This window comes from Physcomitrium patens, chromosome 16 (genome assembly GCF_059467195.1).
Source record: "Physcomitrium patens ecotype Gransden chromosome 16, ASM5946719v1, whole genome shotgun sequence".
Classification (NCBI taxonomy): Eukaryota; Viridiplantae; Streptophyta; class Bryopsida; order Funariales; family Funariaceae; genus Physcomitrium; species Physcomitrium patens.
In genome coordinates this window covers 12,436,820-12,507,775 of record NC_143425.1, presented here as the reverse complement: position 1 = coordinate 12,507,775, position 70,956 = coordinate 12,436,820, and the positions used below count along the sequence as shown (strand labels likewise).

General features: G+C 35.9%; 5 protein-coding genes across 13 annotated transcripts; 2 read left to right on the top strand and 3 right to left on the bottom strand.

Moving 5' to 3' along the window:
* Positions 1–1,818: 1,818 nt before the first annotated feature.
* Positions 1,819–6,227, bottom strand: LOC112293635 (ruBisCO large subunit-binding protein subunit beta, chloroplastic). Of its 4 annotated transcripts, none has more exons than XR_002973076.3 (11): positions 5,871–6,227; positions 5,529–5,654; positions 5,233–5,370; positions 5,000–5,095; positions 4,602–4,844; positions 3,830–4,312; positions 3,515–3,691; positions 3,260–3,352; positions 2,885–3,101; positions 2,455–2,721; positions 1,819–2,123 (listed from the first exon to the last, which is right to left on the bottom strand). XR_002973076.3 is itself a non-coding variant. In XM_024543295.3 (10 exons), the coding sequence occupies exons 1-10, from the start codon at positions 6,096–6,098 to the stop codon at positions 2,708–2,710; spliced, it is 1,815 nt and encodes a 604-aa protein (XP_024399063.1). In that variant the 5' UTR covers positions 6,099–6,227; the 3' UTR covers positions 2,406–2,707. The 4 variants fall into 4 exon arrangements, 2 of the variants coding, with proteins under 2 accessions (XP_024399063.1, XP_024399062.1); XR_016507128.1 differs by having other exon boundaries at positions 1,819–2,115; XM_024543295.3 differs by lacking the exon at positions 1,819–2,123 and having other exon boundaries at positions 2,406–2,721.
* A 3,515-nt stretch (positions 6,228–9,742) lies between these two features.
* On the top strand, positions 9,743–20,358 carry LOC112293658 (transportin-1). 4 transcript variants are annotated; one of them, XM_024543341.3, is made up of 30 exons: positions 9,743–9,826; positions 10,038–10,362; positions 11,193–11,480; positions 11,852–11,941; positions 12,082–12,159; positions 12,408–12,488; positions 12,660–12,710; positions 12,950–13,035; positions 13,187–13,253; positions 13,512–13,568; positions 13,755–13,784; positions 13,927–13,992; positions 14,304–14,426; positions 14,512–14,625; positions 15,008–15,106; positions 15,255–15,380; positions 15,579–15,653; positions 15,939–16,010; positions 16,199–16,309; positions 16,530–16,613; positions 16,934–17,041; positions 17,327–17,428; positions 17,605–17,667; positions 17,758–17,829; positions 18,138–18,209; positions 18,340–18,464; positions 18,684–18,735; positions 18,908–18,976; positions 19,209–19,268; positions 19,366–20,358. In XM_024543341.3, exons 2-30 carry the CDS (start codon positions 10,189–10,191, stop codon positions 19,453–19,455), a joined length of 2,685 nt encoding a protein of 894 aa, XP_024399109.1. In that variant the 5' UTR covers positions 9,743–9,826; positions 10,038–10,188; the 3' UTR covers positions 19,456–20,358. The 4 variants fall into 4 exon arrangements, 3 of the variants coding, with proteins under 3 accessions (XP_024399109.1, XP_090113143.1, XP_090113144.1); XR_016507127.1 differs by having other exon boundaries at positions 9,755–9,849; positions 18,407–18,464; XM_090257017.1 differs by having other exon boundaries at positions 9,755–9,849.
* Positions 20,359–34,201: 13,843 nt separating this feature from the next.
* LOC112293778 (kinesin-like protein KIN-12D) lies at positions 34,202–42,194 on the bottom strand. Of its 3 annotated transcripts, none has more exons than XM_024543600.3 (23): positions 40,869–42,194; positions 39,872–40,263; positions 39,562–39,717; positions 39,248–39,451; positions 38,978–39,091; positions 38,782–38,874; positions 38,596–38,685; positions 38,400–38,470; positions 38,169–38,243; positions 37,921–38,008; positions 37,717–37,775; positions 37,348–37,411; positions 37,190–37,255; positions 36,942–37,064; positions 36,723–36,827; positions 36,228–36,463; positions 36,035–36,104; positions 35,838–35,903; positions 35,575–35,654; positions 35,382–35,463; positions 35,163–35,258; positions 34,900–35,004; positions 34,202–34,779 (listed from the first exon to the last, which is right to left on the bottom strand). In XM_024543600.3, the coding sequence occupies exons 1-23, from the start codon at positions 40,927–40,929 to the stop codon at positions 34,234–34,236; spliced, it is 3,042 nt and encodes a 1,013-aa protein (XP_024399368.1). In that variant the 5' UTR covers positions 40,930–42,194; the 3' UTR covers positions 34,202–34,233. The 3 variants fall into 3 exon arrangements, with proteins under 3 accessions (XP_024399368.1, XP_073396002.1, XP_024399369.1); XM_073539901.2 differs by having other exon boundaries at positions 34,900–35,001; XM_024543601.3 differs by having other exon boundaries at positions 39,248–39,363.
* Positions 42,195–44,708: 2,514 nt separating this feature from the next.
* Positions 44,709–48,574, bottom strand: LOC112293231 (uncharacterized). The gene is made up of 3 exons (XM_090243560.1): positions 48,473–48,574; positions 48,209–48,339; positions 44,709–45,088 (listed from the first exon to the last, which is right to left on the bottom strand). The coding sequence occupies exons 1-3, from the start codon at positions 48,572–48,574 to the stop codon at positions 44,857–44,859; spliced, it is 465 nt and encodes a 154-aa protein (XP_090099686.1). The 3' UTR covers positions 44,709–44,856.
* Positions 48,575–55,823: 7,249 nt separating this feature from the next.
* On the top strand, positions 55,824–61,134 carry LOC112293888 (glycine dehydrogenase (decarboxylating), mitochondrial). Its single transcript, XM_024543838.3, has 10 exons — positions 55,824–57,276; positions 57,509–57,757; positions 57,881–57,958; positions 58,117–58,413; positions 58,566–58,691; positions 58,852–59,037; positions 59,403–59,669; positions 59,834–60,022; positions 60,190–60,267; positions 60,391–61,134. The coding sequence occupies exons 1-10, from the start codon at positions 56,065–56,067 to the stop codon at positions 60,823–60,825; spliced, it is 3,117 nt and encodes a 1,038-aa protein (XP_024399606.1). The 5' UTR covers positions 55,824–56,064; the 3' UTR covers positions 60,826–61,134.
* Positions 61,135–70,956: the final 9,822 nt, after the last annotated feature.

Here is a 70,956-nt window from a genome sequence, read left to right as displayed (position 1 = left end):
TATATTTTATCAAAGAAAATTCTACTTGTTTAGAAAAAAAAAGGAAAAATAAAAAAATAAAAAATAAAAAAAAATATTTTCTTCTCTCTCTTCCAAATTAATATTTACTTACTATCCTAAGCTAGAGATAGTAGACAAAGGCATAGCCATTTGCTCTTCCATTTAATTAGTGAAAATGAAAGCTTGTGAGACGATTTTCATCTATTTGCATAATTTGGAAGCTATTAGTCAATAGTTCTATTTAATATAGATAATAATTAAAATTTAACTAAAATTCAAAAATAAAATCTACATATACTTCTTTTAAATTTTTGGTAGTTTCTATTATTTCAACCAAATATAAAATAAAATTTATTTTTGAGAATAAAAATCTATTAAAATTAAAATATATTAATATTGATATTCATTGCAATTGACTATACTTTATACAATTCCTTGTAATAATGTTTAATTATTACACATATACAATATTTGAATTTCAATATATATATATATACATATACATACATACATCCATACATACAATCAAACTTATATTGCATATATTTGTTGTCAAATGAATGATATAAGTATATTATATATTTATTTTTTTGGGAATTATGTATAATATGTTAAGAAAATATATGGTTCAAAATTAATTAAAAAGAGAATGAATGAAATCATCTACAAACAACAGTATAAAAATACACAAACATGTATTTATTTAAGTCCTAAAATTTTCAATTCTTTTAAAACTACCTTTTAAAATACTTAAATAAAAATTATAATTAAATTAAAGATGAATCGTAAGAAAAGAGAATACAATAAATAAATATGAAACTGTCTTATAGATATGTATGAATATATATATATATATATATATCCTTGTACTTCCTTATTTTAAAATGTTAAAAATTATTAAATAATTGGAAATTTTAAATTAATATATCTTTATGTATATTTAAACATAAATATGGCTTAAGTTTAAATTAAAAATCAACAAATAAATGTATTTTACAATCACATTAATATGTAGTTATTTAAATTAAAATATTAATTTAAGAAAATTAGTATCATAAATTAAGTTGTGTAAGATAGATAAATCTATTATTTGGTCATTTATATTTTTATACTTCTTTTTAAAATATTCTATAATATAGAATTGAATTGTTTGGTAAGATAATAAGATTGTATTACACTATTTTTCATGATAGTCTTCTTTTCTTATTTTGTTGTTTTTCTTAAATAAAACAGCTTCAATATCTTAGATTTAGGACTTATTGAGCTTCACTTAAAATTGTGGAAAACTGACATCACAACCAATATTCTTGTGTTTCTTCGAATGTAGACAAATTTAGTAGTTGATTTCATAGAGTAAGTTCTAATATATGTATCTATATATACATATACACACATATATACATATATTGCTTGATTTACAACCTTTATTGATGGAAATGTTTTACATTGAACAAGGAATAATGGTTAAGGGATATAAGTTTATAACCTATTTAAGGATCTGTATTCTAGCAAATATTATCAAATGAACAGGAAACATTAGTTCAGGGATATCGATTAACATGGTGTATTTGTATATATAGTTTTCGATTAGAAGACTTTCTAATTTTCTAAGCAGTAAAATAAATATATTATGTGCTTAGTAACATCTCACAATAAACATTTGACATCTCACATAAATTGTTTTTAATTAAATTAGTCAACGACAATACGATGAGCAATATTCAGTAGTATGTTAAAATATATAATGTTCGCAACGCATCCACAAAATTACGGTCAAGTTTTAAGACTTCATCTCTAAATTTCACAAAAATGCTGAAACAATGTCAAGAAACCGATTTCACTACAAATAAAAAATAAAAAATAAAAAAATAAAACTCTACTGGTTATTTCGATATGAATTGGCACATTGTTTAGATGGGCACATGATTATTTTTCAATTGAACTAACAGTGCAATTGGGTAAGAACAGTTCATAATTGACTTCTATTCCCGTGACAAGTTCAAATCAACCAGGTGTGAATCAAAGAAATTATGCATTGCGCATGTGTCATGTTCCACAGACCAAAGGTCATGTTTCATTTCCTACCAAGAGGGTAACGCAACCCTAAACCTGAACCTGGTACACTGCCAGTTCAAAGATTAATTTTAAAACGCTACACAACATTTGTTGAGAGAGCAAAAGATTCGTGAAAAAATTTCAATAAGTTTAGCAATCCTAGAACAAGTGTTATGGATAAGATTAGCCGTAAGAGAATGCTACAAGGTGATTGAATGAACTAGTAATTTTAGAGATTGAAATGAAAAGGGAAACCACGAATCAATAAGCGCCCCACTTTTTAGATATTTTACACCACAAGCAAAACCAACAACTGTGAATTTGGGAGCACTGAGGGTCGGGAGCAGACAGAAAGGAATGAATCTGTAAATTTCCATTAGACGTGAAGATTCTACGTACCTTGTAAGAGTCTACGTATGTTCTAGTACTTGTGTGACATCTTTGAATGAATTCTGTGACCTCTTGTTCTAATTCCAAGTAGTAGGTAGCTGCTCTTCACAAGAAGAGTTGCACTATAGGCTAAGGCAATCATCTCGTTACTGAGGCTAGCTACGCTACACATCCGTCTCTGCTACAGAGTCGCCCTCTCAAAATTACTACTAAAAAAAATCTGCTTTAAAAATCAGAGGCATTATTCAAAACGCTCAACTCCTTAATAACCATATCCTGCGACCATCCCACACATACTTGTCTTTCAGCCATTTGGAACAAGACATAGAATTTACATGACTTTGACGAAAGCCCTTTGAGTAAAGCGGACTAGTTAAAACTTGACTACATCGAATTTGAAAGAAAGCTTCAGCAAATGTAGCTTATATCAGGGACGCACCTGATGCATCCATGGGGTTGCCAGCTTGAACAGGCTCTGGTTCCTTAATTTCAGTAACTACAACATCAGAGGTCAAGAAAATCTTGGCGACCGAGGCAGCGTGCTCCAGGCAACACCTCACAACCTTTGCAGGGTCGATGATACCAGCGGCCATGAGATCCTCGTACACACCAGTAGCAGCATTATAACCGAAGGATGAGTTTTCATTGGCTAGAACCTGTTGGTCATCAAACCAGATTTTTAGAAATTAAATAGTGGAAAAGTGTAAAATATCACAATCAAGCTCTCCCGCTTCACTGGACGACGCCAGAACGTAACCCACCAAAAACATGTAAAATCATCATATGCCAAAATCACATAAATTGTAGCACCAACCTTCTCAACCACCACACTCCCGTTCACGCCGGCATTCTTGGCAATAAGCTTCAGAGGGTAGCACAAAGCCCGTTTCACGATGTCTGCACCAACCTGTCAAGTGGAAAAGCAACAAGACGAAATGACGTCACCTTCCGACCAATCAAACAACTACTATTACTAAGCCTGATTTAAAACGAATGAATAATACGAGTCTTTCCCTATAGCAATTATTCTAATACGCGGTTCTATATGAACCGCATCAACAACTCTCACCTTTTGCTCGTCGTTGTCTAAAGATTCCTTGATAGCATCCACTTTGCTGGCCAGTCTCAACAAAGTGCATCCTCCACCCACAACGATACCTTCCTCCACGGCGGCTTTGGTAGCGTTCAGCGCATCCTCAACACGGAGCTTCTTCTCCTTCAATTCTGTCTCAGTTTGAGCTCCCACCTGCACAGGAAGTCTCAAGTCAAGTGGAGCCCTCCCAGGACTAAACAGCAAAACCGGGCATTAAGCACAATGATGAGTGTTCAAATCTCAAAAAACTAGAAAATCAAGCATAAGCTACAACTTTGACATTGTTAGTACCTGAATGATGGCCACACCTCCAGACAACTTAGCAATTCTCTCATTCAACTTCTCCTTTTCATATTCTTGCTCGGCGATTTCGATGAGGTTGCGGATTTGGGCCACACGCTTCTCAACTGCATCTTGAGTACTGCCATCTCCAACAATCGTGGTTGAATCCTTGGTAAGGACAACCTTGGCGGCAGTACCCAACACTTCAGTACCAACTTTGTCAAGGGCCAGACCAATCTCATCCCGGATCACGGTTCCACTGGTGAGGATGGCAATATCATCCAGGTACTGGCTCTTCCTCTCACCGAAACCAGGTGCCTTCAAAGCAGCAACCTTAAGTGAGCCTCTCAACTTGTTGACCACCAGTGTAGACAGGGCTTCCTGCTCAATATCCTCAGCTATGATCAAGAGTGGGAACCCACCGCGGATGGTTTCCTCCAAAATCCCAATCATATCACGAGCAGTGGTGATCTTCTTGTCGACCAAGAGGAGCTGCAAGACCAACGTATAAAATAAATTCAAAATGAATTCAGTCAAGGATAAACCCGAGCAATCAATACCAACGTCACAAGGTTCACAAGTACGAAAAGAGTGATGTTGAACTGACTCATGGACACCAAAGAGAGTCCATCAACTTAGAGAAAAAATAATTAAGCACACTCCCTTGTTTCCCCAGCCTCTTGGTTATCCCATGTATGTACACAAACCTTGAAGAGACCCTGAAGCACATAGAAAAATATGAACATGCTCCATGGGAATTTGAGAGGCTGTTAGTGCGTACCCTGCAGTTGTCGTACTCCACAGACATCTTCTCGGGGTCTGTCACGAAGTAGGGGGAAATGTAGCCCCTGTCGAACTGCATACCCTCTACCACGTACAAGTGGTTCTCAGCACTTCTCCCTTCCTCCATGGTAACCACACCCTTGCGTCCCACCTTGCCCATAGCCTCGGCAATCATCTGCCCAATTTCAGGGTTGTTGCCGGCACTAACAGCAGCAACGTCAGCCAATTCGCTGTCTTCTACCTGCCAACGACATCCAATTCAGCTGTGTAGTGCAAAGAAAGGGAAGAACCAAAGGGCACATACTTTACTTGGAGACAAAAACTCGCTCAGAGAAACCCCCAGAACGAAACACAGAAAGTGAGGAACTATTTTAGAAATGGCACGTTATCAATCACCTCCTTTGACATGTTCTTCAGCTCCTTCACCAAGGCAATAACAGTTCTGTCAATGCCCCTGGTAATTTGAACTGGGTTGGCTCCTGCTGCGACAACCTGCTCACGAAAAGGTTAACAAGGTTAGTTCATGCCTCTGGTTAAACTTCTACCTAATTGACGAAATGGAGCGAAATAGGTGCTCGAGAACAACAAACATTAGAGCAAGAAGGCACTCAGATAGGTACTACAGCTACCTTGACACCCTCGGCAATGAGTCCTTGTGCAAGCACCACGGAGGTAGTGGTGCCATCTCCAGCCAAATCGTTGGTCTTCGCAGATGCCTGCCTCACCAACTTGGCTCCAATATTCTCCACTGGGTCTTCGAGCTCGACCTGGTCATCACCCGTGTTCGGTTTCAACGTCAATTGAACAGATTTTATAATCGTTACGAACAAGTATGTCACTCAGTCTACTTCTGAATCATGATCGCAATTCTCAAGAGATTGAGCCAATCGAAACTCAACCTCACAAAAGGAAAATTATCACCAACCTCCTTGGCTACGGTGACTCCGTCATTCACAATCTTAGGAGACCCGTACTTGCTCTCAAGCACGACGTTGCGACCCTTAGGGCCCAAGGTGACACCCACAAGATCCGCGAGCTTATCAACTCCAGCCTGTTCAAGAAGAAGAGATCAAAAATCCACAAATACACAAAGGGCACACATTCTCCACTCTTTCACAAATTTATGAAGCATTGTTAGGTCGCAAGAAGAAATTGCAATCACCAAGCACCGACTCCCTTGTACAACTCTCATCAACCAAGGAGCCAGCACCAATGCAGCCACCGGAATTCGCACAACTTGAGTTGAAATCCAAAACGCAGCATTCACCTGCATCTTCTTGATAGCAGAGCCATCCTTATTGAAGTGCAGCTCCTTCGCAGCCTTAACCGTCGTACGGTGCGCAACCCGCTGCCTCCGCTGGTTCAAACCGCCACTAAATCCCACGCGGCCAATGGCAGAGGAAGAACTCAAGGAGGAAGGTGCCCGGCTCTCAGAGCTCACCCTGAGAGAAGCAGTCGCAGCAGACCCGGCTATAGCCATGGAAGCAGCAGCCATGATACGAAATTCTTCCCAATCCACAAAACTACCTCAATTACGCAACCAAGAGCAGAATTGCAAATACCTTGCAATGTATTCACTCACCCACTCACGCACTCACACACCAACCGAAGGCCGAGGCAATTCGACTACAAGGATAAGGAATACTACGGAGCTGGGCTTTAACTCCAAAAGGGCCAGAGAAGGGGCTCGGAAGAAGGAATGCTCTAGAGAATGACGGAGGAAAGGGGACGAACAACTGGGAGGGTCCGTCCAGAAGCTTCTCAAATCCCCTTAACCCCCTTTCTCCTTGTCCGATGCGTTGCTTGGGTTTAGGGGACCCAACCCCCTCACCCCACCCTCCACTTTTCTGTAACCACCCGTTTTCCGGATGACATGCACACTTGGATAACCTTCCCCCCAGGGGCCGGGGGAGCCTAGCCATCCTCAACGACCCGCGATTTGAGATACCCGTCTACTGTTTATATCCTTCCACATACCACACCATACCCGCCGTTGGATAACCTTCCCCGTTCGAGGCCCGGGCACCCTTATCATCGTGTCCTGTATAAATCCTTCGTAATGTCCTGCTCTACCCGCCCTCTGATATCCGGTGCATTGCCCATGATGAAATCGTTTCTATCAGTTCGTGGCCTTGAAGTTATTTTTTAATGTTTTCTTTCTGGGGATTGTGTGTTTATTAAACAGGAATGATGGGTACATTTGCATCATGAACCTCAGATGTTGAAAATTTCATGGAGTGAAATATGTTTTGTATTGGTGGTACTTTTCAGCTTTTTTATCATAATGAATGGTTTTGTGTGTTTGAGCCATTTATGGTGTTTATTTGACAAAACGAATTCCCATTACATTATTGGTATGAGAATTATGTGAATTGTATCCGATTGTAAAAGGTCAAAGAAAATCTTTGAAAAATTGGAAGAAGAGCCAGAATCAATAGTGCAGAGTAGTGCTAAGAATAAAGATTGGTGTCAAATTAATTACTTTATTTTCTTAAATGCATGCCAATTTAATTTGCAAGTCAAAATAAACAAGAAGAATAAAAGCCCAAGTATGAGAAAAAGACACTAGAATGAATGTTTCAAGGCACAAAAAACATTTCAAAGTTGACACATCTATTAAAAAAAATCAGCGGATTTTAAGAAGTTAAAACAATTAACAAATGATAAAAGAAATAAAGAAATAAAAATGCAAACCATGTTGTTCAAACTCATGTATTGTTGCTCTTTTCTGGAAAAAAAAAAAAAAAAAAAAAAAAAAAAAAAAAACGAAAAAAAAAATCAATCAATCAATCAATCTTCAGAATGTTAAATTAGAATGTAATATTTGAAAGTGAATTTACTGCATACTAATTTGAATATTTTACAACAAAACCAACAACAAACAAAATAATCATGTATTCCTCACATATATATATATATATATATATATATCAAAACATTGATAAACTTTTGACATGACCTTATACATAGACAATGAATGACCATATAGCTTTCTACTCCAGCTCTTGCATTTAAATCATGGACATTTTCTTGACTACAAAATCATGCTTTTGTTATTATTGGGAATCATGTTTTAGGTAGCAAAAAAAAAAATTATGATATGGTTTGCAAAATTGTAAACTATGCATGGCATGCAAACACAAGCACATACACTAAGAGATGAATTTGATTCTGCCATTGCTGACTTTGAAGGCTTCATCACCTTCCAGATTTTATGTGCACATCTGTTAAATGCTTGTGAAAAAGAACTGAATGTTTTTTCAAAAGAATCACATGCATCACATGTCTGAATCAATCAAAGTCTAAGTTGTAGGTGGCAATTAATTCCCTTCAAAATAACATTTTTGATGTGGATTTTGCTTTGATTTTTATTTATTGTCTATGTTTACTTTTAGAGTGTATCTTGGCAAAATAAATTATATATATATATATATATATATGTACTATGTGAATTCATGATTTATATTGATTTACCATTTCAAAATTTATGGTTGAAATATACCGTGGTTTCTATAAATGGAACACAATAAAGCATATATTTAATGAAATCAAAGAATAATGATGTACCCTGTAATTATTTTGAAGAAATTTAGACACATAATGTTATTATTTTGCAAGCTTGTTCAATGACATTAAACTTTTATATGGACAAAGCAAAAATACGAGACTGAAATCTTTAAATACAGCAAAACGTGTGGATTTTTAAAAGAGATAGAATATATATATATATATATATATATATGTATATTTCAATCAATCAATCAATCATTCTTCTGTAATGCTCTTGGATTTTAAAGATATACAACTGTGATTCTAAATTTTCACTCTCTCGACATAAATATGAATAAGTGAAGCAATATCCAAAAAATTACAGTGTGATCAATTCAGAAGTGAAGCAATATTTTTGGTGAGTTTATTATGTTTAATGATATTTAATTTTTAAAATTATGTAATACAGCAAAAAAATTCTTAGTTATCTTCTTTGCCCCTTTTTTGAATTCTTTTTCTCCTGAAAACACTACATTAGGAATACTGTTAAATACCCTCATATAATATACTGGATTATACGTGCTTGTGTATATTGTTTCATATTATAATTAAAGTGTGGTGATTGGTACATGCATTTGTACAAAACACTGGACACTTTTGAAAATGCATTACAAATGAAAACCCAATACCTTGTTCACATCAAAACAATGTTTTTGTTGTGATAACTCTTTGTGAATACTATGTTTAGTAAACATAACAAGTCAACATTAATTCTAAAAACAAACAAATTTATTCAAGTAACACTAATTCAACCTTTAAAACCTACATACTAATATAATCATCACACTATATACTTAAGTATATGGCCAGGTTTAATCACACTAGTGTTGTTCAGTCTTATGTCTTAATGATTCCAAAATTCATAATTTTATATAAAACACTTCTGAATTGATTGATATTATTATTAGTATTACTTTTAATAGTATTAATATACATAATATAGTTAATTTGGAACAGTAATCAAATTTATGAATGACCATAAAAGAACACTGATAAACAGTAACAGAGAATTCCAGTTTTCTTCAATAAAATTACTCGAGATACTATTATAATTTCATAAATAACACCATACTAAATATAACAAAACGCATTGTATATTATCGCTCCAAAATTGATTATTTTTCTATATTATAGATAAAATTTAAAAAATTATCAACTATAATTTATAATTAAATTAAATTGTAGAATAAATTATTAAATACTTATTGAAGATAAAATATACTGCCCCAGAATGAGCCATGATCAGAGCTTCGAGGAAGCTCCCGAACCCCTCGACGAATTGGATCGTTCATCCAGAGACTTCGTCGACGGAGGCGAAGTCATCCACTGGACCAGAAAACGTTCGAGTCCCCACCGTCCATCGGTCGCCGTCTCAAATGTAAAAGGAAATGCTGCCAAGTCACCGACTCGTCCAACCCCCGAATCCCTTGCGAAAAGAGTAGGGCCCCTTGAGATGGACCGACTCGGCCGCCCTCCAGTCAGCCTTATTCTCCCTCGGCGACCGCTTCCTGATGAAGAGATGTAATCTACCGTCCGTTGGACAGTCGAAGAAATCTCCGAGCGACCGCTGTATGGTGACGTGCAGGAGGGGGCAGAAGCTAAAGAAGGGCAGCCGAGGACGATGTTGATCATGGTCACGGAGGAGCGTGAGCCCTAGTATTCAGCTTCGCAAAGGTTCGATTTCACGCTCTGGAGAGGTAGCGATTAACGTCGTTTGTTCTTCGGTGTATTGATAATAGTAGGCATCTTGTGTAGCTGAAGCGAGGGAGCTTCGCAGCGGATTGTTTGGTGCCGTTTGCGCCGATTTATCTCGTCGTGAACGCAGTTGAGCAGTTGCCAAGGTACCATAGGATTGATTGCTGCCAAGCTCGATGTCTGTGTGCAGATTTGGTGTTGGAGTGGAGGTGCTGGAGGTTGGAGGATGAGTTTGAGGCGATTTGGATAGAGCGGATTGGAGTAGAGGGGCTTGGATAGGGATTGGTGGCAGTGCCAGTGCTGGATTGGATTTGGTACCGCGGGGCAGGGACGGAGGTAGCATGGCGACGGCCGCATGGCATCCACAGGAGGATGGGTTGAAGGAGATTTGCGGATTGCTAGAGCAGTATCGATTGCCGACTGTGGATCAGTCGCGTATCTGGCAACAGCACCAGCGGTGCAGCCAGCTGCCAGATTTCAACAATTATCTCGCTTTCATCTTGTGTCGTGCTGAGGTTTGTCTTGATCACTGCAGCGATGAGTGCTGAGTTGATTGTCGAGGTGGCAGCTGAGATAACACAATTTACATGTGATGGCAATCGAATTTGTCCAGTGCCATTTGATTTGACTTGAAACTGCGGAGCCGGGTAATACTAGCTGCTCCTTCGCTCGTGTAGAGCTTCGTGCTACAGAACTTCACGGCGTCTTTCTTTCAGGCGTCTTTGAGGCGCCTCAATTTTTACATGAACTCTATCGGACTTTCAGCAATATTAGTACATTAGCAGCACATTAGGATCAGTTCATTGTCTTTAATGTATCAAATGTTGTTTGCCTTTTAACCTCAGTGGCGGAGTTCTTTGCTGGAGCGAGTGTAAGGTGTTGTAGTCGTCAGTTGACCTAATTTTCGTGGGTTTACTCATAGAGTTTGCGTACAGCCGTTGGGCTGTGAGACTTGTCATTGATCCCTAGTATCTGCTTAATATATGTGTCAGTATTCCAGTAAGCAGTTTGAGGAGATCTATTGAGTGCTTTCCTTGAACCGTTCAAGTTTCATGTCTTGAATTTTGGATGAGCACTCGAATTTGTAGCTTTACAACTGTTGGCGATTTCTGTTGTAAGAAATTAGCAGCCCTCTGTATGATCTAATGCCTTGAGCTAGTCGATTGCCAGGGCGCCAGCATCATCACTGTCCGAGTCTTTGTTTACACTCCCTAGTCTCAGGACTCATGTTTACTGGTAAACGGTACATTATATACTGTAAGTGAGTTTCCCATATTTCTAGAGAGCTCATTCTCGATGAGCATTGACCGGGTGCATTGATATACTGTCATCTTGTTAACTGCAGGGAGATGCCGTCAATATCCGGCAAGCGGCAGGGTTGCTCCTGAAGAATAATTTGAGAAACAATTACCAGTTAATTCAACCTGGTCACCTTCAGTATATCAAGGCCGAAGTGTTGCCCTGTCTCGGATCCTCAGATTTTGGTGTAAGAAGCACTGTTGGCACTATAGTCAGTGTTGTGGTGCAGCACGGTGGTTTTCAGAGTTGGCCTGAGCTTTATCAAGCATTAGTTCAATGCCTGGATGGTAATGATTACAATCACATGGAGGGTGCGCTTGGCGCTCTATTCAAGGTCACTTCTATTCTTTAGGGCCAATTTTATTTTGATTTTGTTCTGTGAGATTATAGACATTTATTTCTGACTTTGCTTCTCCTCATCGGGTTGGATGGTTTCAAGTTGCAAACGTGTGCTGTGGCGTGTCTACAATCTCTAAAACTCATAGCTCAAGTTTATTATAATTTTTTGTTTTCTCGATCACCAGAGCATGAGCTAAATGCTAATATCTTCAGTTCTGCAAGCATTCACTGTGCAGATCCTGGGTTTGGGGAGAAGGGTCGTTCTTGGCACGAACGATGAAGTTTAGTGTGATGGGAAATTACTGGGCTTATTTGTCAGGTTGGAAATATGGACAGCTGTTGACTATCGACTTCGTGATATTTCAGATTGCTGAAGATTTACCAGAAATGCTCGACTCCGAGGTGCCAGGATTTGCAGACCGTCCAATATCTATCTTCATTCCTAGACTGCTTCAGGTACGAACAGAACTCTTCTACACTCTTTTTGAATATGTTCTTCACTTTGAATTGCAGCAGCAGTAGCCGGAGTAAATTTTATCACCTGAAGCTTGATTTTTTAACCTTGCAACTTCTGATCTTTTGCGATTTCAATGCAGTTTTTCACTTCTGAATATGCGGTCTTGCGGAAATTATCTTTGGGGACTGTTAATCAGTTTATCGTCCTTTTGCCATCTGTAAGTTGATTCTTACTATCTTCGTAACGTAACACAAGGGAAGAGTGAACATGGTTTCTCTGAGTCTGGTTTAATATCGCTGGTTCATGTGTTGATTTCAACTCGGATAGATGTTAAGTATTTATTTACTACTTGCTATCCTATCTTGTTCATTACTTCTTCCTGGTTCTTATTCTTGTATTTAGGTGCAATTAGGATTGTAATATACGTTTGCATCTTTTTTTGATACAGTTGTGTTTCGAATGCAGGCACTATTTATCAATATGGGTCAATACCTGCAAGGATTGTTTTCTCTTGCAAATGATAGCTCTGGAGATGTTCGAAAATTGGTATGTTTTTTTTCTTGAATTTCTGTTTAGGTGGCCAATGCCTGATAAGTGGATTTTGAATGATTTGAAGCTTTCTCTATGTGCTCATCGATTAGTAGGCATTGTCACCAAATCCTTTCTAAGAACATGACTACATGTTTTCTCATCCTTGTACTCCTATTAAACATACAGGTTTGTGCTGCTTTGGTGCAATTGTTGGAAGTGCAGCCTAGTGCTCTACAGGTATGTATTGAGTACTACTAAGCTAGCTCCATATCTCAGTAGTAGCTCTTCATTCCATTTTTTGTTGTTTGAAACGTGATCGTAAGATTTGAGAAAAGTGTGAATGAACCTCCCTAGGTAGATCGTGTGCAGGGCAGTGTTTGACTGTTGTCTCATTAATAGTCAAATCAAACTTGAGATATTATTGTTTCTGTTAGCAATATCATTTATGTAAATATCGTATGCATTGGTGAATGCAGCCTCATATGAAAAATATTATTGAATATATGCTTCAAGCCAACAAAGATTCTGATAAGGATGTGGCTTTGGAGGCTTGCGAGTTTTGGTGAGCTGAGATGTTTGCACACAAAGCTGTATTCTAACAATCTACTTCTTAGTTGTTCTGTTGCATGTAATGCTGCGCCCTAATAAAAAATTGTGTCTGTAGCCTTGGAAGATTTTTTTTGAAAGTGGTTAACTGAAGTTGTTGTCTGTAGGTCTGCGTTTTGTGAAGCACACATTCCACCTGACTTCCTGCGAGAATTTTTGCCACGCCTTGTTGATGTAAGTCAGTATGTCGTTGACTGCTTCCTAAGGATTCGGTACAAGTTTTCTCATTGAGATGCTAGTTTTAAGGCATGATCTTATGTCGGGCATCTTCTCCGATCAATAGAATTTCAGATCGATTATATCTGATTAGAGGATCAGGATCGTCACCTTGATGTGTGTTGTTGAACTGAAATTTCAGTTGTGAAGTTGGATGTGATGAAGCAATCTTGTTGTGTTGGTCTCCTTGTAATGATCGTATTATGGATACTACAGATTTTACTGGACAACATGGTATATGCGGACGACGATGAAGCTTTGCAAGACGAGGATGTGAGATGCTACAAGTCATCAACCCCGTTTGTTGTGATTTTTTCTTTGGAAAGAAAGATGTCTGTTTTGTTTTGTTTTTTTTATTTTTTGCAACCTTTCTCTACGCAACAATCATAATTATTCTCAAACGCCTTGTATTTGTAGAATTGTAATTTTGACCTGAAATATGTCTTGTGCATCTTGCAGGAAGATGAGAATGCACCTGACAGAGACCAGGTACAGACTGTTGTCTGGTTCTGTAGGCTACAATTTTCAATAAAGCCTTATGTTGGCGGTTAACATCCTGTCGTATGTTGTCAAATCCCGAAAATTCTCATTGTGTTGACTCGCAATAAATGATTGATTTTACGTTTTTCAGGATATTAAGCCCAGGTTTCATCAATCGCGGTTAATGGGGGCTACTGATGGTGCTGAAGAGGATGAGGTACACAGCATTGCTGTGCTACATTTCAAACTCGCTATTCCTTGCTTCGGGTTGATTTTACTCACTAGGATGAATAGCCAAGTAGAATTATGATAGCAAACCTTGTGCATCTTTAATTTTTTTGACATAATTGTTTGTCATAGATATCATAATTTTCAAGAGCGAACATTAACAAGAGTTTTATGAATTTTTATCGTTTTAGGGACAGAAGAAAGGTGTTACATGTAGTAATAGCAATGGCGTTTAGGTAAAACGTATAGCAAGTGTAATAACCTCTAACAATTGCCGCCTATGTCACCTTGTGAGTGCAGGATGATGATGACGCTGATATTATAAATTCGTGGAATTTGCGGAAATGTAGTGCTGCTGGACTAGATATATTATCAACAGTATTTGGGGATGAAATTCTCCCAATTCTTCTGCCCCTTGTGCAGGTACATCTTTATCCAATTTCTTACAGCCTTTACTGAACCGTCAAGTGGTGTTTACTAGGTTGCTCATGAGTAGCTGTTGCTGTAGGTGAGACTTTCCACAACTGAAGAATCGGCATGGGTACAAAAGGAGGCTGCAATTTTAGCTCTAGGTGCTGTTGCTGAGGGCTGCATATCAGGCCTATCACCCCATCTTGCACAAGTAAGACAAATTTGGGCGTGCCATGGTGCAGTAGCTCTTGCGGTGTGCAGTATAATATCTGTCATCGTGCCTCTGCATATAACTCTTTCTTGGTGTATCAGGAGGCAGTGCGTGTATTGGTCTTTTAAATAATCGGCAAACCTTATATTCTGTTTTTTGTTCGATAATTAATTGGTGGTAAAGCCTAATCACTAAGTTGGGATATCTTGCAAGTTAGAGGAACATTCGAGTTTCATTTACGTTTAAATGCAAGTCACTCGCTGTTTTGGTTGGAAAAGATTTTCCATTGCATCTTATTTATATCTTTTCAAGGATTGTGCGTTCTGCTTAGACGGTAGCTAATGACTTTTTAATCCGGTTGCTTGTGGGCCGTGCTTTTCAGATCGTAGTCTATCTTGTATCGTTTATGGAGGATACCCGGCCACTTGTGCGGAGTATATCGTGCTGGACTCTTTCTCGCTATAGCAAATGGATTGCTGAGGTGCAACTTCGCTAGAACATTGTGAATTTAGCTTTGGTGCTTTATCATTCATGGCATGAAGCGCTACAAATAACCAGAAGAAGAGTGTTGACAATCACATTCGATGTGTGGACTTTTAGTAAGCTATGTACTGCCGTTTGCAAATCAGGTTGCACAGTCTCCAGAAGGACAGTTACAGTTCGATGCAATACTCAAAGGATTGCTCCGCCGAATTTTGGATCCTCATAAACGCGTCCAGGAGGCTGCCTGCTCTGCATTTGCTACTCTTGAAGAGGTATTTGCTATACTGTGTCTTTATCGTATGAAATAAGTTTTGTTATCATTTGTTGTATGTTGCATACAAGTGATTGAATAATTTTGTGCAGTTTTATTTGGCAACGTGAATAAGTATGGATGTGGGCTTGTGGCCGTTTTAGTGGTCATCGATTGTGTCGCTGTTTCATGACTTCCATTTTTTCTTTCCAAATTTCAGGAGGCTGCTGAAGATTTAGCCCCTAGGCTTGAACTCATACTGCAGCATCTTATGTACGCGTTCGGAACTTATCAGGTGTGGATTTTGAAATCTTCGAGATCAGGATGTTGTGTTATCTGGGGACTCTTGCAGTGGTTCGCGTGTAATTCTTTTTATATCGTTTGAATGCATATTACTCCACCTGCATATGAACACATGGTGAACGGGTAGAGGGCACTAGTAGAAGCATGTACTTAATCGAGATCGGTAGGATCACTAGCCCATCTAGTATTTGTTGCGAACTCATAAAGCCTATCGTTGCTTATAAGGTTTGTGCTATTTAGTTTCATAGACTTGACATTATTAATTTTTTTGTTGCAGAGGCGGAATTTGCGTATTTTATACGATGCTATTGGCACACTAGCGGACGCTGTAGGCAGTGAGCTCAATAATGTAAGTGGTGTAATTCCTTAGTTTTCCCTTAAGCAATTTCTTTTTGTGTTTCCTACTATATGCTAAAAGCATGCTAACAAGCGCATTGAGGTTGTGAAAACCTTATGCTTTTTAATGGATCTTGGTGGAATTTCTGTTGCCTCATAGTTGCACGTTTGATCTTATCGACTATCATATTCTACTTGCAGCCTAAGTATTTGGAAATTTTGATGCCGCCACTTATTTCGAAATGGAAGCAGCTGTTGGACAATGACAAGGATTTATTTCCTTTGCTCGAGTGTTTTACTTCAATAGCGCAGGTATAGTGGCTTTGTTATGTCTTGGCTCTCTAAGCTACCGTTATTGCAACTTTTACGCATTAGCCTCGGATCGGGAATATTTATCTCTCCTGTTCTGATTTTCCGTGATTGTAACAGTTTAGGTCAACGTAAATGCTCCAGTCCAACCTGACTATGCAGGTTAAGGGTCTATGGTGTAAAGTTGTGCACTAGAACTTATATCATTGCATGATGATACCAGGCATTTGGTCCAGGCTTCACTCCATATGCTGAGCCTGTCTTTATGAGATGCATCAATTTGATTCGTATACATCAAGTTGCTAAGGTATTAACGAAATGATTTCTTGCAAGTGCACATTAGTACCTAGTCCTTTGCATACAATTTGAAGGGATTCTCCTAACTTACCTTCATCGAAGATATGTATCTGTGTTATTGTGTCTTAGTTGTGACGCTATAATATCAGAGTATCATTGTTACTGATTCTGATATACTTATCTTAAGGATGTTAAATATTGCGAAACCTGCATTTTAATCTCATGATTCGTGCTCATGTGAACTTGATCTTGCTTGATACTTTAATCAAACATGTTGAGTTTTCGCATGAACCACATCTAACATAAGCGTATTGATTTCTTTTAATGTAGGCTGATCCCCAGAACACGAGCGTGAATTATGACAAAGAATTTATAGTTTGTTCTTTAGATTTGCTATCAGGTCTTGCAGAAGGCCTTGGCAGCAGCATTGAGAGCTTGGTAAGTTTTTGCTTTTGGTTTCTTAGTAAGGAGTTATTTCTTAGATCTAATGTATAGTAAACTTGTCGCACACAATCTTATTTTTGGTATATTGTCAAGGTTGATACCTTGACGTTCATTTTGCTGGAGAAGTTGAGTTGTTACTTTTAGCTGGGTTATAGTGCCTAGCAGGCACGCTTAATGTGGTCATTTGCATGGCCTGTTGGTACCACGTAAATAATAGGGTGATTGTCTGTGGCGTCTCTTTCAACATTGTGTAACATTTTGTTGTTTCATTTGGTGCAGGTATCAAGAAGTGATCTTCGCGACCTGTTGCTACAGTGCTGCGCTGACGAAGCCCCGGATGTACGTCAGAGTGCTCTGGCCCTCTTGGGTGACCTTGTCAAGGTATGGAGTTTGTGTTTTAGAAGTTCGTTTGTCACCTGACAAACATTACATTATTATGTCGTTGAGTTTTTTAAATTACCTTGAATGCCAGCTCATTATTTTGTTTCGTACTTTCATAATCCTTTTGAGCTAGGATTATGTCTTCTTACCAAGGCACTTCGTTTGACTGATCACAGGCTTGCGCTGTGCATCTGCAACCCCGACTTGCAGAGTTCCTCAACGTAGCGGCGAAGCAGCTGGTGGGTAGCATTCTTTGTAAACTGTCGTAATCTTAGTGTATCACTGTGAGTAGTGTTCTAAACTCACTAAGTTCTGCGGTTGTATGGCAGGGACAAGATGTCAAAGAAAATGTGTCGGTAGCCAACAATGCTTGCTGGGCTATTGGTGAAGTGGCCGTCAAGGTTGAGTCCTGTTCTTTTATGCTTTCTGATTAATTAACGTTATAGTTCAGTTGTTCTTTGTTTTGAAGAATCCTCGAGATGGACGTAAAGATTTACATTTTCCCGCTTAGTTTTCTTTTTTTGTATTGGGTTTCATTGACCAACTCTTCAGGGCTGGTACTAGCTTGTCTTCAGTTCATTTGACCGTTTATCTGTAAATGTCAAACTTTGTTTGCGTGGGGATTATTTTAGAATTATGGTGGTTTGATTATCTTTTAGCTCAATCTTGGAGTCGATATTAGTTATTCACAATGGTTATAACAATGCAGATTAGGAGTGATATCTCGCCTGTGGTGTTGACTGTTATCTCATCGCTGGTACCCATCCTTTCCAATACTGAGGTAAGTGTATCCTTGACTGCTTTTCGGTTTGACAAAGGCAACTTTGATGTAAGGGATGATAATGTAGTTTTGGCTTCTGTGGCTTCTCAAAGAACTTGAAATTATTCAACTCAACGAGAGATATGTGCAGGGTCTTAATAAGTCACTCTTGGAGAATAGTGCAATCACCTTAGGAAGACTGGGATGGGTGTGTCCAGAGCTTGTTGCTCCTCACATGGAGCACTTCATGCAACCCTGGTGCCGTGCGCTTGGCATGTAAGACCCTTTTGTTGTCTTGGAGTCTCTCTCTTCTACTGTGTGAATGCCCTTAATGTTAGAGATGTCCATTTGTAAGAAAGTTATTAGAGATGTTTTTATGTGTTCAGGAAGAACGTAGTATGTATAATATTGCTTGCTCAACCTCTTAGTTTGGATATACTAGTTGTCTGTTCGTTCATATCAGATTGAATATTCTCACTGTTTTTCTCTCCCCAGGATACGAGATGACTTTGAGAAGGAAGATGCTTTTCGAGGCTTGTGTGCTATGGTATACACTCGACCAGAATAGTAATTTCAATCGTGAAAGCAATGTTTTCGACTGATAGGCTGCTTTCCATGATTTTTCTGGCTATGATACAACCAAGGTAGGCTGTCTGTCTAAAAATGTTCGAAGTTTTGAATGAAGCAATATCTAATTGATCATGGTGGCTGAGTGTCAGGTACGGTCGAACCCGGGTGGCGCTGTGAACTCGTTCGTATATATGTGTGAGGCTATCGGTAGCTGGCATGTAAGCACACAAGACATGTCTTGCCCTTGATTTGATTATAGCTGATATTTTTATCTTTTCAAATTGCACTATTCTTTATGATGGTAGACCATATTGGATTTTTTCAATCACTTGTTTTAGCTGTTATCGTCCTAGCTCTGTTGTAATAATATTGCCATAGGTGACACTATATTTATTTTGACAAAATTGCGGTCTATATGTTCATTTATGTTGCTGGTTATGATTGACACAGGAAATTCGCAGCAAAGAGCTCTCTCTGGAAATTGCGCAAGTGTTACATGGATACAAACAGGTATGGTCTTCTATAACCTTATCCATTATGCATTGAGACCTCTTACACATAAGATAATTCCTTGAAGCAATCAGTCTGACAGCTGTTGCAATTGCAGATGCTGTCTCAGTCCAAATCCTGGGAGCAGTATTTTGGAGTCTTGGATGCCACGCTGCGTGATAAGTTGGTGAATACTTATGGTCTTTGAGAACGACAACCAGCTGATCGGGTCTTTTTAATGTTGGAGGCATGTCGTGCCAATCCGGCTCATTTGGCTTTACTTAACATTTGCTGCGCACTTGGATACACATGGCTCGTTCAAGTGTGGCTGTCCGGTCAAGAGATAGTCAAGACTGAGAGGAAATATTAATCTACCCTAATTACCAACATCAGAATCGATGTGGCTTACAGTTTTAATCGACTTGGCCCGCATATTCTAGTACTGGTTGTTTAGTGGTGGGTCTGAAGGGCTAACATAGCCATTCCTTCAGAGTATTGGTAGGGCTGCATGAGCGGACGATCTAAACAGATGATCTGATGCATTGTTACGAAGTAAGATGTCACTAGATCCTGCTGATCATTGAACTCTAGCTCAGGAGCCACGGGTAATCTGAGACCCTGAGCTATTGAATCCAGTCGTAACTAGAGTTTTGTAACGAGGAGGTGATTTGCCACCTCAACCAGTGAAGTGCTAGTGAGAGGAGAGACACGGGAGGAGGCTTAGTTTCGTTGCAGTGAGTTCTACCTACTTTGGATTATTGCACTGATCCAAATAGGTCCGTTCGAGGGGAGTAATTTTCAATTGCCTTGTTCTAGTAGGACAGGTTGATGTTGCACTGGTGAATGTTCTCTGAGACTATACCAGCGTGTATTCCAACGTTTGAAGATGGTCTCAATATGTCTGACCACTACCTGTAGTAGCTGTAAAAGGTACCCTTCTATGCGTTAGGAAAGCGGGGTTGTAGCTGTGGCCAAATTTGGAAGTTTTCCTTCCAAGTTTGACGATTTGTTAATGTGCTGAGTTGGTTATGTTCAGTGACTGGACTACTGTTGTATTGATTATTTATGATTCTTATTATTCATGTTAACAGCGATTTAAACCGTTTTGTAAGGCCTCTCGTATTTTCTTGGATTTGTGAAGCTACATGACTTACATTTGTAGTACGTAAAAAATTGTACGCTTCATTGTGTGGAAGACATTGATGTCAAATTTGTTTACATAGTATTTGGGATGAAATGAATGGGTGGATTTTGTGCACACCTCATATTCCCTATATTAGTTATGTTATCGGAAGGGCTTAGTGCTTTGATGTCAACTAGGGAACCTGAACTTCCCCCCAGTAGTTCAGATCTGAATGAGTTCTGTTCATGAAAAGAGTGCTGGACAGAACATCCCCCTAGGTTGATAATGTGGTTGAATACCGCATCGTGGGGTTTCATCTACGGTCATCTCCTGAGTTTTGTGCAGCCTGTTGCCTGCGTGCTGCCTCGGGGCAAATCAAAATCATTTCCAATTTTGATTCTATGTTGAATCCCATAGTTGACATTCATTATGGAGGTTCTTTTATCTTACTTTCTACACCATTTGTCATGTCCATCTATATACCCTCTTGCAATAAATCCATTACTCAAATCCACCAACAATCTCTAAAAACACCTAAGTGAGTTACAATTTAGGCCCATCCAATCTTGCATAATCCTACTTGAGTACAACATATTTACAACATCAAAGGATAAATCTCCAACATTACCACTATTCTTTGTTGCAATAGCTTCTTCAAAGCACACACATCACTCGACACATTATTATAAAATTTCTTAATGTGATATATATATATATATATATATATATATATATATTTGTCTTCTATATGCCAATTTTTATTTGTTTCTTGTTTTGTTCAATTAAACTTTGCAACAATGCAAAGTTAGTATAGACAAGCAAATTGCAAAGATATTGTGCAATAAAGAGATTAAGTGCAAGTATTAAAGATACTTAGGGTTTTGTTGTCTTATGGTATAATTAAAGAAGTTTGTAAGACAGTGATTAGAGGAGGTAGGATCCTTACAACTACTAAATTTTGTTAAATTTATTTCTTTTCTATTATTCACATGCAATAGCTCTTCTAACTCAAATATGATGGCAATACTGGCAACAAATGGTACACTTATTTGAAGAATGTACTTAATACTTATGCTTTAAATTATTTTTGTATTGTGGAAGACAAATACAATGTAGAAAATTGCGTAGAAACATGCACCAAAAGAATCTACCAAGATTAATATGATCTATTCACTTTTTTTTATATGCTCTTCTTCTATTCAATCTCACAACTTTTTGTATGTAGTAAACTTAAGCATGCAATGCTTGCCACTTCTAAAACAAAGCATGAGTTATCTATTTTAGTTTTATATATATATATATATATATATATATATATATATATATATATCTTTATGTAAACTAACATTAAATAAAAGCATAAGATATTAATTTTTTAAAATCTACACATGCCTAAGATTTATATTTTTATTATACTATCTTTCTATGAGTCTCAATATTGCACAACCAAGGCATTATTCAACAACACTATATATAAGTTCTTATTCATATCCATGATGTATTTATTATGTCTTTTCAATTTTTTTTTATTTCACTTGGCATTATTGCTTTTGATAGTTATAATACCATTCCTATTTGTAATAATTAACATGGTTCTAATACAATATTATCAAATAATCTTTTGATTAAAAATTTAAATATTCTTACTAAAACTTATTATATTCTTCTAAAACTATGGTCTTTTAATTGGTATAAAATTTCAATATAAAAATTTAGAATTTATTTACATTGCTATCATACCAATTTTTTGTTTTTTCAAAATTTTTTTAGAAGGAGAAAAAAAATACCATCTTTTGATTATATTCTATATAAAATTATTCTATTTTTTTAATTTTTAATTTTTTAAAAAATAAGTTATGATTTATTTTCTTCTATAAATTTCTTTTCTTCCTTATAATTTATTTTCTAATTTCAAATCTTTTCAAAAGAATAAAAAATATTTTTTAATTTTTTTTAAATATCTTGTTGTTTAATTTATGTAAAGAAATTTATTTTGACCATTTAGTACGTCTAATAAACATTTTCATGTTTTTTTTCAATATATATTATAAATCTATTATATTTTTCTAAAGGTTTGTGAGTTAAAAAAACTTTAGTGACTATATTGTAAAGATAGAATATTATTTTTGTGAATCTATATTTTTTATTTTTATTTTTTTATTTCTCTTTCAAATTATTTTTTACTACTAAATTATCAAGCAAATAGAAATCAAATGTTGTTTGGTGTAGGAAAGATTAAAAGAATTTCAACAATAAACTTCTAAATAAACATTCTTTATATTAAGCAAACAAACCAATTTCTTAAAGTTTGGTGCTAATACAAAAGAATAATGTTATTATTATAATATTAGAATTGTAATTTTTATTAGTATTTATGTAAATATACATAATTATTTGTGAATATTATCACTAAATTTATTTTCATAAGTACATGAAATATTGATACCAACTCTAATTGAGATTGAAAATACAAAGATATCTTAGATTGAATTGCACTCAATATACTCAATACAAACCATCATGTCTTCATGATGAAAGACTTGTTAATAAAAGAAAAACTTATGCTTGTAGGGTTGTGAAAAAATAATATGTTATTTTAAATGAATTACTTGGCATAAAAACATGGTCCATCTAATAATTGATTTGATTAATTGGAAAGATTAATGCATTTTCTAGAGTTTCTTTCAAAGCAACTTAATCAACAAGATGAGTTTTAAAACTTGTCTTAGCAATTGTGGTTCTTTTAAAATCCTCAAGTCAATAAATTTTTATCAATAAATAAATAAATCAATCAATATTCTTAGATGGCCTTACTTAGATACCATATATACGTCATTTATTAATTTCTAAGATAAATGAGTGTATTTTAAGTTCATGAATATGGATTCTATTAGTACTCTTCAAGCTACTACCAACCTTATTTCTAAATGACTTTACTTAGATAATTTTTAAAGTCAATTACATGTCTTTTATTTATTTTAAATTTAATTAAGTGTATTTTAAGTTCATGGATGTGGGCTCTATTAAAACTATTTAAGATACTATTAGCCTTAATTAAATATTAATAACCTTTAAAAAAAATCCTAAACAATGCTAAACAACCTTTATTAAAATCTTAGAAGAAATCTATTAAATATTAATAAAATCCTAATTAAATCCTAAAAATATTAATTAAAAAATCCAAAAAAATCCTACCCAAATCCTAGCTAAATCTTAACCATAATTCATAAAGATACTAATTAAATCTTAAATAAATCTTTAAAAAATCATAATTAAATTCTAAAAAAATCTTAGAGAAATCCTAAACAATTCTTAATTATATCATAGTAAATCCTATACCAAACCCTAAAAAAATCCTATCCAATTCTAAAAAAATCCTAATCAAAGAATAATTAAACTTTAATAAGTTCTAATTAAATCCAAGTAAATTCAACATCAAATTAAAATTCTAATGTTGTTAACTTTGGTCTTTTTAATATATTATTTTAAATCAAGTAATACAATATTTACTAATTGCTACAAGGCCAAATAATAATAATGAAAAGATTAACTTGATAATTAAATTGAATATATTTAATTAATAATATAAATTAATTTAAATAGGATTATATATAATTTTTTAAATTGTTTATAGTAAGTTTGGGATTTTAGATTGAGAATTTTATGGACTTTCTAAAAGATATTAGCATATTTAATTTTAATTTTTGCATTAAATTTCTTTTTTAGTTTTAATGCTTCTAATCCTTGTAATATATAATTGTAATATAATTAAATGATTTTTCGGAATGAAAATCAAGAAGATTTTAAATAACAAAATATTCTTTTCTGCACTTACATAAAAATAATTTTTATTTTTAAAGTTGTTCATACAAAGAATACAAAATACCTAATTTGAAGTAGTTTCTTTCATATTAACAATAAAATATCTAGTTCATAATTTTAAGTATTTGTACTACATATAAAATAACCAATTTAATAAGAAATGTGTGTATACTATATTTTAGGACTTTTAAGGTATAGAAATTAGATTCTATCAAATTTAGGATTTTTAGATTTAAATTTAAGATTTAGAATTTAAAAATTAGAATTAAGAATTTAGAGTTATAATAGTCTTCTTAAGGTTTTTAACTTTTATTTATTTACTTATTTATTTTAAATTTGCTACAATCCATATGGAATATGTGCTCACTCTTTTCTTCAAGTACTAAAGTAGCTACTAATCCTCCTATTTTCTACTATTAAAACCATATTTTTTATATTTTCGACTTTATCATGGTAATAAAAAATAAATTTTTTTTGTTTGAAACTTATAGGACCTTCAAGTCATGCTCGAATTCTTCATAAAGACCTCTCCAAGTGATAAAATTATGTTTTATTAATGTCTTAAAAGTATGCTTTCAAATTTCAAAATAAATTTAAAATAAAACGTAAAAATACTTATAATATTTTAATAATAATAATATCAATTTAAGACTATTTTTATAATTTATTAGTTATTTATATTAATTAAATAATTTCAATTACTTAATTTTTTTTAAAAATAAATAATTAAAAAGACATGAGGTTCTTTTTTATGCCTCTTCCACCTACTAATTAAAATTTATAAGTTTTTAATGAATAATAAATATAGATATAAGGTCAATTTAACTATTAATCTTAATAACCAAACATCAATTTTTACCATTAAGAAAACATACTAAATTAACTAAGATATTTCCTTCCAAGATTTACTAAGACTTCATTTTTATGGCTTTTTTTTTCTAATAAGTTTCATGTAACTTATAAAATCTTTAAAATTATGATTATTAATAAAATAATAAAAAAGTTTTTTAATTTTAATAATTTTGTATCTATATAAGTTATAACTATTGTTGTATTATGTAAAAACTAGCCTAAGAATATATTAGGAATTTGAATATAAAAGGATTTGATGAAGTTGGATTTACAACCCAAGAAAATAAAAATGCATAAAGTATTTAGAAGTATCTTGGCAATCTTAAATAAAAAAAATAATCTTGTTATTTTATATTTAATTTAAAATAAATATTAATTAATCCTAATAAAAATCCTAATTATATCTTTTAAAATTCAAAGAATTTTTAAAGAAACAAATAAAAAATATTACAAAAATCTCAAAAAATTCTAAAAAATTCTTAAAGAGTCTTTGAAGAGATCTTTTTAACTAAATCTATATTTTTTGTGAATGATAATAACTAAATATACCATCAAGATGCACTAAAATACTTGAATCTAATTGAAGGATTTTTTAAAATCTAAGTAATATTCATTGAGCTTTAAATTCTAATTATTTGAAACTCTTACTTTCTTAAACTTTAATTACTTTTGATTTTTCTTTTTATTTATGTTCCTACAAAGTAAATACAAGCCTTTATTAGTGTTGTTCTTGTTGTGTTCAAGCTTCAGTATACCAAAGCAATTCAACTGATAGAAGTGGATTTGAACATGGGGAAAGACTGGTTATATGAATTGGGTCTGTTAGTGTTACAATTGACTATACTCTAGCTATCTAAAATCAATTATCAAACTACAAAATACCAAGGCTTACTACTTCCATCTTAATTCAACACATAATCCATTCTACGACTATCAATTCAACAATACTTCAATATTCTTATCAGTTCATCTCCCGCTCACTCTCTTTGTGGACTATATATTCAATTACTGATTTCCAACTTACTTATTATATTCAGTTTTTTAATTCATCACATAGAATTCAATATCTTCACTTAACTCAACACAATTCGATAATCTTAATTCTACAAATCTTCTCCAAAACGATTAGTCCAAAATCATATTCTATAATATTCTAATCACAGTTTCAACAATACTTCTCTCAATCCCAATTCTTCACAAGAAAAACAAAAAGAGGTAGCACCAAGCTTACTTCGGCTTATGACTCTCACAGTCTAGCTTCGATCTCTCTTTCGTCAACCTCTTTATCCTACCAAAAAGTCGATCCATCTTCCAACGGATTCCAAAGGTTATGATCCTTTGAATTCTTTACCATTTATTCCACTAACAACCTATTGTTACCAACTAAATTGCCTAACCATCAGTCTAATTATCAAGGTTATCAATAACCAACCAATAACTTACCACAAAGTTTATTTACCTATTCTACATAGCTCCACTCCTAATTTTGCAGTGTCCTTAGAAACATTATTTAGCCTCAACTTATAAAGACGTAGCAACGTTCGCTTCTTCAGTCAATGGCGTTGGCTTACCACCCAATTGATCATTTGATCTATTATCGAATGTGCGTTCCACCGAATCTAGTTTCAATTGCAAATCTTCTTCTTCTTCTTCCAGTCCGTCCATCGACTCCTTCCTCAACTGGTTTGAGAGATCTTTATTATACTCTCTCAATTCATGGACTTGAGCTTTTAGTTTCAAGATTTGGACATCCCGAAGTTCCAATTGTTGCTGCTGCTGACTCATCCATTCTGAAACATCTTTAATCGACACTTGTGATCGGCTCCTCACCGTTAACTCTTAACTGGAACTACTACTTTCAAAAACACAAGAAATATAAGAAAATGGTACTCCAACCAACTCAAAACAACACCACAGAATGAATTTAATTGGTGCTCCAGTCCTATTCTTTTATTACCTGGTGATAATGACAACATATTACCCATACTGTCCGTGAAAGGTAATGGGAAGTAATCTTTCTTAGTAGCCGCATTAAGTTTCCAAAAATTCTGACAAATTCAGATTTTTCCATTCTTTTTCGACGCCATTACAATTGGAGAAATCCACTTACTATTCGGTATCGGGTAAATAAAACCAACCGCAAGAAGCTTGTCCAATTCTTCCTTCACCATGAGGGAATATTTAAGATTAAGGCGATGTTGTCTTTGCCGTATCGATTTAGCGTTCTCCTCTAAAATGATACGATGCTCACAAACTACAACATGGATACCTTTTAGATCATCATAAGACCAAGCAAAAGTAGATTTGTGATGCAAGAAAATTTTTGTCTAGCAGGTCAACTCATGTTCTTTAATACCTTCATAGACCTTAATTGTCCAAGGCTCTGCTGTGGTTGCCAAGTTGATAGTTTGATATAAAGGTGCAGCGGCGATGTTCTGTTTCAACTCTCGTGCGAGTTTCAAATCAATCGATAAGTCCGACATGTGTAAAGTATTGAATCCTGTGTCCAGGGCATTCATATGATGCACATCATACTTGGTCATCCAATCAATACTAACATAATTAGAGCTTTCTGAATCCGTCGGGTATATCAAGTACTCCCCCAGACCTCCACATTGGTATACCACTCCGAGGTGTTGCGTTGCCTCCATAGGCACCTCTATAATCGGTGCAACTGCATCATCATCAGAGCTAAACTTATTGTTCAACGTCAATTTAGATGCTGACAATTGAGATTTCTCGTGATAGTGTACTAGGTACATTTGTAATACCATTTTTTTTTCCGTCCTTGCCAATTGCCAAAGTACCTCGATTCCAATCGTTCTCGACCTTTGCTTGATAAAGCCAGGGTCGTCCCAATAAAATTGGATACAATAAAGTCAAATATTGTAGCCGAAAGACGATATAGTCAATTGCATATGCCATACTAGTAATTATAGTTTGAACACTCCGTAAAATATCCATTGGTTTAATCCGGCTATGATCTGCCATCTGTAATATCAATATCGTGGGTACTAAGTATTCCAAATCTAAAGCATTCATTGTATCAGCGTTCATTAAATTGACATTAGAACCACCATCTACCTGAACGTCTGAGATCATAACATCATTAATCGAAACATTGATGGTTGGTGCACCTAAGTCAGGGTTCAAATTGACTTCACATACTTCCTTATTACGTTGTTGATGCCATGTTAACAATGAATTCAATATAGAACAGTACTTTGGTGCGACCGCTAGAAGTTGCTTCATAAAAATAGAAGGCCAAATAGCATCCAGATCCTTCAAAATGTCATAGGATTCCATATTTAGGGTAATATCTAATGCCTTCTTTCTTTTCATTGGTTGGAGTATAATTCCGTGAGGTAAGATATTCTTTTGCCATGGACTCGGAATTGGAACAGCAGTGGGAGCTTCCTTGGAATTCACACCTCCTAGAGGATCTTTCAATGGAAAGGACATTTCTTGAAACTGTGTAGAGAACAAAACATCTTGAAACGAAATTGAAGCCTTTATAATCGGGACCTCATTGAGTTGCCCAACCGAGTCAGGTCTCATACTGGATAAGAAACCCATAACAGGACCTGAATTAGATGTCTCCATAATTGGGTCAAATTGGCCCTTCACATCAAGCTCACCCAAATGCTGAATTGGTCCTTTCCCTTTTTGTTGACTCCTAGTAAGAACGGCTTGGACATATTCTATCCGATTTATCGAAGAATCTTGAGGACCTTAATATATCTCCTCAATTTTTCCTTGGTTTTGAATCTGCTGATCTTGATTATTGAAATTGAACGGAGCATTACATTGCTGATAAGTATGTCCCAACTGCTTGTAATTCACACACACTGGTGCATAATCATCACTGGCTCTGGGATTGGGACATTCAGTGGCATAATGACCAATCTATTTGCAACGGAAATAATAAAGTGGTCTTCTTGCACCTCCATCTGGCATATTGGGTGTCTCCATCGATATATACCTATTAAGCTTGTTCCATGTAGGGCTAAAAAATGATCTTAGTTGTCCCATTGGTACAGAGGGTATTTGGTTCGATGACACTGGTGGAGCATATTGCTGATACCTCTGGTGCTCTTTCCCATAATTCTGGAGGTTTGATGCAGATCCTTGATTAAAATTAGAACTTTGAAAGTTATTGAATGTTCAATTTTGTCGATTAAATCGATTTTCATTCCATCCATACATATTTCCCATTTGAACTTGATTAACTTCCCACTGAGTCAGTTGGATCATGGTCTGATTATTGAATTGTTGTTGCTTTTGTAAATGCCAGCAGTTTTGGATAGGATGCTTTCCTTTGCAAAATGTACATTGAACACCTGTTTGTTTGGATGATGGATATTCTGTATCAAAATGACCTTGTCCCTTATAATTATTACACCATACATTAGGTCTCGTATTATAAGGCTTATATCATTTCTCCTTATCTTTAGCCAAATTCATGGCCAATTCTTCCATCTTCTTTATTAGATTTAATAACAAGGCTTCATTTGAATCTTTAACAGTCACATTTGTGAACAACTCTGATTGTTGATAGGTTGGCGATGTAAAATAAGGTGTCATTGTTATTGGCACTATTGCTTGGAGTGGTGTAGCATTAATTGGTTGTTGCAACATAACATTCTTCATATTGGAGTCAGCCATTTGTGGATAATTATCCATCGACATATTTCTCGGTTGTATTTATTGGTTTCCTAAACTTAGAATCATCATGGCCCCCACTATTAACAATTGGTCATAATGACATTCTTCCCACTCCTTTGCTCGTGCCAACAATGCCTCTATCATACCTGGTCGAGCTTCTTTTACAAACATTTTTAATTTTGGTGGATGCAAACTATTGATTAATATCGATAATATAAACATATCTAGTGTTTGATTATTTGCCCATTTACAAAGTATATCCGCGATCCGACCATAATAGGACTCTACTGATTCCCTCGCAAACATCCTGATATTAATAAAACTCTTTCTAAGCCGATCTTTAAATCCAATTGGTCTAAAATGGGTTGGGGAGGCATTCCTCAAGGGCTTTCAATCGGAAAATCTACCCATTGGTTGCCAAATATACCATTCAAAAGCTGTATTTTTTAAAATTGCTGGCAACTATCTCAATCAAATGTCTTCAATTCTACCATTATTAGCCATACAGTCTATCAAGAATTGAGATATATGGTGATCGGGATCAGAGCCCGACCAACCACTAAAAGTAGGTAATGGTACCACACTTGTAGTGCGGTCTCCTACTGCTTCCATTTATACTACAATTGGTACTTCTGGCACTCCCGTGGCCATTGGTGTTATCACTGGTCTCTTTGCTATTTGAAATTGAATTTTTTTTCTTTTGGTTTTACTTGGACCTACAATTCCTTTTTGTCGTTCTTGTAGGAGATTTCTTATACGTAATTGCTCTTGTCTTTCTTTCGCTTGTCAATTAATTCTTTGATAATCCCCTCCCTTTATGATTATCACTCATAATCTTTCATTCTTCCCATACAATCAATATCTAACATTTCATATTGTTATCATTTCTTCAGCAGCGATGCCAAAATGTTGTTCTCGTTGCATTCAAGCTTTAGTATACTAAAGAAATTCAACTAATAGAAGTGGATTTGAATACGGGAAAAGACTGGTTATATGAATTGGGTCTGTTAGTGTCACAATTGACTATATTCTAGCTATCTAAAATCAATTATCAAACTACAAAATACCAAGGCTTACTACTTCCATCTTAATTCAACACATAATCCATTCTACGACTATCAATTCAACAATACTTCAATATTCTTATCAGTTCATCTCCCGCTCACTCTCTTTGTGGACTATATATTCAATTACTGATTTCCAACTTACTTATTATATTCAGTTTTTTAATTCATCACATAGAATTCAATATCTTCACTTAACTCAACACAATTCGATAATCTTAATTCTACAAATCTTCTCCAAAACGATTAGTCCAAAATCATATTCTACAATATTCTAATCACAGTTTCAACAATACTTCTCTCAATCCCAATTCTTCATAAGAAAAATGAAAAGAGGTAGCACCAAGCTTACCTTGACTTACGACTCTCACAATCTGGCCCTTGGCTTATGACTCTCACAGTCTGGCTCTAGGCTTATGACTCTCACAGTCTAAATCTGATCTTTCTTTCGTCAACCTCTTTATCCTACCAAAAAGATGATCCGTCGGCCAACGGATTCCAAAGATTATGACCATTTGAATTCTTAATCATTTATTCCACTAACAACCTACTGTTACCAACTAAATTGCCTAACCATCAGTCTAATTATCAAGGTTATCAATAACCAACCAATAACTTATCACAAAGTTTATTTGTCTATTCTACAATTATCAATAAATTATTTTATTATCTCCTTACTTTCATGTATTTTTTTAATATAATTTTCTTTTATATTTTAAAATAAGCTATTTTATAATATAATAATTTTTTTTTACTTTCATTAAATAGTTTTATTATAATTTAAGACCATATTCTTAGCAATTATACCAATTAGAATCTATTGATAGAATCCACAAGTTAAATATAATTAAAATTTAATAATCAACTCTAAGTACATAATAATTGTTGCAAATTCACTTAAAAAACAAAACTATGATTAATAATCAATATTATACTTCTAATGTAATAAAAAGGCCTTCTAAGGCCTTAAGATAAAAATTAATGTTAAAATATGTAGAACTTTTAACTAGTATGATCAAAGATATATTATATAATTGACACAATATACAACATATTTAAAAAAATATCAATATTTAAATATAAAAAAATATCAAATCCTTGATTATTATAATAATTTTATTTTTTAAATGTTCTTATATACGTCTATTTATTGAATTGCATCAAGCATTTAAAATTTGTATCTTGTGCAAAAAATATATAAAATTAATAGAAATATTTTTAATTAATTAAAAAGTAAAATTATTATAATAATCAAGGATTTGATTTATTTGCTCTAAATCTTTGCTAGTATTACAAATATGGTTTTTTAGACCTTTGAACAAAGAATATAACATTATAACATAAATTATTGCAAGACAAGTCTCTTTGTGAGTGATCAAAGTCAATAAAATATTGCAATCCAATAGTTGGAGCTGAACAATTAATTGTAGCATTGGCTACCTTATTCAAAAACAAAGTACTTATACTAAGCTTTCAATGACAAACAACACGATCTACTCTTCTAGCAACAAGTTCTTTCATATCTTTCTTAAAAAAATAAAAGACAATGCTATTAATAATAACAACAATAAATAATATCATTCACTTTTTAATCTTCTATATATGTTAATCTATTCCAAATATATCATCTTTCAATATAAAAATTGATAATATACATAGATAATAAAATTATGTAATTTTATAGCTTTCAATACTTTAGACAAAATGATTAAATCAAATTTAAGTTTAAGATTTAAAACTTAAAATTACACAAATGTATTTGTGATAACCTAAAATTTAGGATATAAGTAGAAGAGAATTTAGTAGGAGCTAAGAGTATTAAATTATTCATAAGAATGGAATTAGATGAGAAAAATTAATACAAATTTAGTACATAGAAAAAATAAAAATTTCATAAAAGTGTTTAGAACTATAAGAAATTGAATTGGAAAGTGGATACAATTTGGACCATTATTATATATTGAGCTAAAACCAAGGATGAGATCAACTTGAGGCTTGAGACAAAGATGCAACAAAAACCAAATTGTAATAAGTAGCTATTGATTGAAGGAAATCCACAAAGATGATAGGCAATTCAATCTAAGATGTGCAACCGGTTTAAGGCAATTTGATTTAAACAAAAATTTATTAAGATGACAAAACAATGATGTATAATTTGAGACTAAAGATCCCATCTATTCTATCATAGTTTTGAAGATAAAACAATGAGAAGATGGCCCACAATACCCAAGTTGAGAATAAAACAAATTAAAGACTATAGAGACTCATGCTTTGCCAAGAGGGTTGAACAAGGGACTTAGTACATAGCAATATAGATAGAAACCATAATAATAAATGTTAGCAGTGAGGTAAAAAGTAGAAATAAAGTAAAAAAATAAAAAAAATTAGAAGAAAAGAATGTATAATAGAAAAGCTTAAAGTTTTAAATTACATTAAAATAAGATTGACGTATTTGTTATAAACATTAGTCAAAAGATAAATCAAATAAGATTGATAATAAAAAATTAAAAAAACAATAAAATAATTATCTTATTGTATAAATGGATGGTGATAACCATATATTTAAGAGGCTTAAATTTACAACAAATTTGTTGATACAGATTAATAGGAGCAAATTCTAGGCATCTAAGAAGCGGTAGCCAAATTTGAAAGTGATCCTTGTTTCTAATAACAAATGACGTGTAAGATTCATAAATTAAAATAAAATTAGTAAAGTAGAAAAAATTATAGTTAAGTTCTTTTATCAAAGACATCTATAATTATTTTATAATAAATAGAATATATTTTTATGATAGAATCTAGAATTTTTATTAATAATATATATATATATATATATATATATATATTAGTTCCACAAAAACACCAAATCTATATTCCAAATTCATAAAAAAACAAAAGACATTTTAGATGGACATATTATAGGATTCAAAGAATGAATGAAGGCTAGGCATGAATTCAATATAATAAACAATTATTGTATTGCTTATTAAAATATCACCAGTAAATACCATATCTATTAGTTAGATTGTATTGTAGGTAGTACTTAACATCCTCATTCAAATTATTAGATTGGTTTATTTAAAGATGTAGCAAATTACACCCTACCTCTCTTCTAAATGTATTTTAACTTTAACCTTCTTAAGATAGATTCTAATATAATACTTTGTGCACCATTATTAAATTGCTTGAATTAAAAATGTATATTATTGAAAGATTATCTAAGCTAATTTATTATTACTTGAGCTTACAAATTTCTTGGCCATAACCAATCTTGTAGAAGATATAAATACACAACATTCTATTGAGGACTTGCATTAAATTAGTTTGGATAGTTTCTAAATCAATAAAAAAAAACTTGGTTTCTTAAAATATCCAACCAAAGTATTTTGTGGTCTATTAGATGAATTATACTTTGAACCAATAAGATATTGTTGGAAGAAGGGATTTAACTTCTTAATGTTCAATATAAAAATGAACTACATCTGAGATTCTCAGGCTTTGGAATAAGTACTAAATCTTCATGAACTCCATTGACTAAAAATTCCGACCTGCTGGGTTTGTGGATCTCTGGTAAAGACACTACATCTGCATTAATATTAAGTTGCTCCAAGCTGTCCCTTAATAGCTTCTCTTCTCCTTCCATAAGCTCAGTGAATAGTTCAGTACGAGAAGCCATCTCTAAGGTCTCGGCGGAGACATCACGGTCGATGAACTTTTCAGAAAAGCAAGATTTATTTTTATCAAGAATCCCTGAATAAGCTTCAAACTCTGTCTCCAAACTCTGACGCTTAGTGGATACGTCTATTTTCTCAAGATCTTCGTCCAAGAGCGACTCTTTGGCTCTCATCAGCTCTGAAAACGTCTCAAACTCTGTCTCCATTGCTGCTTGCTTCACATCAAAGACTGAAAGTTGTTCAATGTCTTCATCGAACAAGGAATCTAGAACAGTCGCGAAGTCTTCAACATAAGGTTCAGGCTCTGGATTTACAACAACCTTTCGTTGCACCTGCTTCAACCAAGGCAATAGTATTAATTAATAATCCAAAAGTAGATATCCTCGTAACGATGTAAACGATGACAATTATCAAATGGAAAGAAAAGTCTACTTGGATAACTTAATATGCACCTGAGTCTGGTCTTCAGCCTGAACGTGATGTACAGTGTGTTTGTCCTGGACAACGTTCTTAATATCATCTTCAGTAGCATTTCGTTTAGACTCTTCGCGCTCCTTCTGCACCACATATAAAAATTTACGATATTTGGAGGACAACTAAAAGAAATCACTTGAAACTAGCTCGTCTCACTGGCATGTGGTGTGTGACAACAAACTACCTACGAGAATGTTGGGAAGACAACCACAAAGAGTATAGGTCTGGGATAGCGATCAACCTGCTGAACGTGAAGCTGAGTTTTCAAGTCTTCGATGATTTGCAAGTGTACGGACCTTTCTAACTCCAATTCCTCGAGGCATCCCACTGGTTGGGTCTGTAATGAATCACAAAATGAGGTCGACGTACACAAAAAAAGGGGAATCACAATCGCAGAAGCACCCACAATATACCGCCTCTATCATTCAACAAAACGCTCACATTCTACCAATGAAAATACCTTGAGAAAATCCAGATCTTGCTGCTGCTCTTGACAGCGCGCACTAAGCTGAGCAACTTGTGATGTCAGCTGCTCCACTTGTCTGCAAAAAGATTGATGAATAGTACGAAATTTGCGATTAGAAAATCGCAGTTCGTCAATCTAAGAGACACTTAAGTGAATTTTAACGTTTGACGCGGAAGGCAGCCTTTACCTAGTCAATGTCGAGTTTATCTCCAAACAGGTGCTTAGGTCGTTACAGCATATCTCCAACTCCTTGCGGTACTTGCTAGCCTGAAACGCCAAGAGCAAAGACTCCACCTTAGACATTGCAGGGTCCAAAAGCGTACGAAGATCCAGCGACAAGTCGTCACAGTAACTTCACCAAAATATGTGCAGGACGGAGACTGTACAAGAAATGACTAAGCTGTGTTCACTAAAACGAGATATGAAATGTGTATGGTCTACAGGAGAAACCTGTGCACTCGAAAGGGCAAGCGCTCCCTGTTCTAAGGCGAGCTTTGTTCTTGTTGTATCCAACAACTTCCATCCCACAACAATGTCAGAGGCAGGGTGAAAACGATTCAAGACAGCTACAATTGACAACATAAGCAAATAATAACAATGTTTACTTTATTCATTTTATTGTTGAAAAGAGAAAAGTGAAGTAAAACCTGATCTCTAAGATTTGCAATGTCTGTAATCATCGATTCACGCTCTCCCTGTTCATAAAATACTTGAAATCTGCAAACAAGACGAGTAGTTGAGAGGCAGTAGACTCATTCACTTGCACGAATCTGAAATACTCTAAGAAACAAAACAAAATCACAAATATTTAAGGGGGACTGATTTTTTTCGATCTCATACCCTCGGACTTGCTCTAAAAGTCGAATATTGTCCGTAGCTGACCGGGTAAGCTCTGGATTACGTTCAACCTGCGCTCTTACAAGTTCGAGCTCTTGGACAAGTCGTTTGTTCTCTTCAATGAGATAGTTATCCACGGGTAACTGTCCACCTACGACCGCTTCTAATCGGCGTATCTTCTCGTCTCTGAAGCGAAGAATCAATCTACCATTCTGGGTGTTCTGATCACGCTGTTGCATCTGTAACAGGATGGTCAACGTTGGAGACAAATTAAAAAGGCACCAAGTCTTACCAAAAGCATGGCAATCTTGCCGTCCTCTTAAGCATGAGTTGGAGAAACGCTACAATCACATAAGTGGTTGCTTCACAACAACTGTACAGGATGCCTACGAACTACGTCATGTCCTCGCTGTAGGGTTCAAGAAGCGTCTGATGTTCAAACTACCACCATTTCAATGAGACAATGCTGTTACATGTTCACTATGTGGTGGGAATTACCAGAGTATGCAGTTGGTCGATAATGGCGGCATATCGCTTGGCTTCTAATTGTGCCTGGTGCTCTCTTCTCAAGGCAGCAGAAAGCGTAGCCTCAATAGTCCTAATCTGCAGCACAATTATGTTAATGGGATAGGACCTCAAACATACAAGACAAATAGAGCATCTTAAACTTCAATGAAGACCAAAAGAAGCTCTATTGAAGATGATTTCCTTGAATACCTTGTGCAATAGATTGTTTGAGCCTATTCCAGGGGTGGGGCTCGAAGATGCCACATGGGGGTGATCATTCTCCAATGGAAGAATAGCCGATACATTCTGGCATTTCAGGTGCTTCAGTTCTTCCTGTTCCACATCAGGTCAAGGAAAATCGCATTAAGAGCTGCAGGTACGATTGACACCTAGTTTAAACCAAGTTTTCTTGCTCTAAAACTTAATTTGCAAGATATAGACACCGTATTGATGTTAACCTTCAACTGCTGGATTTCACGACGCAGAGCGTTCACATCTCCTGAGGAATCTTCATTGATATGAGCCTGAGCAAGACAGATTGACCGTCAATAGCAATCATGTCTAATCCTGCGGCAGCGATTACGTAAAGTCTACTAATACAAGTCAAAATGCTTACGTTGTTTTTAATTAATTTCGCTCGCTGAGCAAACTTTAGTGTACTCATGGTCTCCAGCGCACTTCTGCATTCAATAATACATCGTCTTGTCAAGAAAAAAAGATGAGTACGCTAAACAGAGAGTTTAAAAAATCTGTATCATCGACCAATTGAGGTTATACGTAACCTAGGAGGTAGAATCTATGATGAACGATATCGAACTATCCAAATCCAATATTATTTTTGATTAATAGGTAGTCTCTTGGCATCATTGCTAGTTCATTTTCAACTGTCACAGTAATCAACCTTCGATCAGGAACTACTGGAAAAGGTGCATACATAGAGAACCTCGATACCATAATGTGGAAGCCCACGGAGACGAATACTCACCCATTCGCAGGACTAATTGTGGCTATGATTGTTGTTTTAGAATTTCCACCAAGTGAATCCTGCGGCTTGTAAGATGAGCCAGCATAAGTCCCAATTGCAGTAAAACAAGACATGTGCTATCATTCCAAAAATTGAATCTTCCATATCTCATTCAATGTCTTCATGTGGCTAAACAAAGTATTAGCTTGCGAATAGAGGAAAGACCTGCAGAAGGAAAGTGAGCTTTGAATCACGATAAGGAACATGCCGCTGCTTTCCATGTGCAATATCTACGAGTGTCATAATGACCAACCTGCAACAATTACGTTTTCAGAACAGTTGGGACGACACAGACAGCAACTACGAGTAACATTTACTAATTAAGCAAACCCCGTCACTCTATTTATCATACTACTAGGATAACCTAAAAGGAGAAGAACAAAGAATCAGTTCAGTGGAAAGAAATTTCATACCCAAGGGTTGAAAGAGATTTGTTGATATTAGCAGCTTCTTTTAAACGATCACCTTCAGCTCCTGAAGAGCTCTGTCTGATTCGTAATAAAAAACACAAACAAGGATAGATTTAGACACAGAAAGCGTGTCTGCTCATAGAAATTCAGGAACGACAAAAAATATAACTTAATCTAATTTAGTTTTTTTTAAAAGATTGTTGCATGATCACTACAATGACTGACGAGTCGAACCTTTCCGATCCGGCAAGATCAACCAAATGCAAGCGGCCAACTCGGACTTTGGACAAGGAATCAGACTGCCACTGCACATTTGCACGACAGAAGAAAATAAAGCAAACGTCAGCAAATGGCTATTATTACATGTGCTAAAGCAACCGAGTAAAGACTTGTGTTCTTCATAAATAAACCAAGTTCCTGAAATCCTTACCCTGCTTTCTACAGTGCAGGAGAAAACACTATGAGAACGACTACTCTCGCTGTTCATGTTGGTGGCCGCAACTTTCCTGTGGGAAGCTCCCTGAAATCAAAATAACAAATCAAGAACCATGAGAGTCTGCGTTCATATTCTGCGATCAGATTGCAGGAGGTTCTAAGTACGGATAAGGAGACGTACTTGAATGAGTAGCTGAACCACATCATGCACAGTTTTGACCTCAATCTGTTTCAAATTCTCGACGTATACTCCAGTCTTGATATCTTCTCGAATCTGTGCATGTCAAGGGCAGATCAATTACTTTATACACCAATTAGGATATTGAACGTTAAATAAACGCCATTCGAAGTCGATGTCTGTATCATCAAAACAGTACCTGTAAGTTGGTGGACGTTGGGTTCAGTAAATCCGTGATATGCTCGTTATGGATCTCAAGAAATGAGCATTTGCACGAAAATTTTAACTGCTCCAGTTCCCGAAGTTTCTCTTCCTGTAAAATTCCAATCGCTTGAATTTCAAAACTTATTGCCGACGAAAGATCTTTGAAATCCATGGTAGAACTACAATTTAGCGAAGTGTCCAGCGCTGTGTTGTAGAGCGAGACAGTCGGATAGAAAAAAAATCTTGCATTGTGTTGATCACTCACTTGTTGAATCCTGGAAAACAAGTACTCAAAGACGCGAGGAGCCATCCCACGCTGCGGGCTTGGCCGGTAACCAAGATCATGAATGTCACCTAACATTGTGTAAGTCTTGCCACTCCCTGTTTGGCCATAGGCAAACATACAACTATTGAAACCTCGCATGCAATTCTCCACCATTGGAGCACCAGCAACTCTGAAAAGATCCTCCTGAAGTATATGTAAATCCTTACGTCAGTACACTCTCGTCTTGGACTTAAAATACAATAATCATATTTAATGCATTTCAAACTCGAAACTTTTTGAAAGGGCTTTCCAACCTGCGTGATCGACTCGCCCGCAACATGATCAAAAGAGAAACGAGTCTGAGGTTGACCCAGCCAGGTAATGGTATGCGGACCATCTTGTCTAACACATCTGCCAAAACAATGCCCTGATGCCTCTGAGCTGCTCACGGGGCGGGTGCGAACTAGAACCTGCATTGGACCATAGTGTGGGCTAAGAATCTATGGTTGGTAATTTGGCAAACTAAAACCAATTTGCCAAAACTGGAGTACATCAAGAAAACTGACAATTAGCAGATTAAGCGAATTTCGAATTTCCATAATATCAGGTGCATTAGACTCGCACCTGCACATTGTGATCATTCCAAAATTCCGGGTCCTCTTGAAGCTCAAACGTTGATACGTTCCGATGAGGATCTTTCAGTGGATTTGAGTTTTTCAGGATTTTGGCAGTAGAATTTGCTTGCCCGGGCTTTTCTTGACAAGAAATAACTTTACTGGGAGTTGTCCTGGGAGTGCTTGAAGCAGAATCACTGTCAGATCCTGTCTTGCAAGATGTGGTAAAGCCCGAGCACAGGCTGGTACTTGCGCAAGATGGAATGCTGGGGTCTGAGCAGGTGGAGGACGCTGAGGATGCTGTATCTGAAAATTGATTGTTCAGTTCAAGCCCTGAATCTCTAGGATGATGCTTTAGTGACCCAGCACCCATAGTGGAAGGGGGCCTCCGCCCCACAAAATCTGCCAAAACTTGCACAATCGAGTGAGTGCAAAAGAAATTTGCAACCCTGCCGCCCTACCTAAGAACTTGTAATGTTCGATTTTCTATGCCTTAAAAGTTTCAGCACAAACAACAAATTCTGGTAGGTATTAGCAAATGAACGAGACAATCAAAAACTCACATTAACTGTACTTTCTTCTTTAAAACCTACACATAGAAGTTATAGATTATGCTGTGATATTCAACCAGATGTAAGTACTATTTCCACCAGTCCATTCCAAGCATTAATAATCCTTCACAAGTCAACCGCTCCGGCATCAAAGAACGATGCAAACCTAAGAAGGATTATTGAATGACGATCCACTACAAGATTAGGAGTGTCGTAGATTGAATGGCTTTCACTGCGGATTCACTGTGGATCTTCACCGCAAATTCAATTTTCTTCCTATTAGATTGGAGAATTAAAATAATTTGAACAAAAAGCGGCAAGAATCACTGGTTCGAAGTCTGAAAGTTCGACAATCTGAATGCCTATCTCGATGCCAATACGAAAATTGGATGTTTAGGAAAGAGGTGCAGGCAGAACCAAAGTGGGACACATGAGAGGTGCATCAAAGAATCTCACTTGAAGAGGAAGGTCCATGGGCGGACTTGAAGGTCCTGGCAGTCTCAGCAATGATTGTCATTCGAACTCAAATTCTTTTCAACGTCGAAGCTCTGGTAACACAATTATTGCTCTCCAACCATCATTATGACTAAAAAATGGGTGCTGCCTAATGTTGAAATCTCAAAAACACCAAATCCCTGGCAAGCGGAACGCTGAAAGCAGGTCTTACGAGTGAAGCAAGATAAGCGAAACCGTTAAATGGTACCATCATTTAGATTCCTCATAAACGCGTGCAGCTCGAAATACAATAGTCTACATGAATGGGAAAATTGAATCCGTGTGGTGATAACTAAGTGTCCAGTTCTAAAAATACAGATGCAATCATGGTTTGAATTCGTCGGAGGATGGATAGAGGACCGCTCCGCCAGGCTCTCAACAAAGCAGCCTCCAGAAATTTGATAAGGAATATATATCTCGCACGCTTGTATGACTATAGGTAACCCACGCGAAGACTTCGAAATCTATCTGCCCATCATAGGTAGCCGTGGAACGTCCTCGTGCTCATCAAACGGTTCTAATGATAAAAAAACAAACTAAGAAGAAGAGCCGCAAGAAGATTCATCAACGAGGAGAATCCAGAATTCTAGTGTCAGTCCCTCCTGTTAACTTCGCCAGTGGTCATGAAAGAGGAGCTCTTGAAGAGCAAGCTTCAAAACGCGCAAGGAATCCAAAGCCGTAGTTCAATGACCGCGACAACGGATACAACGTGGGTGCGAGAGAATTCTCTCCACCAAACACAGGTCTTTTTTGACTACAAATCCCGAGGGCGGCTTTATAGTTAGAATATTCTACCGAATGAGTAGGGACCCAGTAGGGGCGAAATGACTTGTAAGGGACCGAAGACGCAGGAGACAACTTAACCCGACAGATAAAACAGGGGATATAAATACACTCCCCCTGATGCTGAGCTCCATGTCAGGTGTTGCTCCACCCAAACGCCTACTCTGTTGGAATCTTAGGAGTGGAAAGACCAGGGAACTCAATCTCTAGCATACCCGGCAGAAAGATCGTAATATTTTCAACGCCGTTTATGTTCTGAGAAAAGTGGCAGCATCTAGTACTTCTTCAACCCTTGGGTGTAAGGGTCGGATGAACGTTGGAAGCCCATTTTGCTGCTGCAGTTGCTGATGAGCAGCTTCAGTAGCATTGTTCCTAGGTCTCCCCAAATTTGGCGACGAAGGAGCCCTGCTTTCCATACCCGATCCGCTCTCAAGAGGCGGTGAACTTGCCCCTTTCGAAGCGAACAACTTCATAACTGGAGAATCGTCACACATCCTCACAATCCCGCAGATGCTATTTCAGGACGAATGCGACGCTCACTCCATCCCAAACCCCCGTTCCCAGTACGCTTTGTCAACACAATCAACTATCTATCGTCCGGGACTTCAACATCCACTTCGACTCATCAAGCGAATGCCACGACGTTCCAATCCACCTGGCACGTTCGACACAGAATCCGATATTGATAGTTGTCACAATTGACCGCCAATGTGAGAACCAAAAACATGAAATCCGAGGGAATTCTACAGAACCAATGCACACCGCAAATGCTCTGCAATTTTCCAATTCCCAATTCTCTTCCCCGACTCAACTACAGCAGACTATGCTCACTCCTCCACCTTCAAACCAAAAGGAATCACGCGCTGAATACTTGAAGTCGACTCGCCACGGCTCACTCCTCACTCCTACTTCAACCACAAACTCCTCGACACCGCGCAGCCAAATTGAAAACGTTTGAAAGAATCTTACAGACCAACATCACAGAATAGCGAGATGAGGCAATCAATTCAATCTCCCCGCCCGATCCCGCTCAATTGGTTCAATCAATCCACGGCTATGGGTGCGATCGAAGGCACGGTGAATAGGGACATTTCAAGGCGATGGCGACCGCTGAAGCTGCGCGTGTCGCGCATACGGCCAAGTTGGCGCCGCAGCGCATCGGACGGGTCGCCTACGCTCCACCCGGGCCTCGCACGCGTGGCCCATCCCCGCACCCCCCCACCTCTCGTGTCCCGCTAGCTGTCGACGGTCCCGTCCAACGTTCCCCATCGCCAATGTAAGTTCCCTGTCGTTAGTCCACGTTCTCCATCGCTGATTTTCGTTCCCTACCGTTAGTCCACGTTCCCCATCGCCATGGACGTTCTCCACTTCGAGTACACGTTCTCTATCGTCAATCATCGTTCCCCATTGCTGATCTGTGTTCCCTATCACCAATTCATGTTCCCTCACTGTGAGAACGTGAGTTTCAAGCTCCCTCTAATGATATTATCATACCCAATTGTTTTCTTTTGTCTCTTGTTTTGAAGGTATCATTTCAAAGGCGTCCCTTGACTGATATTGAATTCCTTTTATTAGAACATGATTGGGATTGTAACCCTAAAATCTTGCACGTGTTATTAGTTTAAGTAGAATGCACAAGATCCTCAAAAAATAATAATAAAAATAAAACTTGAGTTGCATGTGTGAGTGTGCACAAACAAACAAGAGGATAATTGAAGTGGGTTTTTGGGAAACTCAACAACGTGAAGTGTGTTGTTATTGTTGTTGATATGTTTTGAATAGTTATTTGATGATAATAATGCTTTACATGGTGCCAAAAAGAGCAAGAATAAAAGGATAGTCTTTTTGGTGAAATTCTAGAAGATTGCCATGTAAAACACACAACTTTGATTCCTCAATGAATGAGTTTATAATATATTGGGTAGGCTTTTCACACTTTTTACACTACTTCTAACATCAATGACTTTGAAAGACCAACCTTTTTAATACCTTGCACCCTCAATTTTGCATTTTCTTCCTTCCGTTTTTGTCTTCTTTCTATTGCTATCTTATCTTCTACTATTTCTTTTAAGCTCCCCATTTTAGATTGTCTCCCACTATTCATGTCCATGGAGACACCTTCTTTTTCTTCCATTATCTTTTATGAAACTCAACTAATTAATATTATGTTGGAAGAAGCTGCCAAAATCCATCAACAATCAATATGTCATGTACAAATGAACAAAAAAATGAATGAAATAAATACATATTCCAATACCTAAGATTTCAAATTCCTATATTTTAAAAAGAAGGGGGGTCTGAAAACAGAAAGCTGCCACAACTTTGAACCATAGATTCTACAAAAATGAATTAGAAGATATGTCACGAACAACAACAACAAAAATTTTTTTTGCTAATGTTTTAAATTTTATAATAATAGAAGAAACTCAGATGAAAAAAAAGTGTTATATAGAAAAAAAATGGATAAGTAACATCTAAAAGACGAACACAAAACAATCAAAGAAGTAGACAACAATTTGAATTAAAAGTGTAAAATTTTAGTTTTGACTTCAATGAAGCAATAAATTCTTATTGAATCTTCAAATCTGTGATTATTAAAACTAAGGTTATATGTATATAGATATATCTATACAAACATATTTTGGAAAAAGCTAATAGCTTCTAATTGAGATTCTAATTTATTTATTTTGAAGCAAAACTCAATTTTTTTATTTTATTTTTTATTATTTTTTTAGCTTTTACTTGATTGATACAACTACATATCCTTTCAGGGAACTGATTTTGTCTAGAATTTCAATTTGTAAATGCAAGAATTCAAACAAGTTCATTCAAAAGTTATTTGGAAAATAAATAAATAAAAAGAAAGAAAAAATTGGAGTGAAAAATAGCTTTTATATCATATACAAAATTTCTACCTTTTTTATTTCTTTTGTAAATCATAGTATACTAAAAAGAATGATTCTATTCAATAATTAGTAAAATAAATAATAAAAAATGATTGTATTCAATAATTGTATTAAAAAAATGATGGTATTCAATACACAATGATTGTCTTCAATAATCAGTAAAAAGTAAAAAAGTAAAAATAAAATACAGCCATTTCAAAAGATGAAACAATGCAACTTCAAAACATACATCAATTTACTTTGACTTGTTAAAATGTATCTCAGGAGATGGGGATGATGCTACCCCGGAAGTGCAAAATGAGGCCACAAGTGAAGAGCTGAGGGCTCCTCTCAGATTCGGTTGCATGAAGCATCAAATCCCTCACTTGGCTGCAAAGCCCTGCCCACATGCCCAAGTGAAGAAGAAAGCCTTTTGACGGATTCAAAAGCATCCCCTCTCCATCCACAAAGCCTGCGTTGACGCCAATCATTTCTAAGGGTGTGGTTTCCCCTCTGCAACAATATCAACACCATCCAGAGTGCTTGTGAAAAGCATGGCTTCTTTGAGAAGAAAATGAATACTAACAAAATAAAACAGTGAGTTCAATGTCAAGAGTTGATGCATTCCTCAATCATGCATCACGGCACCAAAGAACCATGAGAAACTAAGCCTCATTATCGAGACCTCTGAGACATATTGTTCGACCCCCATCTTTTTCATTTCGTATTTTCATGTTGGAGATATGTTATGAAAAGTAAGTCCTGTGGGAGTGGAAGTCTCCAAGCTGCCGCAAGATGGTTTTGTTTGACCCATATATTATACTTCAGTCAATACCTCTGATCCACTATTCTAAAGTGAAACCTCATTCTTTGAAAAAAATATAGCATCTCACAAGGACTGTGACAGTATAAGGAACTACAGCAGAGGGGATGGACTGCTCAATCCATTTCTCAAGATTGTTGGACTGTCCGTCTCATGGCTTTTGGATTACTGGCTTCCCTTGCCGCGGAGATTTTCACAATGGGGTTGTGGGTAAAGCATCTGCTGCTGGATTCGAGCAACGCTGGGGCATCATCTACCCCAGCTTGATGTATACCAGTTTGTGGCATGTTTGTGCCTTCAACATTGTTAGCATAAGCAAAGTCCGGGAGAACCAACAGTCATTATCTTAGCGGCAAAACAGTAATACATAGTCGTCCCACACAAGCGCACCCTGAAGAGAGAATATAAATAGCAATTATAGGTTGCTGAACTGTCCCTGAGAAGCTAGAGCTAACCAATATACAACAATCATAAATCCACTATTTATTCACTTACCAGTTAAAGCAAATGGAGGCCATTACTGCCTTCAACTCATGATGCAGTCACAGGATTATTCTAGAGGTCTTAGCAATGCAGAACAAACCAGGATGAAATATATATCCTCTCAATTCAAGCCAATTCATAAAGCTTTCATGAAAACAAAGGATTGGATCTATCATCTGTAACAGTTCAGGCAGATGTCCTGAAAATTCGTCCACTTATTGAATAAGGTTTCAATTCAACGCCTAAACCACGACATTGCTCTGGAATCTGTGCCTTCGGATTCCAAGCGCCAGTCTCATTCAAATTACTTATAATCAAATGCTGAATGACACAACCTCCTCTTCGAAGTCCACAGCACTAGAGTGATTAACTGGAGAAAACTAAAGATACAAAGATAGACTCGACTAAACTCTTCTCTATGAATAATTGAGACAAATAAATGAGTTCATAGCGGTAAGTAGCACACTAATCCTCAAAATGTAGTTTATTCTGACACGATTGTGAATAATATGCTCACACACCCATCTGTTTGTCACTCGAATTTACAACCGTATTTTTAAGCAATTTTCGTGCAAGAACAGTCCTACGTTAACAAAAGCAGCTCGTAAACTAACCCTGGTCCTTTGAGCAGCTCGTCGACCACAGCGATATCTATCCATCCAGCACTCATGAATAAAAATATATAAAAAATATAAAAAAAAAATCTTGTAAATGGAGTAGTTGTATCATGTCAAACTCTACCAATTCAATCGTCGGATGGAACAACATGAGAAAAACATACAAGTTGATGTAATACTGAGTCTTATTTTTCATTAAAGTATTAAAAAACATAACAAATCACACACTTAGAAGAGAAGGCATGGTATCCAGGCTTTCTGATTACATGCGTCTTTGTCCTTGAACTGGATTTAGACATTCACGACTTCATTGTACTCATGTAAGCATCAGTATGACTATTGAAGTTTTATTACTCTGTGACGAGACACCCTTTGCCAACATTTTCAGCAACAAAGCAGAAATAAATAAGCAAGTTCTACAGTAGCCATCCAACTGTACAAAGAACAGGGAAGGTTGAATCGGCGAGTAACTAGGGTATGTTGAGCCTGAAGTACGATATCTCCCAATTATCACATTACAGTACAAGTTTTCTCTCAAGCTCTAATGCACAGGAGGTGCGCTGATAATCATTTCACGAAACTCATCACATGCTTATTGATGTAAAACATGATTCCACAATCCACACCCACAAAAATCCCTTGATGAACTGAACATTGTCTGTATGGTACACTCGTTTGAACAACACCTACAAAACATTCCTCCATGCGCATACACGCACATAATCAGTAGAAAGTAAGCGAATTCATCCTAAAATGTTGCGTTTGTCGATGATTCCAAGCAACACATAATCTAAGAGATCCAGAATCGAAAACGGTGCTGACACAATTCGCTGGTGAGCAGTTTCGATTAAACTGTCTTTTTAAACCAACTGGCCTCTCAACCCTTGACCCCTTAACCCTTGACAGTCATTCTACTAAGACTAATGCGCAATTGCTTATGTACACAAAACCTCGCCAAGTGATTTTTGAGGCTATCATGATGCCCTCAGAATCTGGGTGTAACGGAATTATCCCATCGACGCGCCAAAACAACTTTCGGAAGTCAAGACTGATATGAAAGAGGATGTGGAGTTTACCACTGTATGGAACCTATGCGTGAAATATTAGCACACCTGCTTCCAACTCCTCTCGCTTCTCGCTACATCGGCATTGCGTCAATTTTCACCTCAAGAAACTTCGTTCACTATGTCAAATTATCGTAGCAGAGCGAAGACATTTGAACAAATTGCCATGTCGAACTCTAGCAAACTCTCATTCAACTGCGAAGTAGAGACTTTTAGAAGTGGCACAAGCAGACATCAACGGCAGCTTTGAAGGGCGAAGAATCTCTGCAAATCTCAGGAATGTCGGCGCCAAGTAAAGCTTTGAAAGAGACCCCACAAGGACAATTCCACAACCTTGATGAGATTGGACAACCGGCCAGAGCAGCCCAGCTCAGCGGGGCTTCATTCGGCATCGTTACATCAGCCCTCTTCCTATCAACGCAGCGTGACTTCGAAAGCTATCCACAAAAAATCTGCAACCTCAAAGGCCGCGGGCGATACGAAACGAAGATCAATAAGAAACAATTCAGCCGAAGAAACAAAATGAGCACAAGGGGGCCAGCTCGGAACACCAGATTTGCGCAAACGAGAAGGCCATCCTCACCCTAAGCAGCAGCAATACCCAACAAACTCAGGATGAAACAACTTGGTCACAAAGTAAACCTACCGCCACACCAATTGCAGCAGCAGATACACCGCAATGTCAATCTTGTCAAATCCAATCAACACGTGGCCCAGCAACTTCTGACACTGACCCAAGCTTCTACAAGTGAACAACCACAGCACAAGAGAAGGCAGCTGCGAAGTTAAACGTCAGAAAAATATCCGAATTCGGGAGAGGTTTTTGCGGATTTGATGCACATATCTCTTCAGACTTGCAAGCTCCACTGAAACCTCGAATCGAAGACATTGCTCTAATAAATAAATAAACTGTTGGGTAATGGGTACCGAAGCTCCAACCATTGAATTCATGGTTCGAATTTCGGCATTCTGCTGTGAGAATCGTGGTCATGTTGCCGTCTGAAGGATCCATTTCCGGTTTTCTTGCAGAATTGGGAAATTTATTTTTGTGGAAAATTTATTTTTGTTTTGTGTGTCAAAATGAGGTATACCAAATGCTTCAGAACAAATGAGAAACATTTACAATACGACTGAGATCCTTCCCGATGTTGGGATGTTTCCAAGGGTAATAACCTAAAATGTTAAGGCTCGCTTTAAATCATTCGAAGAATGATTTGTTATCATCAAACTATTATTATCATTTTTGGATGATGTTTTTTTTATTGTTGTACTTAATGAAATTTTTCTACATCACCTTTCTCTCATACATGTGCATTCGTTTGTATTGTACCTTTAAAAGTGAAAGTGTTATGATGAGACCAAATAGTGTATATCCACATTGTAATAAATTTTTATGCAAAAACTTATTATTAATAGAATATAAATCTTTCATGACATCCAATATACTGAACACAAGGTCATTTTGAATATTAAATATGTTGTCTACTTCTAAATGCATTGAATTTAAACATAATAAAAATAGAATCTATAGAGAATTATTTCTTCTTTAAGATGTATGTACAAGAGATAATAAAGATACATAATATCTTTTCTAAATATAATATCTATATCTTTCTATCAAATTATATATATATATATATATATATATATAAGTTTATATAAAACATCATTTTACTTTAACAAAAAAGATAGATAAAATGTTTTATTGTTAAGGTTTAAATTTTATATGCTATAATTAAAAACTAATTAGTTTTTAAAGAATATGGTTATACACATCACTAGGTTTAGTCTTGTATTCTAATAATATATTTTTGATTAAATTATATTTTTTCTATTACATTATAGAATAATTTTATCATATTTTTTTCTTCAAGTGATTTTTTAGATTTCAAGAGTATTTTAAGGATCTTAATATATCCTTTAACAATATTATATCTATTTATGTTTGAAATTTTTAGATAAGATATGATTATAGATTATATGTGATATATATATATAAAGAATATAGAGTGTCTTTGATTGTATACCATAATCAAATATACAAGTTGAATTTTTTCAAAATATCTTCAATCAATTGAAAACTATTTTTATGTAGCTTTGTTATTTTTTCCAACATAATCTTCAGATTGATAAGAATAAAATAAATCTTACAATAAAATTTTATTGTATACTTTAATTAAGAGATTTTAGGTCAATAAAGTATCATGGACATATTGATACTAATAAAGATAAGAGCAATTAAATAGAAGCAAGTAAAAGTAAGTAAATTTGATGATATTTTGTAGAGAAGGTTCTTAAAAGCTTCATAGATATGGGTTTGATTTTTTAAGTGTTTATAAGTGATTGGTAGATTAAAAATTTGGCTAATAAGTTTGCCACATGTTGCACATGTTGACTATTCGTGGTAGCTGTAGATTATGTGGTGCACATATTAATCACTTGTCATACAATTTGACTATGTGGTGCACATGTTGAGAACTTGTCTTGCAAGTTAGACACATATCTTGCAATTGGACAAGTATCAAATGACCTAAAGAACATAACTACATAGCTCATTCATTAGATAGTATATGTGCTGGCAAGAGTGAAGCCTTCATAGCAAAGTTTTTTTTGTATTCTTATCTTAACTCAAGAATTACTAGTTTCTTTTTATTTAGCAATAGTCATTCTACTTTCTATCTTATATCTATCATTGATTTGTCTACTTTCACTTTTTGAGTGACAAAAAGTGTATTGGTTCTGTAGAGTTTTGTTATGATTCATATCCTTGATACAAAGTCAATTATCTCGGTATGTGTTTTTTAAATCTATTTCCAACTTTTGTAATTAATTTTTAATTTTTAATTGGTAGTAAGAATCTGATTAAAATTTATCATTTTTTTTTTTTTTTTAAATAATTGACTTTTTAAACATCAATTTATGCCTCATAATATAAAATATATTTGATTTATAAAGACATAATATCCTAATCAACTAGTTGACCAACAACACTTTCATTCCTACTTTTAGACCTATGATATCTAAGCATCTTTTATTTTTGATTTTTCAAAAAAATATTCCTTAATTTTTGCGTAAATTAAAGATTTAATATAATCTTATAAATATTTTGATTAAAGTCTTAATTTTGTGAATTCTTTTCAAAAGTATTGTCTAAGTAGATATAAAGCAAATTAGTAATATAAAATCTACTTTTATACTAAAATACATCTTTATTTATTTTAAATATATATATAATATTTTTATTTTAAATAATTATTATATATATATATATATAAATATAAAATAAATCTTCTAGTATATGTATGTATATATATATATATATATATAGATATAGATATATTTATACATATATAAATAAAGTATTTTTTTTTAGAAGATTTAATGGCATGTTTTATAAAGAATAGAACTAAAAGGTGACATTTGTTGCTTAAATTTTTATTTATTTATTTATTTTAAATAAAAAATAAAAACTTTTTAAATTACAAATCTCTCAAACTATTCATTTTAACATAGATTTTGGTCTTACTTATCTTATTGATAAGTCTTCAAATTAAATAGTGATAGAAAATAGCCATTGATTGTTAATTTGATGGCAATTAATAATTTAAATCAAGTTGCATTTATTTACATTAGATCATTTAGAACTTGTTGGAACAACGTTTTAAAATGATGTAATTGCATATAATGTTAGGCATTGTTGATGTTGTATTTTATTATAGGTAGTCAAGTACCATATAGAATTTTTTTTGCAATAAATTAATTTGAATTTATAAAAATTTATATTATAGACAAAAAAACATATATCTGTGTAATTGGATTAAATTAATCATTAAGTTATTTTTAATTTTTTTAATTGTAACCAACATTATATACAAGGTATTCATTTTTGATAATATACATTTTATTTATTCATTTATTTATTTTGGTGATTCTATAATATGTTTTAATGTAGAATAAATTTATTATCTTTCTTTCAAATGCTACTTTAAATTCTAACATCAACACTTTGAGGATGTCACAAATTAAGAAAAAAAAATACATACATATGTATATTCTTTTACATATCCTAACTAAATAAATGTCTTAAAAGAACATAATAAGGAAAAACATTAAAAATTACATTTTTTAAATATATTTTTTATTTATTTATTTATTTGGATTTTTTTTTACCTTATTTAAAATATCTTTAAGATTTCATATTTGATCAATATTAATTCAGAGTTTTTGTGTAAATATGGAGTTTGGTCTTTATTACTACAATCAACTTATACTATTTTCTTCTACATTATGATTAAAATATGGTACACTTTTTCTACAAATTATTTCAAATATTTGGTGTTTAAAATCTAACTAATTTTACAAAAGCATTTTTTTAACGTGATTTTTTCTTCTCATAATACTCTTTGAGCTATTCTATAGTACTTTTATATTTTATTGCTTTACTTAATTTCTTACATTTGACAATTTTTTTTGTTTTGATTTGTTTGTTTGTTTGTTTGTTTGTTTGTTTTTTGTACTTTACAATGACCATGAAAGATAATATGTATCATGTTTTATTATTATGCTTCTATTTGCACAAAATTTTGTTTCTTCCTTCCTTAGCTAATTTGTTTTCTCAATTGAGATAAACTAAGACAATCAATCCATGTCAATGTCTATACTAATTTTTAAAATTTAAACCTCCAAAACTTCAAAAAAAGTATAAATTTTCATGTATATATATATATATATATATATATCTGGAATTCAAAAACTAAATAAACATGGCGTTGGATTATTACGTGAACTAATGAGTAATTTCATATCGTCTGAGTAAATATAACAGTCAGTTTTAAAGTACACTTATTTCACAAATTTTCAAAATTAATTTCATTTGTTTCAAAATCCATTGTATCTGGCTTTTCAAAAACTAACATCGACAAGAAATTGCAAGATGAAGGAGAAGTTCCTTCTAAAATATGCTATAATACAAAAAGTCTCAAAAAATAAAAATGTAAGAACAGAAGGGAAAGAATGATAGATGATGTGCAACCACCAGCTATCCGCGATGACACCTTTGCAATGACGAAGATCGGCCCTGAATACCGACATTGCAAGGACCGACAGCTGAACTGTGTCATAAAACAACCAACAGCAACAGAAAAAAAGTAGTAACACACAGGTAGCGGCGGTAGCAAAACAAGAAAATGCAATTAATAAGCAGAGGCAATGACAAACATCCAAAGGCAATAACAAACAAGCAGAAGCTCACAATGCATGCGGATTCCCTTCACTGCAGAGTGCAACTCACACTTTTATATATACACACACGCACACACACACAAAAGTGCGTGCCGAAACTGCTCGTGTGTCTAGATTCCTGCTTCACATGAGCACCCGCAACGGTCGAGAGCACGAATGGTGCCCATTCTCAACTAGAGATGGCGCTGCGTAGGCTACTCGACCGAGACCTCGGCAATCCAGCCCACGGTCTCGTCATGGCACAACGACTGAAGCTGTACACCAGTGACCAGTTTCTTCTCAGGTCCTCGCCCCTAGAATGCCCGCAAAATAACCCGGACAATGCCACAGCGTGTGGTCAGCTCATCTAGGTTTGTGACCCTCCGCCTGCAGTTGAGAACTTCCCCAGCGCTTGAGGGTCGGGTGATGCCGTTCAAATGTTCAGAGCCGTCGAAAGGCACAGTTCCGAACGATTGGAGCCAGTTCGTTGAGAGTTCTAATTATATCTCGACATCAGCAAGCGGTGTAGCACCCTGGCTCATGTGCCTCAGGAAGATTCTTGGCTTCTGCTGTGAGACTGGGTTCTTTGTCGTTTTAGGAAACTGTGAGTGGCCGCTGTTGTAGTTTAGAATAATTGAGCGAAATGGGGTAAATTATGACCAGTAGGCCAGCGTTCCGATCCAATAATAATGTGTCGAAAGCACCTGGTGCATCGGAGATTCCCTGGTTGATCTGTTGGAAGCGTCGTGGAAGGAATTCCGCTCGATGCCACTGGATCTGAGATCCGTTCCATGCTCCGATCGGAGCCCCAGATGATTGGCGCAGCAGCCTTCGTCGTCGCCTTTTCCTTGCATCGGCTTTCTATAGAATCGCTCCTTCGTTCTCGTATTTTTTTGCTTCCCAGAGGTGAACGAGATTTGGTGGCTCATTGGCACGATTCCCTTCGCCACCGTCCTCTCCGTGCACTGACCACGAACTTGACTGACTATCTTGAGAGATCTTCATCCTGATGCTCTGCAACAAAAGTCTGTTAATCAGATCGGATTTACTGTGGATTACCAGCGACGATGTTTGGAACTGGAGGGGCTCTGCTCTCCGATCTCTAATCGGAGTAGTTCGACTGGAGTTGCTTGTTACTTTAACCCTTATTTTATACTATGTTAAACCCTTATCATATTTTTTTGAGTTTACTCCCTTAGCCTTGATTACATTTTCAAGAGTAATTTTTCTCAATGGGTAATTATTACAAAAAGTGAAGAATAATCTACCTTGTATGGCCGATGCTACTGATCAGTTTATATTATATTATTTCAAAAGTAAGTTGGTAGACTATGTAATCAACTTGACAGAATCCCTATGCAATGACAAGGTGGGTAAACCTTATCTTTCACATTAGATTCTCATTTGAATTCTAAGATGTGGTTGTCAAACAACTGGTGTCATACAAATGCAGGATGAGGGAGAAATTCTACCCTGTAGCACTCTCTGTTGTGATGAGGTCCAGAGATCAAAAAGGACTGAAGTAAAGCTTGAGTAGATGAGGACCATTGGAATTAAAGGCCACTGTGTAAAAAGCTTGTCATCATAGTCATCACCACTTTCATCAGGAGGAAATGACCTGCCTGCAATTTACAGATTCATGCACATGCCATGTTGCATCATCTGAGTCCCCATACAAAAAGCCAAAGACCTCCTAGACATATATATATATATATATATGTACTTAATAATACTCCATTTGTGCTAGTTTACAACCACAAAGCCACAAGAAAAATAGTAACAGCTTACAAAGAGCATAACATAAAATACATTATCACTAGAGAATAATGCATGACAAGAAACTAGAAAACCTCTGGTTACACCTTGCCAATAATCTAGAATAATAGTATATACAGATCTGAGCAGCTCACTTCACTAGAATTAGTGGGGACAACACTATTATTACCATTCCATTTTCCCTGCATGTTCTGTGATCAAGCAAGTCACATGTGGCAAACCCAAAATCCATCTTAACTTTATTGGTGCATTAAACCTCCAAAATCTTCATCCCAGTTTGGAGTTCAAATATTCTGCATCTCTGTGAACTAGTGGCAGAAAGGGCCATCAGTCATCAGATTTTTAAGTCTCACCCTCAAATGTGATGTATGTTCATGAACAGCATGAACCCAAGTGGGATAATGTACTGGGAAAAGGAATGAGATTTGGAATCAAAAGCAACCAGTTGTCATTCATGGCTGCCCATATGGCATGTCACAAAGCTTAGGCTGTGGTACCAGACCTCCACAGGAGGCAGTTTTTTACATGGTGATGGGGATGTCAGCAATGCCACTGTTCTACAGCCACACAATATTAAGCAACATTAATCTTCAACTTCAAATCAGTCCTTTTTCCCACACAGCCCTCCAGGAAAATATCTTACCTCTCCCTCAAACCAAAAATGATTGATACTTAATTCCTCTTAACTGCCATACAGGTAAAGTCAAAGTTTGGCAGCAACTTAAAACAGCTACACAAATCTACCCTCTCAGAGACTAATTTCTCTTCGAATACTGGACGATGTCGAAGGTTAAAAAACACATCCGGTGAAATCACCATCGAAACTCACCGAATCAACAAGAGCTTGTCGAAAGTTGATGCAGACCTAAAACAATTGCAGGGTAATAGTACGAACGGTTATGGAACAGGAATGGGTGGCTTGAAACGGCATCGGTCATTTAAGAAGGATCCGCACACAGCATGATCGCACACACGTTATCCTAAATTACCGAGCCAGGGCACGGCACGGCTCAATGCGACAAGCTGGGGAGAAATCACGGTGTGCAAGAGCAACACCGCAAGAACCCAGCCCAGGAACCAAGCCGACCTGACCAATGGTAGGGGACAACCTCCTGCAATGCCGGAGCAGCAGATCCACACACCACTCCCGATCGATTGAGCGGTAGCAAGCAGGATCACGCATCCATCCCATCTTCCTCACCAGTCCACGCAAAACAGGACATTAATAAGAAAGCGGGACCAGATCCGTATGTTAAACGATAACAAGACTGAAAGGCACTCTCTGCCACAGACACACGGCGCAGAGCAGCCCTTCATTCGCTCGCATCTGCCCAGCAATTGCTAGTTTGAGCGGTGCAATTGTATATACAATACTGACCCCCGACACCCGTTCTGTTTAGTAGTCTTAGTTACTGTGGAGGTACACGATCGAGGGCTTTCCGTCCTCTCTACTACTTCCATTGCCGTCATTCATAATTTGAAGCCGAGGGAAGAGGTGAGGTCGACATGGAGCGGGCGAAGCAGCAGGTGGTGAAGCGGCTGGTGCAGCAGGCGGTGCGGCGGGCAGCTGCGCCGTCTGCGCCTGTGCGTTCTGGCGCTGCGTTGCGAGCTGCCGCTGGCAACGAGACGCGTCGGGGATTCGGCGCTTCGCTGCTGCGTGGTAGCGGGAATGGAGTGGTGCAGCTTCCGCTCGGGGTGAGGGCCATTTCCGTGGAGGCTTTGAAGCCCAGCGACACGTTCCAGAGGCGTCACAACAGCGCTACCCTGGAAGAGCAGAAGGCAATGGCTGGGATGTGCGGATTCGAGGACATGGACGCCATGATCGACGCCACCGTGCCGAAGTCCATCCGCAGGCCCGACCTGAAGCTGAGCAAGTACGCGGAGGGGTTGACGGAGAGCGAGCTGTTGGCGCATTTCAAGTCGCTGGCGTCCAAGAACAAGGTGATGAGGTCCTTCATCGGAATGGGGTACCACGACACGCACGTCCCCACCGTGATTCTTCGCAACATCTTGGAGAACCCCGGATGGTATACCCAGTACACGCCCTACCAGGCAGAGATCGCGCAGGGGAGGCTGGAGTCGCTTCTGAACTTCCAAACCATGATCACGGATCTCACAGGTATGCCCATGTCCAACGCGTCGTTGCTGGACGAGGGTACCGCTGCGGCGGAGGCCATGACAATGTGTAGCAACATTGCCCGCGGCAGGAAGAAGACGTTCTTGGTGGCGGACAACTGCCATCCCCAGACAATTGAGGTGTGCAAGACCCGAGCAGACGGGCTGGGCTTGAATGTTGTGGTGGCGGATTACAAGAAGTTCGACTACAGCAGCAAGGACGTGAGCGGAGTGCTGGTGCAGTACCCGGCCACGGACGGGTCGGTGAACGACTACTCAGACTTCGTCAAGAACGCCCATGCTCATGGAGTGAAGGTGGTGATGGCGACCGATTTGTTGTCTCTTACGGTGCTGACCCCTCCCGGTGAGCTGGGAGCGGACATGGTAGTCGGATCCGCTCAGAGGTTTGGAGTTCCAATGGGCTACGGAGGGCCGCACGCCGCGTTTCTGGCAACCTCCCAGGAGTACAAGCGTCTCATGCCCGGGCGTATCATCGGTATGAGCATTGACGCCACTGGCAAGCCATGCCTCCGGATGGCCATGCAGACTCGGGAGCAGCACATTCGTCGTGACAAGGCGACCAGCAACATCTGTACCGCTCAGGTAGGTTTTTGGGAGAGGAGAGGAGAGGAGGAGAGGTTTCTTGATAGCTGAAATGCACGAGGAATCTGTTGCGCGCAACACGAATTGGCTTGATATGTCGATTATAAGGGGAATTCACCGCGTTCCTTGCTGCGTGCTCCACCAATTCATGTTCCGGCAACTGGTTTTGGTTGTCGCTGATTGATAAATCTCGCCATGGAGGGATGTCTGACGAAATTGGAACTGTTGACAGGCTTTGTTGGCGAACATGGCAGCCATGTACGCCGTATATCATGGCCCTGAGGGTTTGAAGACGATTGCGAACCGAGTTCATGGATTGGCCGCAGTATTCAGCGCTGGAGTGAGCAAGTTGGGATTCCAAACCGGATCCGCACCATTCTTTGACACAGTGAAGGTGACAGTTGGTGAAGGGCAGGTGGAGAAGGTTATGAAGGACGCAGTTGCACACGGTGTGAACTTGAGACAGTTGGACTCGAGCTCGGTGAGTTGATCGAAAGCCGTATCTGGTCGCAATTTTCTGCAACCGGTTGTTTCGGGGTAACCACACGGAGGTGATATGTATGCTGGTTGTTCTGACGTTTAGCTGCCGGTTACGGATGCACAGGTCACGCTATCTTTTGACGAGACCACGACAATTGGGGACGTGAACACTTTGTTCAAAATTTTCGGTGGAGGCAAGAACGTGAGTGCACATCATTGTGGAATGTCCCCTACACCTTGCTTGAAGGGAGTGATTGGTTGATACGGCGATGTGTGCCTGTTGGGTTCCCTTCTTTTTGTTCTCATTACTGGAGTCTGGTTGCACCACATGTCTGAGTTTAGATGTTTCATTGGGTCCAGGTTGGGTTTACTGCCGAGCAACTGGCAGGGGAGGTGGAGAGCCGCCTTCCGTCCAGCCTGAAGAGGGACACCCCATTCCTGACTCACCCGGTGTTCAACCAGTATCACTCGGAGCACGAGCTGCTCCGATATCTTCACAGGTTGCAGGCGAAGGATCTGTCGTTGGTCCACAGCATGATTCCGTTGGGCTCGTGCACGATGAAGTTGAACGCTACCACCGAAATGATACCAATTACATGGCCCGAAATGGCCAACCTGCATCCGTTTGCCCCGGAGGATCAGGCCCAAGGATACCAGGTACGTTGTCTGGCGTGAGGGAGTGGTGGTTATTTCTGTGTCGATGCAGTGGATCATCCACGGGCGACCGCTTGTTGAATACCGCTGCTGGATCGATGATCGTCTTTCAGGGGCCGGACACAGGAGGGGACTGACTTGAATCCGTTGTGCAGGAAATGTTCAAGGAACTGGGTGACCTGCTGTGTGAGATCACGGGGTTTGATTCTATGTCCCTGCAGCCCAACGCCGGTGCTGCTGGCGAGTACGCAGGGCTGATGGTCATCCGTGCCTACCACCTTGTAAGATCGTCGGCGTGACCTGCTGTTCGGTGTTGGGAGTGTTGCAATTAAGTTTGGATACGCTCACTGTGGGGTCGGGGATGGGATGGTATTGTGGGACTCAGGAAGTGGCAATTTCTTAGAGGCAAAGTCTGACTTGCGCAGCTGTGATTGCCCTCAGGCTCGAGGAGACGCGCATCGTGACGTGTGCATCATTCCAGTTTCGGCTCATGGAACGAACCCTGCAAGTGCAGCCATGTGCGGGATGAGAATTGTGACTGTGGGAACTGACAAACACGGGAACGTGGATATTGCCGAATTGAGGAAGGCAGCAGAGAAGCACAAGGACAATCTGTCCGCTCTGATGGTGAGTATCAACCGATGTTGGTGGGAAGAGACGGAGCTTGACTCGGGATTTCGGTTGGATAGGGGAATGGAATGTGTAGATAAGACGAGCAGCATCAGGGCTGCTGGAAAGGTTGTAGTCTGTGTGTTTGCATTGGGTCGAAGTGACTGGGTGTCACGAACAGTGAGTGTGGCTTGGACAATGCTCGGAGCCCGTGGTGGAGAGAAATCGGCATTGCTGGCCCGGTGGGGAGGTAGATTAGCCTGCTGTTGAGAGCTGTGTCGAGGTTGAAGTGACGGAACTGAAGGGCACACGGTTTCTTGGATCTGTCGTCTTTGTCAATAGTGCAGATGACCCACAAGGTTGATGGCTTGACCCTTGAACAGGTGACTTATCCTTCGACGCACGGTGTGTACGAGGAGGGCATTGATGAGATCTGCAACATCATCCATCAATACGGTGGACAAGTGTACATGGACGGTGCCAACATGAACGCTCAGGTGGGGCTTACCAGTCCTGGTCACATCGGAGCAGACGTGTGCCATCTGAACTTGCACAAGACGTTCTGCATTCCTCATGGAGGAGGTGGCCCCGGAATGGGACCCATCGGAGTGAAGAAGCATTTGGCTCCCTTCCTCCCATCACACCCTGTGGTAAGGAAATCCTGGCTTGCTGCAAAAACCCGAGTTCTTTGTGTGCGAGGGATTTGTAATTTTTGGTGTCGAGTCTGGAGAGTCGATTGGGATGGAATGACTGGATTGTGTGACGGCAGCGCGGTTTTCAGAACGACCTCTGACGATTAAGTATCGAAATGCAGGTTGGCACCGGAGGATTCCCAAGGCCGGCCAACACTCAACCATTGGGGCCCATTTCTGCTGCACCTTACGGATCAGCACTGATCTTGCCAATTTCTTACAGCTACATCGCGATGATGGGGAACAAGGGTTTGACGGATGCCTCCAAGCTCGCGATCTTGAACGCGAACTACATGGCCAAGCGTTTGGAGGTTGGTGGATAGGATGATTCAACACTCAGCGACGGGTCTTTGTTTTTGTTTTTGTTTTTTTTTGTTTTTATTGGTTTTTGTGAATATTGGGCACAACATGGATTCAGCAGTCGTTGTCACTGTGTTACCGTGGTGTATCTGACCGACATGATGTGGCTTGCGTGCAGAACCATTATCCAGTTCTGTTCCGGGGCGTGAACGGAACGTGTGCTCACGAGTTCATCATCGACTTGAGGAAGTTCAAGGTACTGAATGCCGAGAAGCCCTGAGTAGTGAAGTGAAATTTTGCCTGGATATGAAACATGAGGAATGGGAGGTTTAGGGTTCATAGTTACTGAGCTGCTGATTATGTTGCGTGTGTATCACAGGAAACTGCTGGAATCGAGGCAGAGGATGTGGCGAAGCGCCTGATGGACTACGGTTACCATGCGCCAACCATGTCGTGGCCTGTGTCCGGCACGCTCATGATTGAGCCGACGGAGAGCGAGAGCAAGGCCGAGCTGGATCGGTTCTGCGACGCCTTGATCTCCATTAGAGAGGAAATCGCAGCAATTGAGAACGGAGAGGCCAGCCGCGAGGACAACGTCCTGAAGGGTGCCCCTCATCCAGCATCGGTTGTGATGGCCGACGACTGGACCAAGTCCTACTCGAGGGAGGTTGCAGCATTCCCCGCATCGTGGGTGCGAGCATCGAAGTTCTGGCCCACGACATCGCGTGTGGACAACGTGTATGGAGACCGCAACCTCATGTGCACGAACCCGTCCGCGGAAGTTATTGACGAGAAGATTGCAGCAGCCGCTTGAATGGTAGAATGCAGATATGAGTGTACCCCCGCATTTGGAGGGTCCTAAATAGTGTACTTAATCGTGAAAGCTGCCCACAACATATCGTACCTCGGCAAAGCGGTTGCTGAGTGTTGTCATGGTCAGTAGAACTCTGTCGTCCTCGTGTTGTCGACACGGCGTAAGGATTGTATAGCTGCTGTAGATCCATGTTAGGCGCGCCGCGTCTCTCACCGTCGTGGGGTAGATCAGTCGATATTGCAAGCATGAAAGCCCATGTATCTGATGATTCTTTGAACACAAAGTGTTAACTGGATTTCAATTGTACAACGATCTCTAGCACTCGATTATGTGTCGCGACCTTGTTGCATTTGAATGTCGTCACTGTCATTATGGCTGTGTTGTCTGAGTAGCACCTGAGCCTGGGTGGTCATACTGAAAAATCCCAGAATTATGTGAGCTCGTATTATGTTTTAGGTTAATGCTGGTATTGGTATTGGTCCATATTTAACATAAGCCCTTGACTAATTGGGTATTAGTTTATATCACATTAGGAATGTTGCTGTTATGCATGGATATATCCTTGCTGATTTTAATTGTTAAACAATTTAAATTTGGGATTTTTAATTTGACACATTTAAAATTTTAAACATAATTTGAGTTAATTGTTTGCAAGAAAACACTAGATGCATTAGTATCCAAACTTGTGTTTCTTTAGCCTAATGTCTTTGGCAAAGCTATTGCCATTGTGGTTGTTTTGATTTTTTTTTTTTTTTTTTTTTTTTTCATATACTTAACACCATGTCTTGTTTAATCAATGTCCATTTAATGTCTACTATATCTACCTCCATTGCACTAGAGAAAGGCCAATCTATTAAGCAATGACTTTTTCAACATTTTCTTTTGGCTTGAAGTTAAGAACTTTTATAGCATATTTGGCATCAACATCAACAAAGATTAGTGTTGCTCCATTGATTAAAAGAACAAGTTCTTGTACATTTATAATAGTGCTTAGCTCTGTGAGTTGAATACGCCTCTATCTTAATCAAAAGGCCATGAGAGGGCAACTTCAAAGTTACAAGGCAAAGCTTCTAAAAACACTAGAAGAATCTATGCAAATAGGATATGGTGTCACCAAAGGCGACAAAAAGAAGGTAGTAGTCACTATCAAGTAAAAGCTCAATAAAAGTTGTCTCCATTTTGAGAAGATGAAGAAGCTCTTAAGAAAAAAGCCAACTACCAAGCCTCATTATACAATCAACTTTGTAGTCAATTTGTTATTAGAGGAGTACAATAATATTGGAGCAAATGATAAAGAAGAAACTAACAATAACAAATTAGACATTGAGGGGTTTGAAGTCATGGCTAAAACCACAAAGTTGTAAAAATAAAATATTTAGAAAAAGCACTAAAATCAAAACATTCACATTCTACAACCCAGCTTTATCCTCACATAGTCTTAATTTCCAAAACCTAAACCATAAAGACAATGATAATTATTAAAAAAATATATGTAAAAAACCATGTATTCTTTAAAGCTAAATTATTTTTTGGAAACACCTTCCTACAGATTCTTTAGCTTTATAATTCCATTCTCCAAGCAATTCAATCCTTGCTCCAATTCAATCACCATCTACTTATTAATCATTGTCATTACACCCACTTCTCTTCTACATCTAAATTCTCTCTTCCACCAACACAAAAATCATTTTTTAAAAAAAATTAATCACTAAAACTTTCTCTTTTTTTTCTACAAATACTCAAGATGCGGCAAGACAAAAGTAACAAGTCTCAATTGGCTTCATGAATTAATTATGCACAAAAGAGAAATAAAGTATCATTTCATAAAGAGGTTTCTTTTCTACCACAACATTGCCCTTGCAAATGTATTTCAAGAGGGAGTAAAGCAAAGATGGACATTTTGGACTTGATTTCATCCAATATCAACTTTTGTGGCAACCCAATTATCAAGATTAAAATGCAAGAAAAAATTATATTGTTTAAATTTTATAAAGTAAATGTTGAAGAACTTGATGTAGAAACAAATTTGATATTTTTTATTACTTCTTCTAATAAATTCTATTTGTACAAATAATTGATTCAATTTATCAGGAAAGAAAAAAATTTTAAAAATTAATAGATATCATGATATACACTTTTTTGATATCAATATTGATTTTGAAGGATATAAAAACTTATGTTAAATATCTATGTTATTCCTTGAAAGTGATCATATCTGTAATATCATAATAATATTGTGTTCTTCTTCATTTGTCATTTTTTAATCAAATCTTTGTAATCTTTTTAACAAAATCATAAGAATATACCTTTGCTAGAATTGAGTTCTTCTTATTAGCTATATATTAAAAGATATCTTTAAATATCATCAAAATCTTCTAGATGTTTTCGGGATAGAAAGAGTTTGTCTCAAGAAAGCACTGGGCTCCTAACTACCACTAATTGCTCAATCAAGTCTTGAGATAAGGAAGACTAAGTTTGTATATATACATATATATATATAATACTTTTAGGAGAAATTACACCGAATATATAGTCTTAAGTTCCCAAAATATCCAAAATATGATAAAAACAAAAAAAACTCTAAATCCTTGTATATCCTTATGGGGTATTATTTCTGAACTTCAAAAACTCATATCTTTCAATCAGACCATTCAAATACACTCAAGTTTTACAAGAAGTAGTGATGTACTTCTAAAAACTACTACAACAAATTTCAACTACAAATTTGATGCGGATCTTAAGATATCACCAAAACCCTAATAGTAGCTTCAAACCCTAGTTTTTATACACTCTCGTGTAATTTTCTTCATATCTCACAAATTAAGCACTCAAATGCCACAAAATTTGTATGTATAGCTTCTTGACACAAAAATCTACTTTCTCCAAAAGGTTTGAGTCCAAAATTCATCTAGAAACTCAAGATATGGCTCCAACCATTACTATGAATAAAATCACTTACTTACTGCCTTTGATTTGGATGTGCTGACTTCAACCCTCTATAACTTCTTCATTCAAACTCCAAATTCATCAAATAGTATATGAAAAGTGTAGTCAAAAAAGTCTTCTCTCCAATCCTGGTCGCCAATCTTTCATTGCTCTCCGTAAACGTATTTTATGCCCCAAAGAGTGACAATTGGTATGAAATTGACACCTCAACTTTGACCGTCAATAACTCCTTCATGAAAACTCCAAATCACACAAAATTTGCACCCAATTTGTATGTGAAATCCTAAAATTGATGTTTCTAGCCTTTAAAGCTCAAATGACTTCAAAAGAGAAACCCTAATCCCTAATAAGGCCTCATCAGCCCCCTTGAAGCCCATCGGGCATGGCCTTCGACCAATAGGAATGAAGATCTCCATTCCTTGCCTTCATTCAACCATGCCTTGCTTTCATTCCTTCCAATAAGCCTCCTACTAGTTAAGATTTTCATCTTTAGGCTCTAATCTCCTCTCAAGGTTTCACACTAAATACTTAGGTCTTATAATTTTTTTAAATGCTATAATCAAAATAGATAAAACTTAAAATAAAGTTTTTTATATCCACTTTATTTAAATTAACCTATTAACCATTCTAACATATACCAAGACTTATGAACATATTATATGACTTAATTAATTTTTACATACTATAAGTAATTATAGTACGAAAACATTGCATATACACACTAATTAAGTCTTAGAGTAATAAATCAAAGCTACTATAGCATCAATCTAATAGTCATCTATAAGAAATTTTCTAAATTTCTTGATAGCTTTTAAAAGAAGAAAGAAGAAGAAAAATAAAAAAATAAAAAAATAAAAAAAAATAAAAAATGAAGAAAGAAAGAAAGAACAAAATCTATTTTGCTATGCTTACTCTATGTATAATTTAAATAGATAGTAACAAGGCATATTTGAGCTTTGAGGCCAGAATTAAAGACTATGTATTCCAATTTAACACAACCTTTATAGTATGATTGTGCTTTATGAATGCTAGCATCGTCCTTGCAATTGCCCTTAATTCTAATAAATATCTAACGTGTCTATAGAATACTAATTGCTTTGAGCACATTGAAATAATATCCAACGATTTAGAAAAAAAAGTTGATGCAAAATAAGAGACATCATTAGATAGAAAAAGTGAACCTTGATTACAAATTATATATTAAGAAAAATTGTTGAAAATAAGTGTGTTTCAATCCTTAAAAGTTTCTTAATAAATATGCACAAATACTATAAAAGATTATATAAGAGTTTTTTAAGACATGAAAGGAACTACACCATCTTTGGGATGTGAAAATAAAGTAAAGAAGATTTTAAGATGAAGTATAATGGATTGAAGTTCAACACTTATAAGCTAGATATCCTATCAATCTCTTTCCATTGATACACCACAATGAAAGAGTAATGTAGATATATAAAGATGATGTAAAAAAAGTCATGTTGATATAAGAAGATAAAATGGCATTGGATTTGTTGTTGAGAAGTTTAAGATAACTTATTGTAGAAGTGATGCAAAACAAGGAAGGTGGCTTAATGGCATAGTAGTATTGTACAAAACAAAAACAGAAAGTGCTTGTGCTTATTTTGAAGATTGCACAAATTAAGTTCCACCTTTTTAAGTAATGCACATTGGGATTTGTGAATATATCTTTTCAATCTACATCAATGATGTGATTTTCTTAATAGTGTATTTTTGGTTTGTTCTACTTAATGCCATGGAGTAATTCAAGTATATAATAAAGAACTTATTACTAATAAGTTGTTTTTCATTTTCTTTGTCTTATCTTTTTTTGATTCTATTTTATCTTATATAATCAATTAAGTTTTTTTAGCTATATTACTTTATTTAGATGCAAGTAATACTTATTGTAATTTAGATTGTATTATTGATCCTTTAACAAGTTTGTGCATCAATATTTGACATATTATTATCTTGATTGTTGATGCTTGTATTATGGAGCTAGTGTAATGAAGATATTAAATTCTTTGTAGAATTGGTTGTATCTTTGTCAAAAGGTCATTCAACTTCCATATTAAAAGATGGAATTTTGTCAAGACTTTTTGTTCAAAACTTCCATGTAGTGCATTGAGGTTATAATATAGGTATCTTTGAGTCTTGATAAGAATATAGGAATCTTGTCTAAAAATATTAAGGTACAAAATTTTAAAAAATTAAAATTTATGTAAAAATTAAGATATATATATATATATATATATATATATATATATATGATAAGAAAATTATATAGTGAAAAATAGAAATATGGATGTTATTATAGTAGATTCTAATAGAAAGATGTAATAAAAAAATAAGGATAAATGATAGAAAGGTAATAAAAAAATTTGTCTTAATTTTATCTTGTATAGGAGAAAATTCTATTTATTTTGTAGAGACATAAATGAGCCAAATCAAAGTAAATGAAATAAGAGATTGATATAGAAATATTGAAGAAAGAATTAAAAATAAGTTAAAGCAAAACTTTCCTCAAATTATCAAAAATTGATACCTAGAGAGGACCAATTATCAACTAGGATTGAAATCAAACTATGTCCATACAACGGTTTTGGGGTTCTTATGTAGATTAAAGGGTGGAATTTGAAGGCTGACTTATGGAGAGATTTTTGGGCATTGATTTTATATCATTTGAATAAATACTGATATTTTGAGAGATTTTTAAAATTAGTGATGTTCGTAGTAGGTTGAGGGTTTGAAAAATAAAAATTTGTTTACAAATTTGAGGATTTTTTGAGTTTTGTGGTATATATATGGATAAAATTTGAGAGATGTATTGGTGTGTTAGTTGTAAATGTGTATGAAAATTTTGAGGTCAATTAAATAATTATATTGAAATATATAAAGATTTTTGTGGATTGACGCCTCAAAAATTACAGTTTGAAGGTTAATGAGTATTTTTGAGATCGTTAGTAATTTTTCAATTGGATTGAAGTGAATTTTTTTTATATAGATACTAGATTCAATTTGCAACATTTGGGTGAAATTTAAGAGTAATTCAATAATTCAAGAAAGAGATATTGGCATTGGATGTTTAATGTTGAGGTTAGAGTAGGAAGCCACCCAATACCTAATTGGATTATCTTGCATATATCTTAATTGATAAGTACGATCAATTTCATCTTTCATATGCTTGTTTTAAACTAAGATATTAAGAAGTGCACAAATTTTGAATTGATATCAATAGTTCGATCATTAGATATTGAGATTTCAATCTATTATAGGATTTGTTAAGAGATTGTTTAAGATTTAGAATTTGATTAGGATTTGCTTAAAGTTTGGTTTAAGATTTATCTAGGATTTAGGTTTTATTAGGATTTTATTAAGATTTGACCTAGGATTTGGTTAAGATTCAATTAGAATTTCAATTAGTACTTGATTTAAAATTTGGTTAAGATTTAATTAGGATTTTAATGAGGATTTGATCTAAAATTTGGTTAAAATTTATTAGGATTACAATTGGAATTAGATTAAGATTTGATTAGGATTTACCTATGATTTTTATTTTTAGTATTTTAGAAGGATTTTTTATTATTTATTTAAAATTTTCTATCTCTAATATTTTTTAAAGATTTTTTTTTTTTAATTTTTCTTGTTATTTTTCTTAGAGGTTAGTTTAGGACTTCTTTGTGTTTCTTTTATAACTTCTTTTAAATTTATGTTAAATTGTTCAAAATTTGATTAGGATTATTAAACTTTACTTAAAGTTTATTTGAGATTTTTATTTGATTTGGTAGAATTGTTGCTATATTTCTACTTACCTTCCACAATTAGGTGCACAATTATAGTTTTTTTAATTTTCAACAAATTCAATTGGTCCTAGAGGCTTCATAAGAATGTCAGCATATTGCAAATATGTAGGAGTATATTGTAGCTCAATTATTCCATCTTGTTCTTTGTCTTTGATATAGTGATGGTCTAGCTTTGTGTATTTTGTACCCTAATGCATGACTAGATTTTCACCTTAATGATGCTTATGTTATTATATAGTGGTAGAATGGGATTTTTGTCATCTAAATAAAGTTCCTTGAATAGTCTGTAAAAGTATGTCACATTGCAAGCAACTTCAGTTAAAACACAATATTTTGCTTCTATCAATAAGAACACAATTGATGTTTGAAGCTTACTTCATCATCCTACATATACCAATCCTAGTCAATATGCTTTTATACAGTATCCTTAATATCAATTTTTGAAAATCGATATCTCTTGCCTAATCAATGTCTGTAAATTTGAGAAGTCATCTTTTGTCTTTTGAAAGATAAAATATTCTATAATATAAAATATTTTCTTAATTTTGAAATATTTAAAATATTTTCTTAATTTACAGACTATTCAAGGAACTACAATATTCTGAAGGTAATTTTGCCAGTAAAAATAAATCCCTTCAATAGTGTATTTTAGTTTGACTTCCAAGTAAAGTTTTGCCTCCCTAAAATCTCTCATTTCAAAAGTATTTATTAGACTTTTTTTGAGTGCTTGAATGTATATTGTATTATTTCTTATAACTATTATATTATCCACATAGAACAATACTATTGCATGGTTTGTATCTTAGATTATGAAGTATATATTAAAATCTTTGTTATTCTTCTCTAGATTTTGATTTCATAGATAGTTATTAATGCATCCATACAAGGGTCTACAAGCATTGTATAGCCCATATAGTACCTTTTCTAATTTATAAGCTTTTTCTTTACTTCTTTTTTGTTTAAAACTTGGAAGTAGGAATATATATACTTCTTTTTTGAACTTTCTATGAAGAAATGTTGTTTTAACATCTAAATATTGTAGTTTCTAATTTTTTCTTGCTTCTAATGCTATGGTTGTTCTAAAAATTGTCCATCTAACCACATGGAAAAAGATTTTGAAGAAATCTATTTTTTCCTCTTCTTCAAAGCCTTAAGCTATAATCTTGACCTTAAGTTTTTTAATGTTGCTAATTACTCTCAATTTTGTCTTAAAGATCTATTTAGCACAAACTAGATTTTTTCCTTGAAGTATATTTATTAAATTCCAAATTTTATTTTTTTATATAGATTCTACTTCTTTGATTGCATCTTGTTATCCAATATGTTATATTGCTTCCTTATAATTCCTTAGTTTTAATTCTATTTTAAATGTAAGCATGTAATTATCATTGAATCTTATATTAGATTTTTTATTTTAAGTAGAGTATATGCACTGATGATTGTGTTCTATATTTATTTGCTAAAGAGCTTTCCCAAGTGCATTAGAATCATTACTATAGATAGTTTCAAATAGGATATCTGCTTACAGTGTATCTATTGAAGAGCTTGTATATTCTTCTTCAAAATCAAGACTCATAATTAACTTGCCTTTATTATTTATTTGTTGATTTATTATATCAATTTTATCTCAAATTAATAATTCTATTTTAAAAAATATTTCTACTTCTTTTACTAGAATTGTAATTTTTTTTATATATTCAAAACCTATTAAGAGCTCATCAACTACTATATCTCAATTAACTCAAATTTTACAATATATAGAATCAAATAATCTATAGGCTTTGATTTATATATAATATTTCAAAAATATACATTTAATTGTCTTACTGTTCAACTTAGGTCTATCTTTTTTTGAAATGTAAAAATAGGCAACCAATCCAAATACTTTCAAGTGGTCTACATATATCTTGGTCTTACTATAGAGTTATTTTGGATTGATTTTGTAGTTTGTTCTAATAGAACTAATATTTATTAAGTAGTTTGTTTAGTAGATTGTTTTTATTTATAAATAGACTAATAATTTATATGCAATAGATATTAAGGATATTCTCTTAACTATAATATAGTTTTTTCTTTCATCAATTCTATTTTGCTGTGGAATATGTACCATGTTGAATTGCCTTTTGATTCCTTGTATTATTAAGTAGTCATTTAATTTTTGTGTTTAATATTTTTTTTCCTTTCTTTGTCTCTAGATATAATATATAATTTCATATTTCTTTTTCTACTTGTTTTTTAATTACTTAAATTTCTTGTGTATTTCTCTCTTATTTTGTAAGAAGTATATCCAACTCTTTTGAGAGTAGTCATCGATGAATATTACAAAGTATTTGAAGCTTCTCAAAGATGGTATTCTTATAGGTCCTACTACATTAGAGTATATAAATTGTATTACCTTTTTTGTTCAATGAAACAAATTTTTTGAAGACCTTTCTCAATGATATCATCTAGCAAGGCAATCTTCAAACATTTCTTGTAGTATATGAAGTAGTGGTAGTTCTTGTACTTGGTGAGCCTTTGACAAATGTTGTAAAGTTGCATAATATAAGTATCCAAATCTTTTGTGCTATAGTCTAATATTGTCTTCTTTTTTTTTTTTACAAAATTTACTTCAATGATAAATGGTTTTGATGTTTTATTATAGAATTAATAAAGTATGTTTTCTTTATTTCTTGTTTCTGAGGCACTTAATTTTTTATCTTATTTCAACATCAAACAATATTTTTTTGTAAACATAACTAACTTGCTGTGGTCTATGAAAGTTTTTACTAAAATCAAATTTCAATCTAAGGCTGGGATATACAAAATATCATAAAGATATATTGCACCACATACTGAAATTATATGAGCTGAACCAGTAGCCTCAATCTTGTGGGAGCTGCCATTTGCGGGGTTTTTTTTCTTTAATGTACTTGGAGTTTGTGCATCTACTAATTAAAAGTTAAAGTTTTCTCTGATAAAATGGTTGTTGGTTTCCAAGTCAACATACTAGTTCTTATGAACAAAATTGAATTTACTTATATTTTTTTTTTAATTTTTTTTGTAAATACTTCCTTCTACATAGTTTATGTTGATTTTGTGGATTGTCTCAAGCAATTCGATTAGAACTTCTACATACATAATAAAAAAATAATATTATATTTTTTAAATTCAAATCTAGTTGTAAGAATTTGCAATCATCTTATTGTAAAGTATAAAGCTTCTCTAGGTCTATTCTAAAGATGCTAGTTATTCATGTGAGGTTTTAGTCTCGAGAAGTGATGCAAGAAAAAATGATGTAGTATTCCTTGAGTTAAGTTCCTTCTCCTTTAATTTCCTCTTCCTTGTATAAAGTAGTTGTATCCACATCTTCCTTGGTTTGTTTGTTGAAATTGTACTAGTG

Coding starts and splice junctions, on each gene's coding strand:
- LOC112293658 (XM_024543341.3), top strand. CDS start 10,189: ATGGCGACGGCCGCATGGCATCCACAGGAGGATGGGTTGAAGGAGATT. Junction 14,427..14,511: donor TTCTTCTGCCCCTTGTGCAG/GTACATCTTTAT, acceptor CTGTTGCTGTAG/GTGAGACTTTCCACAACTGA. Junction 17,429..17,604: donor TCTTGGGTGACCTTGTCAAG/GTATGGAGTTTG, acceptor GACTGATCACAG/GCTTGCGCTGTGCATCTGCA.
- LOC112293888 (XM_024543838.3), top strand. CDS start 56,065: ATGGAGCGGGCGAAGCAGCAGGTGGTGAAGCGGCTGGTGCAGCAGGCG. Junction 57,277..57,508: donor GCAACATCTGTACCGCTCAG/GTAGGTTTTTGG, acceptor AACTGTTGACAG/GCTTTGTTGGCGAACATGGC. Junction 59,038..59,402: donor ACAATCTGTCCGCTCTGATG/GTGAGTATCAAC, acceptor ACCCTTGAACAG/GTGACTTATCCTTCGACGCA.
- LOC112293778 (XM_024543600.3), bottom strand. CDS start 40,929: ATGACAATCATTGCTGAGACTGCCAGGACCTTCAAGTCCGCCCATGGA. Junction 40,264..40,868: donor CCATGGACCTTCCTCTTCAA/GTGAGATTCTTT, acceptor AAGTTTTGGCAG/ATTTTGTGGGGCGGAGGCCC. Junction 38,471..38,595: donor CCTGCACTGTAGAAAGCAGG/GTAAGGATTTCA, acceptor GCAAATGTGCAG/TGGCAGTCTGATTCCTTGTC.
- LOC112293635 (XM_024543294.3), bottom strand. CDS start 6,098: ATGGCTGCTGCTTCCATGGCTATAGCCGGGTCTGCTGCGACTGCTTCT. Junction 5,655..5,870: donor CTGCTATCAAGAAGATGCAG/GTGAATGCTGCG, acceptor CTTCTTGAACAG/GCTGGAGTTGATAAGCTCGC. Junction 4,845..4,999: donor TGAAGAACATGTCAAAGGAG/GTGATTGATAAC, acceptor TGTCGTTGGCAG/GTAGAAGACAGCGAATTGGC.
- LOC112293231 (XM_090243560.1), bottom strand. CDS start 48,574: ATGGATCCTTCAGACGGCAACATGACCACGATTCTCACAGCAGAATGC. Junction 48,340..48,472: donor TCGGTACCCATTACCCAACA/GTTTATTTATTT, acceptor TTAACTTCGCAG/CTGCCTTCTCTTGTGCTGTG. Junction 45,089..48,208: donor CTGCTGCAATTGGTGTGGCG/GTAGGTTTACTT, acceptor ATATTGTTGCAG/AGGGGAAACCACACCCTTAG.